At 39.3% G+C, this 70115-nt stretch overlaps 6 protein-coding genes, 1 long non-coding RNA gene and 1 other non-coding gene across 16 annotated transcripts in view; 2 read left to right on the top strand and 6 right to left on the bottom strand.

Moving 5' to 3' along the window:
- Window positions 1-4884, bottom strand: part of lpin2 (lipin 2) — a 24408-nt gene extending 19524 nt beyond the window's left edge. For 3 of the 4 annotated variants that reach the window (XM_028593587.1, XM_028593589.1, XM_028593591.1), the window contains exons 1-2: window positions 4690-4884; window positions 1-127 (exon numbers count right to left, since the gene is read on the bottom strand). The exon at window positions 1-127 is cut by the window's left edge and continues 74 nt beyond it. In XM_028593587.1, the coding sequence (XP_028449388.1) occupies window positions 1-118 (118 nt within the window). In that variant the 5' untranslated portion in view covers window positions 119-127; window positions 4690-4884. Of the gene's footprint in view, window positions 128-217; window positions 427-4689 lie in introns of all 4 variants that reach the window. The other variant, XM_028593588.1, reaches the window with a different exon arrangement.
- A 5905-nt stretch (window positions 4885-10789) lies between these two features.
- On the bottom strand, window positions 10790-12622 carry LOC114564747 (uncharacterized). Its single transcript, XR_003693827.1, has 2 exons — window positions 12390-12622; window positions 10790-11481 (listed from the first exon to the last, which is right to left on the bottom strand). It is a non-coding gene; the product is annotated as an uncharacterized LOC114564747 (long non-coding RNA).
- Window positions 12623-13292: 670 nt separating this feature from the next.
- Window positions 13293-39110, bottom strand: myom1a (myomesin 1a (skelemin)). Of its 3 annotated transcripts, XM_028592256.1 has the most exons (38): window positions 38955-39110; window positions 37400-37607; window positions 33528-33668; window positions 33207-33393; window positions 32937-33094; window positions 32613-32705; window positions 32359-32447; window positions 32029-32073; window positions 28714-28875; window positions 28411-28572; window positions 27698-27839; window positions 27154-27353; window positions 27008-27064; window positions 25979-26103; window positions 25546-25729; window positions 25192-25363; window positions 22870-22991; window positions 21751-21947; window positions 21428-21554; window positions 20645-20829; window positions 20346-20460; window positions 19943-20099; window positions 19693-19799; window positions 19220-19264; window positions 18979-19115; window positions 18734-18878; window positions 18420-18479; window positions 18264-18331; window positions 18014-18139; window positions 17254-17334; window positions 16901-16988; window positions 16766-16804; window positions 16439-16544; window positions 15080-15243; window positions 14945-14981; window positions 14660-14682; window positions 14169-14224; window positions 13293-14002 (listed from the first exon to the last, which is right to left on the bottom strand). In XM_028592256.1, the coding sequence occupies exons 2-38, from the start codon at window positions 37552-37554 to the stop codon at window positions 13733-13735; spliced, it is 4527 nt and encodes a 1508-aa protein (XP_028448057.1). In that variant the 5' UTR covers window positions 37555-37607; window positions 38955-39110; the 3' UTR covers window positions 13293-13732. The 3 variants fall into 3 exon arrangements, with proteins under 3 accessions (XP_028448057.1, XP_028448059.1, XP_028448058.1); XM_028592258.1 differs by lacking the exon at window positions 37400-37607; XM_028592257.1 differs by lacking the exon at window positions 17254-17334 and having other exon boundaries at window positions 38955-39109.
- An 824-nt stretch (window positions 39111-39934) lies between these two features.
- Window positions 39935-43437, top strand: myl12.2 (myosin, light chain 12, genome duplicate 2). Of its 2 annotated transcripts, none has more exons than XM_028593076.1 (4): window positions 39935-40009; window positions 40934-41147; window positions 41945-42106; window positions 42715-43437. In XM_028593076.1, exons 2-4 carry the CDS (start codon window positions 40964-40966, stop codon window positions 42885-42887), a joined length of 519 nt encoding a protein of 172 aa, XP_028448877.1. In that variant the 5' UTR covers window positions 39935-40009; window positions 40934-40963; the 3' UTR covers window positions 42888-43437. The 2 variants fall into 2 exon arrangements, with proteins under 2 accessions (XP_028448877.1, XP_028448875.1); XM_028593074.1 differs by having other exon boundaries at window positions 39940-40033.
- Window positions 43438-44487: 1050 nt separating this feature from the next.
- bag1 (BCL2 associated athanogene 1) lies at window positions 44488-46864 on the bottom strand. Its single transcript, XM_028593073.1, has 7 exons — window positions 46759-46864; window positions 45922-46050; window positions 45369-45451; window positions 45178-45291; window positions 44964-45071; window positions 44735-44797; window positions 44488-44652 (listed from the first exon to the last, which is right to left on the bottom strand). Exons 1-7 carry the CDS (start codon window positions 46793-46795, stop codon window positions 44563-44565), a joined length of 624 nt encoding a protein of 207 aa, XP_028448874.1. The 5' UTR covers window positions 46796-46864; the 3' UTR covers window positions 44488-44562.
- A 292-nt stretch (window positions 46865-47156) lies between these two features.
- On the top strand, window positions 47157-47249 carry trnar-ucu (transfer RNA arginine (anticodon UCU)). Its single transcript has 2 exons — window positions 47157-47193; window positions 47214-47249. It is a non-coding gene; the product is annotated as a tRNA-Arg (tRNA).
- Window positions 47250-49176: 1927 nt separating this feature from the next.
- Window positions 49177-54149, bottom strand: chmp5a (charged multivesicular body protein 5a). 2 transcript variants are annotated; one of them, XM_028593258.1, is made up of 8 exons: window positions 53887-54149; window positions 53103-53207; window positions 52954-53000; window positions 52473-52566; window positions 51979-52050; window positions 51456-51564; window positions 50132-50247; window positions 49177-49632 (listed from the first exon to the last, which is right to left on the bottom strand). In XM_028593258.1, the coding sequence occupies exons 1-8, from the start codon at window positions 53953-53955 to the stop codon at window positions 49582-49584; spliced, it is 663 nt and encodes a 220-aa protein (XP_028449059.1). In that variant the 5' UTR covers window positions 53956-54149; the 3' UTR covers window positions 49177-49581. The 2 variants fall into 2 exon arrangements, with proteins under 2 accessions (XP_028449059.1, XP_028449060.1); XM_028593259.1 differs by lacking the exon at window positions 53887-54149 and adding an exon at window positions 53440-53522.
- Window positions 54150-57261: 3112 nt separating this feature from the next.
- oprk1 (opioid receptor, kappa 1) lies at window positions 57262-61513 on the bottom strand. Of its 2 annotated transcripts, XM_028593062.1 has the most exons (3): window positions 61269-61513; window positions 60212-60564; window positions 57262-58847 (listed from the first exon to the last, which is right to left on the bottom strand). In XM_028593062.1, the coding sequence occupies exons 1-3, from the start codon at window positions 61511-61513 to the stop codon at window positions 58309-58311; spliced, it is 1137 nt and encodes a 378-aa protein (XP_028448863.1). In that variant the 3' UTR covers window positions 57262-58308. The 2 variants fall into 2 exon arrangements, with proteins under 2 accessions (XP_028448863.1, XP_028448864.1); XM_028593063.1 differs by lacking the exon at window positions 61269-61513 and having other exon boundaries at window positions 60176-60554.
- Between the last annotated feature and the right edge of the window lie 8602 nt (window positions 61514-70115).

Raw genomic sequence — 70115 nt, 5'->3', positions numbered from 1 at the left:
CTCGCTGGCGGACAACCACAACATCAATACAGCCCGACAACGTGGCCTGATTAATGCCCTTGTACAGTTCTTTGACAGTTACCAGCACCTGACCTGCCAGCTGGCCCACGTAGTTCATGGTGTCCGCCTAGAGGGGGGGAAAGAGAACAAAAAGACTGTTTTGGCCTGTAATCTAATGGTTTTCCACTTGATTTGGCACTCTCTCAAGTCCACCCACTGTTGCCTCTTCTTTTAAGGATCTTCTTCTTGACAGTCGATCGGTCTCATTTGTCTTTTGCTTTCATCTCTCAGCTCCCTCTCTGCCTGCCTGCCCTGTGGTGTCTGTTATCTCCTGACCTGATACAGACTGCCAGAGTGCCACTGTTACCCTGTTACTGGCCGCTGTCCCACATGAGCAACGTCAGAGAGGGGGGGCTGACGGCTAGGCTGAAACAATGAGAAGAGACAACCTCACACAGAGTTCCCACTGCCCTTCCTGTTTACATTCATAACCCTCTGCTAAGTATATCAAATACAATACTAAAGTTCATAGTTCTGTGGCTATTTTTATATGGACTAGGATTAACCCTGCACATTTTGTCAAAGCACTTCTTTGTTGCTTGGGAGAAGCAGTTTCTAAGACTGTAGATTTTTTTTTTTTTTTTTACATGCAATCTGTTCTAGCTACTAAATCAAGAGAGAAAACTAGGCATAGGCCTTGGCTAATCACACAAACTTTTCAGCCTTCCTCTTTACTGAACAAGATTATTTGCAGTCATTTGTACACTGTGACACAGAGAGAGTGTACATTAACTTAGCAAACATGATTTTGGTTTGTTCGGGCCAGGGTTAAAATGTCCACATGTAGCATGATGATGGTCAATTTTATGTATGTGTGTTGCTCTGTCTGGATTTTCTGTATCTCTGAAAACCTAAAACAGTCTTGTTGCTATCAAGCAAATAACACATGGCAGTATACGTTTGGAGCATTATGAAATACACTTTCACTTTTATTTTGACACCACAGAAAGTGGCATTGCAATTACACAAAAGTGCAAAGCTTCTGTCCTTTGGACTGACACAGTGTTAACAACACCAAGTGAAGAGATACATTAAGCAATCATAACAAGGCTCCAAACATCTATAAAGTTCATTATATAATAGGGAATATTATACGTTAAAAGCTAAAATGACCCTTACACAAGAGCCCTCTGGAAAGGTGCCAGCATTCAGTTAGAACAGTCACAGTCACATGTTACAAACTATTTACCTGCTGCTAGCCATAGTCTCTTCCCTCTTTAAACTCAGAAGTAGAAGTAAACACAACAAGTAGCTACACTGCCAGACCCCAAACTATAAATTAAATGGGATAGTCTTGGTGTTTTGATACAAAATTACATGCAGATTAGACATGCAATACAGGCTTCATGACCCAGCCAGGATATTTTAGACCATCTAAAATACACTTCAAACACTTTATCAGTGTCTCGCCCCTCTTCTTTCACACTTCCTAAAAAACAAACAGTCTTGAAACTGACATCATCCATCTGATTTACTGTGGGCACTAGGCTTGGCCACAATAATATGGCAATAAATCCAACAAACCTGCCAAACCCAACAATACTGGATGACTAACAGCAAGTATAGTAGGCCCTGTAGCATCAGGCCAAAGCTGTGACCAACTAAGAAACCTGTCAGCACTGACTCACCAAGGACCAAGACGACCTCAGAGATGAGGACTCATCCTGTTCACTGTTGTCTGTGTTGTATCCCAGGAGCTCCCTGTCCCCCCAGGATCTCTGTCTCTTCATCGCAGTTAGTAGAGCACCAGCTCTCTTACCTTACCCACCTCAGGATACTCCACTGGGACCAATGTTTTCCTCCCTCAGATTACAACAATAATGCCTCCCTGCCATCCTGAATATAATCTCAAATGTCGCCCACCTAATAACGTTGGAATAAGGCTAAATACCACTACACTGCTATAGGACGCGATTGTGCAACACTGTCATAAACTTTGTCGTCCTTATTCTGGATGTGCTCATCCAGTTAGCTGACAGGACTCAAAGGATTCAGCCAATGGGATGGCCTCTTTAAGGTGGCAGTGTATGGCTGATAAGGGGCTAATTCATGTGAACGGCTATGCAATGTTCTTCTTTGATAAGGATTACAAGCTCAGGAACAAAAACAAGCAAAACTCGCAGCTTGACGTTCTTGCACAGTCAGTCACATGCATGGCACAATCGTTGCTGCGTGTGCTTGTTATTGTGCGTGACTAATCGATTGGCTGCAGGAGTCAACCAATGGGACATTCAGTACATTGGACTTCAACATGTTGATCTTTTGTTGCTCATTACCCTTGAACTTTTTGGCATCCGAAACATGTGACCGCAAATGTTAACAGGTGAAAGTTCTGCAAATATCAAAGGGATAATCTCCGCAAAGATTAGTCTATATTAAATATCAAGTGCTAATTTTAAATCATATCGACATTCAATACAGATGGAATGGGTAAACTAATAAGACTGTACTCCAAGCAATGATGAATTCAAACATGTTTTTGTCATCGGGAGGTTTCCAGTATCCTCCTGCCTGGTTTAGCTTCTAAGTGAATGCCTAAGATAAAGATAATGCATGAGGTTCTTCCAAAAAGGCCTCATTCCCACTGTCCCATCTGCTAAGCCTTTTGTAAACCCTATCACAAAAAACACAGGGGCCTACTGGGTGCAAGCCTTGATAGTTCATCCCCCCTGTGCTAGGATCTGTTCTGTGTTTCAATATGAATATTTGACAAGACTCATGCACAAAAAGATGAATACTTTCCTTTTTGACATGAAATGTTGTGTTGTGTACTGAGTCACAAATAACCAAGCAGTAACTGAATACACTAAGCCAGAATCAATGCCTTAAAAAAATACATTCTGTACGTGTACCATTAAGAATTAAAAGACCAGTGTTGTGGTCCTAGTTCCTTTCACAACATAATTATGGTCTTGATCTGAAAAGATCCATTGCAACATTTGCTTTGACAAAATAATCAGTCCTGCAACTGTGCGGGCCAACCAGACAACACAAGGTTCATGTTACACTCTCTCAAGTATTAGGTTACACCAAATGGCACCAAAATGAGCCTACTTATTATGTGTGTAACATAAACCATGACAACCACAACCCCAGACAGACAGTGTTTGCTTTACACTATTCTGCAGGGCAAGAAAAACACCCTGTGAGAAAGAAGACATCAAAAGCACCGTAAAGTGTTTGCTTTTAAAAGGAAAGGTACAACAAATCCATTATTTATTTAATCATCCTCAGCTGCAGTAAGTGTAGGAAAGAGAAGTCTCAACAAATGTTTTTCATGTTTGGTAAACTGCAATCCTCTTATCAGGCCAGGACCAAGTCAGGTAGCTTTAGCTCAGGTTATTAGGTACACCCAGTTTATGAACAGCCCTGCAATAAATCCTATCTTCATGAAGATAATGTTCATATACTAATATAGTTTTCTTGTTGAAACTATTTTAGAGATGTGTTGATTAACTTCATGGTAATGTAATGTGTGGTGCTGTAGTGCTGTTACACTGTAATGTGTTATACTGGTAAGTTTTTATTTTAATTCTTTACATTTAGCCTAGTCTGCATAACACAATGCAGTGTAACAGCTTCACAAACTACAGCCTCCTCCAAACACAAACACATCTCTAAAGCAACAAGAACCGCAGTCATGAAATAATAAGGTTGTTATATTCGACTGCACTGGTTTTAGCTAGTAAACATGTTATCTGAGAGTGCAAATGCGTTAAAATGAACTGCTAATCATGAGCTGTCACGATATAGTTAGCTAGCTAGTTGATCCAAAGTGTTTTGAAGAAACACGGCAGTGAGACTGACTTGAGTGTCAATAATTAGCTAAGTGACAGTATCAGTGTGGGATTATCTCACATTACACATAAAGTAATGCCTTTTTGTTAACATTTTTTACGTTATCCTACTTGACATCTAACGTTACTGGGGTTTAAATTAGTGGTTTTTTTGAAATACCACCCACAGGCAATTGGTTTTGCTTGGTGAACACTTTCTAACAGTTAGCTAGGCTTACAAACTACAGAACGTGAATTAACGCACAATATACATGCTAGTTAATTAGCTGTAAATCTCACCGTTTTGAGGCTAAAAATGCTAATTTCGGAGATTAAAGCTGCCATATTGCTTGATTGAAATGTCACCAGTAACGTTATACAAGCGCTCTAACGTTAGCTACACGATCGGAAATAAACAAACAGAAACCAAAAACGGAATTTAAAATGATGTTTACTATGTACTGTAATGCTTGCCGTTAATAGAGATTTAAACCATAAACAGTGGGGCAGAAGATAGTAACGTTCAACAGAAAAAAATGAATGGAGACGGTGCTCAGCTAGCCGCTAGATAGCTTTAATGTTATCGTAGGGTTAACGTTACCGTAAAAACCAAACGGTGAAACGTTAACAGGCTCACTGCTAACGCTAGCTGTCGACGGTTTCAATGAAAAGTGCTCACGTTAATATGTGACATGATGAATGAATGTCTCTTGGGTTAAATTCATCCATCGTAGCTAAAATAGCTACGTTAGCCATCCTACAGGCTAGCTAACGTTAGCTGACAGTACAATCAGAAATATGCATTATCAGCGGCGAACGGCTATCGAAAGGGTTGAAATCTGTAAATATTTACCTTTCGGTTACTCCAGCTGGATTCTGCCGATGAAGGACGTTATGATGTCTTCAGTGAGTCCCCATATTTCTGCCTGTGAAACTCCTTAGAAGTCTCCTGACGTGCCCGTGCCTGGACCACCTTGGCTGACTGGTTTGGCTCGAACCAGGGAGCTGAAGTTAATGGGACAGGGAGCCGCACAGTGGCAACTCACTCACTCACTCACTCACTCACTCACTCACACTGTGTGTGTGTGTGTGTGTGTGTGTGTGTGTGTGTGTGTGTGTGTGTGTGTGTGTGTGTGTGTGTGTGTGTGTGTGTGTGTGTGTGTGTGTGTGTGTGTGTGTGTGTGTGTGTGTGTGACTCTACAAGGGTTAAATTTATTGTAGCTTCTTACACAATGTAGTGGATCTCAGAGTACCCTCGTTTTATTTAGCTAGTAGTACTTTTACCGAACAGCCCAGTTTAGAAGACATATATTGACAGATACACAAAGGATTCCCTATGTGGGTGAGAGGTTAGCTACCTCAGTGAAATGCCTGATACTTCTGACTTTTGGCTCCCGATTTTAACGACCCATTGTGGGCCGAGCACCCCACTTTGGGATCTCCTGATGAATGGCACCAGCCATGAAAGCAGGCAGAAATCAGCATTTTCAACCTCTCTGAAGATGTGCACATTTATTACAACGAGTGCCTTGAAGAGAAAACAGACTGTTTAACTTGTTAATGCCTCACACTGCTACAGGGCTGTTTATCTGTCTGCTTGAAATACAACATCCCCCCCCATTTTAAACCATAGACTGTTAATATTAGTGGACAGAGCATGTGTGACGTCACCCATTGGTTTGTGGAGAGCTGATATGAGTCGTCGAGTTTGCGTTTATGGGCGCAGCCAAAGAATTTCTAATAGGAAGAAGTTCCACTCATAGACAGTTCCACTCCCTCGTTACTTCCGCCTCTGAACTGGTTGCAGTTCCACCAGAAATCCATATAGGGGGCGCTCACAGGCCAGTGCAGAATGAATGGGACTCTATGGAGCTATACCCCTCAAAACCCACTTTTCTCAGGATATAATTTTTTGTCTAGTAATTTGAATGTTGCATTCGAAAGGGGATGCAAAGAAAATACACACTGCTGGGTGTTTTTTTTAAAGTCGCTTTTCTGTTCTAAAAAGCCTTTTAAAATGTCAATGACGTCATACACATATACGGCCGGAGATACTGCTTTACGGCAAGCTCGGAGTCCCTTCCTTCGTTCTCTCGAGGCATAAGGCTCTCCCTGTCAATACAGATGCTAGAAAGAGGTTTGCTAATGTTTTAAAGACCACGCCGAAATATTCACTCTGACATTCTGGCTCTGCTTCGGATGCCGTCAAGCTGGAGCTCCGATCGTAATCAGTCCTTCACTGACCAATCAGCATTCATTAGCATAATGCTAGCGTGTTATGGGCTACAACGACTCAACCTGTAAGAAATCAAAAGGACATAAGTACTCATTCATTCAACTTTCGACCTATAACCATAGACAGTATATAATGGACCAATAGACCCCGTTGCTCTGGACGGAGACCAGTGAAGGCTATTAGAAGCACTTTTCCGGTGATGGCCAGCTTTACTGCGCAGCCTCCAACTGAGAGAATGTGACGTGAGCAACGTGTCTGAAAGTTGTAAGTCTTCTGGTAGCTGTGCCAAGAGAAATCTCAATAATTCCCAATCTTACAGATACGGAGACTGTAGGTGTATGTAAGGAGATAACATGGGCACAGGCTAATTAGTGATCACTAACATGCTAGTTAACATTAGTAATTAAACCTAAACATCTCATGTAAGTCGAAACTGCCTGCGAGCTTCTCCTGTACTATACGGTAATTCCTCTACTATGCGACAGTAAGTCACTTGGTTATGACACAATCGTTAGCCTATTTTTTACAAAAACGTCTGCTACGGAGCCATAACGTGAGGTACAAGGTAATGGAGCCTTTTATACATTGTCGTGTTTCTTTGGAACTAAACAACGGACAAATAGAGTCTTTAAACGCTTCAGATGTAAAGTTATTCGCAGTCAAGTGACGTAAAAAAAAAATGGTCAGCGGAATGCTAACAGGAGGTGATGGCCAGTTAGCAACAAAATGGCGCCATGATGGCTCGAGTTCTGAAGCGAAGCTTACCCCCTTGCCTATAACCCATGTTGAACTTGCAAAATCTACAATCAAATCTGAAGTTTCTCAACGACACTCAGACGAAAGATACACATTTAGCCGTCTAGCTCCATAGGGTCCCATTCATTTTGCACTGGACCGCGATCACCCCCAGTGGAACTCTGGTGGAACTGCAACCAAATCCGGTACAATGGGGCTGGATAGGGAGTGGAACGGTGTCAGTACCCGATCCGTTCCACCTGCACAATCCGTTCTGCGCATGCGCAAGATGTTCACGCATGCGCAGATGATAATACCGTTTTACGATCTGCCCGATAGCCGACAAATAACGCATGCGCAGAACGGATCGTGCAGGCAGAACGGACCGCTAGATTCAGTCTAAAATAACGTTAAGTCAAACATAATGGGAAAAGCAGGCTACAGCAAAATTAAGACTTTACAGTAACAATAAAGACAAGTATTGAGTGATTGTATTTTAAATGAGCACAAGTAAAGTCTAACTGACGTAACAGCTGTTATATATGTTAACGTTTGTTTTGAAGTTTTATTTTGAGGGTCTTTTAAAAGTTTGATGCTGTCTCAGCTACCGGTTAGCCGAATTAGCTGTTAGCTAAACTAACGTTAGCTTAACTGTGGAGGCTGACGGACGGCAGACCGCTACAATCAGCTAGCGGTTAGCCAAATGAACTGTTAGCTAAAGTAACGTTAGCTTCCCAGTGGAGGCTAACGGCAGACCGCTATAATCACCTAGCGGTCCACCCGAATTAGCTATTAGCTAAACTAACGTGAATTAGCTATTAGCTAAACTAACGTTAGCTTCCCGGTGGAGGCTAGTGTGGGAACAGATCGGGTAGTGTCGTAAATCATCGTACCACAGCGTATGCGCGAACATCTTGCGCATGCGCAGAACGGATTGTGCAGTTGGAACCATTGACATATATACAATGGACCAATAGACCCCGTTGCTCTGGACGGAGACCAGTAAAGGCTATTAGAAGCACTTTTCCGGTGATCACTTGCTTTACTGCGCAGCCTCCAACTGACAGAGACAACGTAAATGTGACGTGAGCAACGTGTCTGAAAGTTGTAAGTCTTCTGGTAGCTGTGACAAGAGAAATCTCAATCATTTCCAATCTTACAGAGACAGAGAGTGTAGGTATATGTAAGGAGATAACATAACCACAGGCTAATTATTGCTAACTAACATGCTAGTTAACATTAGTAATTAAACCTAAACAGCTAATGTAAGTCGAAACTGCTTGCGAGCTTCTCCTGTACTGTACGGTAATTCCTCTACTGTGCGACAGTAAGTCACTTGGTTATGACACAATCGTTAGCTTATTTTTACAAAAACGACTGCTACGGAGCTATAACGGGAGGTACAAGGTAATTGGGACATTTTATACATTGTCGTATTTCTTTATTAATAAACAGTGGACATATAGAGTCTTTTTTAGACGAGAAGGAGGAGAGAGGGAGGAGCCGTAGACAATTGGGCGGTTGTCAGTACCCGATCCGTTCCAACTGTACAATCCGTTCTGCGCATGCGCAAGATGTTCGCGCATGCGCTGTGGTACAATGATTTACGACACTACCGATCTGTTCGCACACTAGCCTCCACCGGGAAGCTAACGTTAGTTTAGATAATAGCTAATTCACGTTAGTTTAGCTAATAGCTAATTTGGGCGGACCGCTAGGTGATTATAGCGGTCTGCCGTTAGCCTCCACTGGGAAGCTAACGTTACTTTAGCTAACAGTTCATTTGGCTAACCGCTAGCTGATTGTAGCGTTCTGCCGTCCGTCAGCCTCCACAGTTAAGCTAACGTTAGTTTAGCTAACAGCTAATTTGGCTAACCGCTAGCTGAGACAGCATGCAAACTTTTAAAAGACCCTGTAGCCTGTAGCTGTAGCCTGCTTTTCCCATTATGTTTGACTTAACGTTATTTTAGACTGAATCTAGCTGTCCGTTCTGCCTGCACGATCCGTTCTGCGCATGCGTTATTTGTCGGCTAGCGGTTAGCCGAATTAGCTGTTAGCTAAACTAACGTTAGATTGGGTGGAGGCTAGCGTGGAACAGATCGGGCAGGTCGTAAAACGGTATTATCATCTGCGCATGCGTGAACATCTTGCACATGCGCAGAACGGATTGTGCAGGTGGAACGGATCGGGTACTGACAGCTGTCTGATTTATTTTTATTTTTTTTAGTTAGCAACGCTGCTTACACCCTTTGTTACGTTACACACGTTCACTGGCAATCTGGATGCAACTTCTGCTGAAAGCTAGCATACATAATTCAAGGTAAGATTTAGCTTTGCCAGGTTTTGTCCCATAGTCATATAAGAGGAGTCACATTGTAAAGTAAATGTATCTGATGTTATCATTAGCTAGCCACTTATGGTAAAACATGCTAACGTTAATTTTCTACAAATTGAAGTTTAGCTACGTTTTCCTAATTTAAACGTAGTGAAAATGCAAAACGGTTATTGTCAAAGCTTATCATTATCTAACGCTAACTATTAGCAAATGTTTAACCAAGTTTCTTAGAACGTTTGGCTAACTGTAATAACCATAAAGCACCGATAAAGTCTTGCTACTGTTAGCAAGTATCATCAGTCTATGGTTGGTGCATTTCGTCTTTACGTGCTTTTAAGAGCTAACGTTAGCAGAAATAAGATAATTTAACTGAGTTAAAGTTACACTAAAGAACAATACACTGTTGTTAATTCATCTGTATTCTCCTAGATAATTAATGAAGTACAGTTACATGCTAGTGTGCATATATATTTAACTATGAGGGGCTCAAATGGAAATTGATGACTCTTTTTCTTTCTTTCAGAAATAGGAGTGTGGAGAGCCACGATGGCATGTGCACCCAACCCAATTCCTCAGAATTAAGTAATAGTTACTTTTCTTTTTCCACTGTGCATTACAGACAACCAACAGACTGTCACACTAGGCTCACTGCAATTGTAAAGGCAGCTTATATTTCTTTACCCAGGCATTTGGACTTGACTGAACAGTGCTGCACAAGTGTATGTTAAGCTATATTTTTATATTGTGGTTTGTAATGTTAAACATTTCTACTGTAATTAACAATGTGGCACTAGTGATTCAACTACCTCTTTTTATTATGCAGAATTCACTTGTGACAGTGAAGTTTGCCTTTACCTTGACCCACAGCAGTGATTTATGTGTGGAATTTACACTGGATTGTAAAAGGTGAACTACATTATTTAATTCATCACTTTAAACATAATGTTAAAAATATTGCCAGTGTTTGTGGTTTATGTAGTTTTTGAAGTTAATGCCCATTTCAATGTGAAATAAAGGTCTTTCTGAAAGCTACATTTGTTTTTCTGAAGTAACTATAGGAACATACAGTATTGTAGTCATACAAGACATTGGTAATTATATAATTGATTAAAAGTGTCTATTTGGGCTTTAATCCACAAATGATTTCTTAAATGTTACCATACTTACTTGAATGTTGGCAAAGGATCAGCAAAATATAGTTTGTGCTTTTGTGTGTCTTTATGTACTTGTCAATTTTAATCACCATGAAAACACTTCACCAAAATCCTTTTAGATTAATTTATATATTTGAATATATTTTAAATACATAGTCAAGTGTTTAGTAGGTAATTGAAAATGCACTAGGTGCTGTTTAATCTGTGTAGGGTTATTGTAAATTCATTATAACAAAAGTATGATCACAAATTGCAAAGAAAAAATAAACAACTTATTCAATGTAATAATTAAATCAATGTACCTTATATTTACTGCACTGACATTTTTAAAGTATGAAAACTAGAAACCCTACAAGGACATGCAATGTCAATATCTAATTCTAATTCTAACAGTTTAATCCTATACATAAAATATCTCAATTATATGCCTTATACATATTTCTAAAGTGCTAACTTTTAGGTTTGAATGGTGAACAGAACGCAGAGCCAGGAGTGTGAATTAACAGGTTTTATTTAAAGTATCAAGTCCAGGTTTCTGAGGGGGGAAAAGCACGTCAAAGTTTCCAGGATGGAGAACGGGTCGGTGGTTTCTGGGAAGGAGCGGGTCCGTCAGAGGAAGATAGCAGGCCGGCTAGTGGACTACGGTCAAGCCAGCCGACACTCGGATCTCCGTGGTCAAATCAGCCGACACTAAATTTGTAATGCGCTCTTATAACGGTACGCGTGGAAATGCATTCAAACGGCCCAGATCAAGTAGCGAAGTTAGGGAGATGATACACATGGGACTACTTCCGGTTTTCAAAATAAGGTGTTAATACAACGTACATTTAAAAACTAGATTAATGGATTATATTCACCTTAAGTAAAATATATGTAACCTGTGCCTGCCCTTTATACAAAACAAATAAGTACATTGTGAAAGGAATGTATATTTTGAGTTTTACAAGAATACAACATTAACAATTAATAATTTCAGACAATGATTTTTGTCAGGGGACACCTCTGACTGCACCCATATTTAAAATCAAGCAATTAAAACGGTATAAATTTAGAGATTTTAGGAAGTAAAAGTCCCATATTTCTAGGGTAAAATGACGTCAAATCTGAAACTTAAGGTGCAACAAAAAGACTTTTCCGGTGGATGGCAGGAGTGAAGCGGTAGCAGGAGTCAGGTTCCAATGGCAGCTGAGGCACAAGAGAAAGGATAAGGACAGGCAAATGTTTGTAATAGACAAACATGTAGTTAAGGCATGGTAGATCACAATGAATTATATTAATATATGCGCTTGTAAATGAATCTATGCTTCAGTTGAGGACATGCAGTATTAAGTAAACATACTGCTACATGTCAAATTTATCTTAGACAATGTGTATTGTACGCAACACTTTTTTAATATGTACATTTTGGTAATAAACAGCACTTGTAAATATAGATTGTAACATGTATGTGACTCATCTTAAAACAGACTAATGTGCTGACAGAAGGTCTTCAAATAGATTAGCAGACACAACTACAGTAAGTGGAAGAAAGACATCAGTGTAACAGCATCAACGCATATTCTGGCCCACTGCCCCGCCCAGAGACCTCCGTCTCCGAGTCTACGCGTTCCCCCCGCGGCTTTGTCCGAGGGGGAGGGTGACGGTGATGCTGTGTGGGTGCCGCCGCGGCGGGGATGATATTATGTGCCTGTCCTTCGGGCACCTCCGGGTAACGTTGCCCAACTCTCGGGCAGGAACATATATTTCAGTATATTCAAGTAAAAGCAGTCTCTGCTTGTCCTGTAAGAATCCGCCACACGAAACTCAGATGTGAGGGGGTAATTTCTAAATCACACGCAGTCCCAAAATTATTCTAATCCCGTGCGAATATAGGGTTTAATGTGACTTTGCACCATAGCATTAACTATATCAGGCTTTGATTTTAAGCTAACATTGTTAGTTAGTTATATTTATTATAATCAGTTTATACTGTGCATAATGTTAGCCTGCTAGCTTGGTTAGCAAGGTGCAATCTAGCTAGCAAACTGATATTAATTGGGATGCTAACGTTCGCTAACGAAAAACAGTATTTAAAAAAATGTAACGTTACTTACCAGAAAAACGGAACTGCCGAGTCCTTTGAGTGTCTTGTCGTCCAACCGAACGCTGAACAAGTCATTATTAGGCAACCAAAGTTTTACAGTCACTACGAAGAAAGCTGGTCAAACTCCAAAATGAAGTTGACGTGCCTTGGATAAGCTTTGCTAAACCTCTTGTCATGATTGACAGGCCGCGAACTGTCAATCACATCATAGCCACGCCCTAAAACACCCTCTGCTTTATCGCCGATTTTAAAATCAACGAGTCCATAATTCAAAAAATGAACGTCATTCTGTGTTGCAGAAGACTTAAAACTAGCGATTGAGGCCGTAAACTCAATATGAAGAGGTTTACTGAGGTAATAAATCAAGTGAGAAGTGGGTCACTTTCTCATAGACTTCTACAGCAACAAACCTCCTTTTGCAGCCGCACGTGTCGCCCCCTGCTGGAATTCGGATAGAATGCAGGTTTAAGGCACTTCCGCATTTGCAGCACTTTGCGAAACCGGATGGGCTGTCAACTAATAATATACAGTCTATGCTTTAAACACATTTCTCTAACAGTGTCTGGTGCTCACATGACAAGTTCTGTTGAAAGATCTCCAAAAGCATGCAAGTTATGCATGTACGACTATGCACACAGCTTTGTAGGCTGTGTGAGACACTTTGAATGAACCAGTTTCAACTGTTGTGCTGTCACACTACGCAAAAATCAGAGTTTACCTGCTCAACCTTTCCTACAAACTGTTGTAATGATTGACACTTCCAAAAAGTACGGCACATAACATACATGCACACAGTACAATTTAAACATAATAGCTGTTTATAAATAGACACCAAGAGCTCTAATCAGTGGAGCATGGGACATATCCACTGACACATTTTCCAGTGCCACATAACACAGCAAATAGCTGGTGGGAAAGCCATTACATCAGGTTTTTTTTCCCTTTATTTCTTTTTACAGTGAATAAACCTCAGGCATAACTTGGTTTCACAGGTTCAAGGTTTTCCAAATGTGAGAATAGTTAAAAAAAAAAAAAGATAAAACCTTAATCTTGCTGGCTTTCATTGCTAAAACAAAGATTAATGACAGATCAACCACCTCCCATGATTAAACTTCACATGTAACATGCAACTACAAGCACACAATTATCCTCTCTACCACATTCATTGTTTGCTTCCTCAACAAGCAATGCCCAAAGCTCTTTAGCCCAGCACATAAAGACACAGGAGGAAGCAGCTGTATTAATCATTTATTTAAACTGCTAAGTGCACCGGCATGTGCCGGGGGTAAAATGCTTCGGAGATAGCCCAGTCGTTCATCTTTTCTGCTTTATTTCATTACACTTCATCATCCTTTAGCCTTTCTTCTCCTCCTTGTTCTCCTCCTCTTCTGGGTTGTAGACGCTGACGGTGAACTCGCCAGCTTCTGTGCCGTACTTGTTCTTGACCAGGAGGGCGTATTTGCCTGAGTCAGCCGTGGTGACAGCGGCGATTGTGATGCTGGCAAACTTGCCGTGCTCGAACTTGAGTTTGTAGCGCTCGTCAGATACCAGCTCTCTATCGTTCTTCGTCCAGCTGACCTCAGGTACCGGCTCGCCCCAGACATTGCCAGTCAGGTTCAGGGACTAAAGAGAAAAAGAAGATTGCAGGGGTTTGATGTCTGTCATACACATCTGGATTCCACAGAGTTCAGAGGGAAGAGACGCTCCAACATGAGACAATATAAAAGAAAGAGGAAGGTGAGACAGAGAGTTTAAGTGTATTAGCACACTGAATATCTCATTGATTTACCTTGCCCTCTTGGATCGCAACCACATCTGGCAAGCCTCCAACAACACGAGCGCGATCTAAACAAGAAATACAATAATGAGCCAAGATGCAAATGTCAACCATCAGTCAGCCAGTCAAGCTGTGGAGAATTTGCCTGTTGACAATGTATTATTACCCGACACTGACTGTTGAACTGTTGAACCATCCTTCATAAAACACACAATATTTGTAACTCTATTGCACAAAGGACATTTTAATTATGCTTTGGCTGGAAATGTCTTTTCTTCAATTCCACATTGCAGAAATATAGCCATTTCATCTTCTGGAAAACCATTTTCCATGAATGAGATCTAGTTATTATGATGGCCAATACACTCATGTATCTTCAATTCCACTGAACCACACTATACAATTCTATTAAAACTGAAATAGCCTCTACATCCAGAAAAATGTTACATAACGTCATAGAGCCATGTCTCTTGGGAGAAACCAAAGAATAAATAACCACTTACTTCTCTCTGCGATTGCTGCCGCCCTGTGGAAGGAAGGACACAGGCATTGTCAGAAGCATCCTAGAATGGTATATCAGGCAGAACAGTGGCCAACATTTTCCCCCTAAAGCTATACAATTTGAGGAAATATATTTTGAGGGCTTCTGAAAGGGTTTACAAAGTACATATTCTAGTCATAGTCTATTTTAAGTTTGTGATGACTGTTAGTATTTATTTGTGTAACCATCCGCTTCAAACAGAAATTCACAGCAGACAGATCGAGTCAGATCAAGTTTGTTTACTTACTTGAGCCTTTGGAATTCTTCAAATGCCTCTTCCCATGCTGCACCAGAAACCATAAACGTATTATTGATAATAGTTACATAAAAAAAACTATCAGCATAAAGCAATGTGAAGCATTTTCTTTAAAGTTTCACTCACCCTTGCCACTCAGATCAAAGACTCTCTTTACACCGTCCTTGCCATCAAAGATGTCCATGGTGTATTTGCCCTTGTCCTTCTCAGTGGGCTCATTGATTTTAAGCCAAAGCTGCTCTCCTGTGACTCCAGACTTAACTCTCTCGGAGGCGGCAATCTTAGCATCTCTAATGGAGAAATGGGGAGCATAGAGATCAATTTAGGTTGGACTGTTTACTGAAAGTATCAAGTACACTGAAAAGACAGATTCAGACAGGAAAGCAGTAATTGCCGTTGACACTGAAAATCTGCACAATCGTCCTTGTATTATACCACAATGAGATATTTGATACAGGTGGCCTGTATCAATACCAGTTGGTGAGATTTAGCCCCCTTCTGTGGATTTTTTTCATAGAATTTATCGGAAGATGTTGCAGGAGAGCTGAGATTGACAATTACAGTCAAAGTAGTCCAATTTAAAAACTGTCTTACTGTGCAATATTAGTAATCAGAAACTATGTATCTATGGAAGCAAAAAATATATAGTGAATGCAATGATTCTCCCTCATATTACATATATTGCTTTACTTATTGGTCACAGACATGTAAAACCACCCTAAAGCCTACGGAGATCATATACAGTACATGCAACGTTTGAAGCCTTTTCTTTTCCGAGCATCACATGGCTGGAAAAGACTTCCAACTGATTTGAAAGAGACTTAAAACCTGTGTTTCTTTTACTAGAAAGCTGAAAAATTGACTGTTGGAGAAACAACAATGCCAACATGATATTTGATATCTTTTGTGATATATTTTTTGCTACATAAGTCCTTAGTATTTGCTTATAAGAATACATTTCTGTCCTTTGTGATGTTAAGTTCTGACTGTTGTACGTATGTGCTTGTATATGTCTGTTTTGTAATTGTTTTCTTTCTCTGATGCTGTATCCTACTGTACATGTGCTTTGATGTTGTTTTGTCTCGTTTTTGTTCGTCTTGTTGTTTTATTTTAATGTATAACAACTTATTCAGGGACTGCAGAAATTTGCATTTCTTTTGCCAAATCTGACTTTCATTATATTAATCTGTTTTATACCTGAGAAATAAACCAATAAAAAAAGTCAAGTAAAGCTAATATTTTATAACACCGGTGAAGATATTTCACATAGTGTAGATACAGCATATTTCATTATCCAGTGCACGGACACCACACACAAATTCAGGATCCAAGTTTGGTTTCATCAGCATTAACCTACACAGTTTTAAATGGTTGTGTTTATATTGGTTCAGTGGAAGTGCACTTGTTTGCCAGACAGGAGATTTAAAAAAAAAGAAAAAAAAAAGGATGTCAAATATGTACGTGAATAAGGTTGATTTTACATACTTTTGGAGCCAACCAACACGCAGTTCCTCATTGTAATATGTGACCATAGAGGAGAGGATGATGCCATGTTCAGTACTGACGACTGTGATTTCAGAGGAGGAGTTGGCTGGAGGGAAAAGAATAAAAAGGCAGGTATTTATCTACATCCAATGGAAACCATATGGATTAATAGTATATAATACTGCATAAAATATTTCAGTCTCTATTTGTTAATATTTCATGGAGTGGGAAAATATACTGTAAATATGCACATTCTGCTTCTGTCGGTGCTTTTCTAGTGTGTGGTGCTTCATCACTGCTTGGTAAGTGCGAAGTTAAATGACTCACCAATAACCCTGAACAGCTCATTCATTACAGCTTGGTATCCTGGGAAAAAGGATGATAACAGCAATTATTATTATACTTTTTTTTCAAGACTGATTTCCACTTTTACACTCACAAATTTCATGAAAGAGACTTTACCTGCATCTGTCAGATTGAAGGTACTCTTATCTTTGCCTCTGTCGTCCCTCAGGATGACCCCGTAAATACCTGCATCTGCCTTGGAGATCTAGAGTTTAAGTAAAAGCAGCTTTAGTATCCTTGAGACAGTAAATAATTCCCTTCTAAATCAAACAGAGGGGAATGCAGTATGTTGGGACAGATAATAAGACAGTAGAACAGCCAGACAGAGACCAACTGAGCAGAAAAGGCAAGCTTTTCTCCTGCCCGGGATGCTGCAGGCGTTAAAATGAAAACATGAAAACAGTAAGACGACGAGGACACATGGAGAAATTATAGGCGTAAACTTATGGCAGCAAAGATTATGTCCACACTTTGGGTCTTGGTGGTGGGGGAACGTCCTCTGCAGTTGGCTTTTTTCCTTTTTCTTTCGGTTTCTCCTGCTTAATAACCCACTGTGAATTAGACAGATAAGCCAGTTAATTGAAGTGCGATTGACAGGAGTGGCGATGGACAAGCCGCCTCTCCTTAGCTCATGCAATGACACCAACCCTCTCTTTATGAGTAATGTTTATACAGTTTCAATGTACAAGTACCTTGAAACATCAATTTAACTTAATTGGCACCAACACTGTCTGACAGACCACATGGATATCATTAAAAAAGGACAGCTTTAAAATGTTTAAGTAAATTGGCCAGAGAAGTTAAATTGAATATAGTGTTAGAAATGAAGTGTATGAATTAATCACACAGATAAACCATATAATGTATTTACACTATATGGGCATAGATGTTGAAAAGCATGACATATACGTGTATAATGTAAAATATATAATTAAAAGTAAAAGCTCCAAAATAGGTAGTCCGTTGTACCCAACGTGTTTTATTCTGATTCCCAAATACGACATGCTGACGTGCTGACTCCAGCAGCACTCCAGCAGGACTCGGGAATGTGGATATGTTTTAGAAGTGTTTCACCATTTATGATTCTGTGTGTCAGAGAGGGATGGTTGGCAGCGTAGCATCTAGTCTGGGTCTACGATTGAAGCATCAGCTGCATCAGTCAGCTGCCCTTTACTCATAAGCTCACAACTCTTCCCAATGTACAGTACGGCCTCTGTCTAATGGGCTGACCTTTCCGATATTAAAGGTCAGATCCCCGTCCTTTCTCTCAATTTTCTGAGCGTCCTCATCATCCTCTGCAATTTCAATGCTGTCCTTAGACCAGGTGATCTCAGTCTCTGGTCTGACATTTCCTATCTGTGGAGCGTAAGAAGAGAGATGGGATTAAGTGTTGTCACCTAAATTGCAACCAGTTGTAATGCTCCTTTAATAAAAGAAAATAATTGACAGCAGTACAAATATCTACAGTTACTTTTATTACCTTGCATTTCAACAGCACATTACATTCTGGAGTAACAGTGAAGCCGAGATACTCGACAAAGTGAGGACCTGTGGATGATGGTCAATGAAATAATTATCAAAACATACTTGTGTAATTAGTGTAAATCTTATGTAATCGAAAAGTAAGATCCCTTACCTTGTTTCCTGACCCATTCTGCCCTTTCAAATTCAGATTTCTTTTGAAGCTCCCTGAACTCTGGATAGCAAAGAGTGCATTGGAAAATCAGCAAACAGACATGACAGTAAGGAAAGGTTGTCTTCTGCTGCCCCACAATGGACAAATACTTTAACTGCAGCAAATGAAATACACCCAGTAAATGAAGGCTTTAAGTGTGTAGCCTTCAAAAGCAATTTGATGGTTGGGCATGTCCATTCCATATACACAATTAAAACTAATATAATGACAAATCTGTATGCATAACATCAACATGGAAGTAAAATCTGCCTTACCATCTCCAATGAGCACCAGACTGGTGGTACCCTTAGCCTTGCCATCCACCAGGTTAAAGGTGAACGTTCCCTCATCTGTGACCTCCAGAGAGTCCATGAACATTTCAATGATGCCAGTGGACTTGTCAAAGTTCATTGTGTATTTCTGGAAGCAAAAAGATGTAGAGAAACCCAGACAAGATCAGTTTGTGGAAGACGTTCCAAAATAGAAGTGGACTCACAGGACGACAAGTACTGATTCCTACCTGTCCCTCAGTAATGATGACATCATTAAAGGCATACTCCACTTGGCAGGCAGAAGTGCATTTCTCCACCTGAGTCCAGAATCGCACGCGACCCTTCTCGAGCAAGTCCATGGCCATTTCACTCTTAAAGGGAATAACTGGAGAAAATCACATTTTTGTAAGCTCTTGATAAATAAAATCTGAGGTCTTGATAAGTGATGGTATTAACAGTATACTGTATGTGATGTGGTTGGATATTCACCAGGGAACTTGTGGTCATGGCTGATGTCCAGAAGACGCTTGAGACCTGTCAAGTAACAACAACAACAAAAAAAAACAACAGAAGCAGCAGCAAAATAGGTGAATGCCAAACCCTTCAGCATCAACCCCTCTACTATTAGTTTTACTGTTTTTTTCTATTTGACAGTATCTTAGAAAAGCACATTATTAATGCTGACAAAAATACTACATGTCAAGTACAACCTTATTATGTGACAACAACTTTGACAGACAGCACTGAATAAGTTGAGAAAACCTTCCAGACAAACACACACACCAGAGTGTAACAGAGGTCAATTTGATGCAGCTGTTGAAAGAGGATAACAGAGACAGGAGTATACACAGTCCATCAAGCCCTCCTCACACCTTTAGCTCTTACGTCACCCAAACAAATGACAAGTGAATCAAGTTTCAGGCGCACAGGAGCAGAGATGCCAAGACTGTGGGCTGACTCACCCTCCTCAGTAAGTGTGTAGCTGGAGGAGATGCCTTCAGTGTTGGTGACCACACAGGAGAATATGCCCAGATCCTCCAGGGAGGGACTGTTGAAGATAGCTCTGGACCTGGGGATGAGGACATGTGGGGACAACAAGGTATGAGGAAAGAGGAAGAACTTTTGCATTTGCACACAAGCCTGGAACAAGAGCAAGAGAGTAAATGTGGTCCCTGGACGTTGCATGAGAAATTGGGCACAAAGGATACTTACTTGCCCTGCTCAGTGATAATAGTCAAGCGAGAGGTGTCTGTTATAGTCTGGTAATTCTTGGACCAAACAAACTCAGAGCCCTCCTTCATTTCAGAGCACTCAAAGATCATAGAGATCACACCATCATCATCGACATCCACATAAATCTCTTTGGTGCCTGAGGAAAGGAGAGTAAATGGTTACAGTGTGTGTGCACCATTGGCAGATTTCAGCTCCTGATTCTCACGATAACATACATTACAGTAGCAAATGATGAAATATTAGATATGACAGTCAGCTTAGAGATATATAAAAAGCTAATTCACCTATCAGTATTGAGAATTAGCCATTTCCCCTAATTTTTCAGAACTGCGTAGGAACACTATGCAACGCAATGTGTGAGTTACATAACAATCACACTCACCAGGGTGAGTCTGGGCCAGGATTGGACCTAAGACTGCTGAGGGCTTTCCAACTCCAGCAAGATTTTGAGCACGTACACGGAAGACGTAGGATGTACCAGCCTTCAGCCCTGTCACCTGAGCCAGCACGTGAGGAGTCGAAGGGAGAGACAGTTAGAGAACACTGTCGTCATTATTTCATACGCACGCACGCACGCACGCACACACACAGGACATGTTGAAAATCAAATTTGACCATCACATCTCAGCTAAAGAATAACCACACACAGATCCAATTAAACTATCTATTCATCCTAATGACCTTCATGTATTTCATCTTGTTGGCCTTCTCATGAGCAGCCTTCCAGCCTTCCTCTCCAGCAGAGGTCTTCTTGACATCCAAATAGTAGCCATTGACAGGAGTGCGGCCATTAAATGCAGGTGGCTCCCACAGGACCACGACAGAGGTGTCACGGACCTCCAGCACATGAAGACCAACAGGAGCCCCTTGGAGGATAAACAGAGATAGTTTGAATGATGTGGGATCATTCCAAAAGATCATTTTGGAATCTCAAACAAACTGTAACTGGTTAAAATAAAAAGAAAATAATGGTTTTAAAAAAGGAATAGAAATTCAGTAAAATAAATTGATATATTTTAAGATGTATTTAAATTGCATTAGTATTAAAAACACACTGTATTGTCCATTTTAGCATAGCACAAAATATGTATGTATTGTATTCTGATCCTATGAATAGGCTATCTGAAATGCATTGTGGAAAAAATACAAAGTGAGGTAACGGTCTCTAGTTTTTTTGGCTTGTTTGGTATATACAATATTAGTAAGAGTAAAAAAAAAAAAGCCCAAGGTGATATCTTCAAATTGCTTGTTATGGCCAACCATCAGTCCAAAGCCAAAAGATTCAGTTTACTATCACAAGGGAAATAATTACATTCTAACAATTAAAAAGCTGATCATGTTTGGCATTTTTATTTAAATAGCTGCAATGATTAATTGACCATGAATAGTTGTCAAATAATCATCTAATTGTTTCCTCTCTAATATCTACTGGCCTAGTTTTGGTGAGCATACTGACTCTCATACCTGCCACAGTAATGGTCCACTCCTTGCACTCCAGAGCTGCACTGGCCAGAGAGGCTTTACTCACGCCGGCCATGTTCATAGCGCGCACCTGGAACTGGTAGAAGACGTTCTCCTTCAGGTTTTCAGCCTAACAGAGAAACAATGCAGATAATGAGAAAGGATTAAAATACATTTTTAGGGCTGGCAAATATACTGCAAACTTGACAAAATCCAGAATGATGACACTGGACATTGTGACTGATAATCACTCCTTCATTCATAGAAAAGCCAAAACAAATTTATTGGAAATTTGGTCAATGTGTGCTTGAAATAAAATAACTTACTTTATAGGAGGTAGTAGTCAAAGCCTTGTGGTTCATTTCATGCCATTTTCCAACAACGTCTCCCTTCACAGTCCTGTAGTCCACAAAATATCCCCTGATATCGGCTCCTCCAGTGCTAGCAGGCGCAGTCCAGGCCAGCACCATGTAGTCCTTTACAGCCTCCACCAGACTCATACCGGTGGGCTTTCCAGGGACGGCTGCGAAGAAAAGTAAATAAGGTGGTCAACATTTTTTTTAAGACAAACTGAAGTGAATTTGTGTGTTAAAGAAGATATTTTTCAGATATTCAGCCCCTATTTGTTTGTTTCCCCGTTAATGAAAAATTCAGTCCGATACATAATCTCATCAAGATGGCCTGGCATTAGCCAAATATTGCATAGATCGTAATCGTCATTAGTCTACAGTTGAACATGCTACATGCTTGGGACACACAAGCAACACACTTTTTCAGGGTCATTGTAATGATTAAAGTACTTACACTCAAGGCCAGAAGCAGGATAACTTTCACGCTACGAAAATCTCCGAAAGCCAGACGAGGCTCTCATTGTGCATGCTCTTTAAGAAAACAATGTTTTAGTCTTCACCTTGGCAAAGAGCAAAACAGAACTCAAGCAAAAACAAATTAATACATAAATCAATACCTGCATACAACAGAAGCATTATTAGAATGTTATCTACTTTGTTATTTAACTTTGTCACTAATAAATGAAGCAATGGGAAACAGCAAAATGACAAAATCCAGTGTTAGTTATGAGTATGTCAGGCAGGCACATGCATATATATCAACCAGCAGTCACATATAAACATGTGCCACTTGCATTCATAAAACTCAAGATATACAAGAAAGAGAAGCTATTTGGCCAGCTAACTCTATCACAACAAAATATTTGGGAATGAAAGATGTATAAAGTAACTGAGAAAATCAATATTGATTACAGATTTTTGATGAGTTAACATGGTGCATGAAAAAAAGATGAGTTCAGAGGTCACGTGTGTAAGTTTTATGTTGCGTGTATATTCTCAGCGATCATTCCCTGAATAAATAAATGTTTAAATAGCTGGGGGGAAGGAGCAGAAGGGGCAAAGTGAATAAGGAAGACGAGCTGTGAGGATACTCACAGATGGCAGCCTGCACAACCACAGCATCAGAATCGGGGGAGCTCTGGCTGTAACCTGCAGCGTTGACTGCCTTGACCCTAAACACGCAGTTTGTTCCGGTAGTCAGGCCGTGGCACACAAACCTATGAAACAGTAGACAAAAGTGAAAAGAGTCATATTATCATAACACTTTGATTTAATCAACATAAAGACTTAGAACTAGTAATTTTCGCAATCTTAACACAAAAAATTAAATGACGACCAAAAGATTAGATTTAAAGGAACACGCCGACTTATTGGGAATTTAGCTTATTCACCATAACCCCCAGAGTTAGACAAGTTGATACATATCCTTCTCATCTCTGTGCGTGCTGTAATGCTGTCTGACGGCTCCAGCGGCATCAGGCCAGCACAGAACATGCAGGTGAATGGTTCCAGCAATCCTACTGCTCCGAATTAAGTGACAAAATAAAGCCAACATGTTCCTATTTACATGTTGTGATTTATAGAGTCACAGCGTGTACAAAAAACAACATAACATGAGACACAGCCGTCTTCTAACTGTAAACAAACCGGGAACTATATTCTCAGGCGGAAGAATATAGTACTTGGGTGGAGTGATATGCTCGCAGCAAGCCTGTTTGAGAATATAGTTCCCGGTTTGTTTACTGTTAGAAGATGGCTGTGTCTCATGTTACGTTGTTTTTTTGTACACGCTGTGACTCTACAATTCACAACATGTAAATAGGAACATGTTGGCGTTATTTTGTCACTTTTGTCACAATTCGGAGCAGAAGGCTAGTTGGAACCAGTTACCTGCAGGATCTGTGCTGGGCTAAGCTAATGCTGGTCCGTCAGGCAGCGTTACAGCACGCACGGAGACACGACTTGTTTTACTCTGGGGGTTACGGTGAATAAGCTAAATTTCCAATAAGTCGGCGTGTTCCTTTAAAGTTAGTTTATGAAGCATTAGTTCCCTTGCTGTTTCCTCTGAAAATTGATAGCCAAAGTAGCTAAGCTAACCAACCTTGACTTTCCAAGCAAGACTTTGTAAGTTTTAAATATATAAATAATTGTTCCTCTCACAAATGAAAAGATTAATTGCTACAACCATCTGTCATGTTCCTGCTTTTATTGTGTGTTTTGTTCATTTGCACTTCCTGTTTTATTTTGACATCATTAGTCGCTCTTATCCCAGGTCACTTGTCTTCCTCCCGTTGTTTGCTTTCCTGCCTGTTTGATTACTGTCCCCGCCCCTAATGTGTTTCACCTGTTTGTTTTCAGCTTCCCCATTCATAAATACTCACCAGTCCCACTTCCCAGTGCCAGATTGTAGTTGAACTTATGTCACTCTCTCCAGCGGTTTTCCCCAGTGTTTGTTTTCCAGTGTTTCTAGACCTTTTGCTTCGGTTCTCGACTACGATTTTTTGCCTGCCGTTTTTGTACCTCTGCCTGCATTTTGTTCTTGGAACAATAAAGACTGTTACTTATGACACCTCTCTGAGTCGTGCATTTGAGTCCGCCGTTGTACCTTGTCACCATCCTTGGTCTGGTATGACCAGTAGCTTGTGGTCGCCACCGTTATACATAATGTCAGCTAATATTTGCAAATATTGTTGTGTAACTGACATTACTGGCTTCACTTAGCTGATTTTAAGACACTACATTTTTCATTACCCCATAATTCACTTGTCACTTAGCACTTAACCAAACATTACACAGTCTTGCTTAAAATTCTGGTACATCTGTAGGTAAGCTAAAACTAGTTAGCTTGCTAAACATTTGGGTCTTAGCAATTCCAGTTTGCAGTTATCAAATTTGAACACCAAATATATTTCAACCAGTAGAACAGCAACAAGAAATGTTTGTATAAAATTCTGGTTTGCTGACAACCATGAGTACATTGTGGTAATGTACTTTTGCAATCAATTCATCTTTTTAAGCACTTAAGAAAGCACATTGCATTCACAAAAGAAAAGTGATTTAGACACTATATCTCGTAATTATGAGTTACTATCTCATAATCAGAGAAAAGATCTTGTAATTACGAGATCAGATCTCGTATAAGATACATATAAAAGATATATTTAAGTAAATAAAAACAGATAAAAACGCATCATTACTCAGTGTTTTATCCTGTAGCCTAAGTTAGCGACGATTGATAACTATAGCTTAACTTTTCTCAAAGAACTTTTTCTCCTAATTATGAGATTAAGTGTTGATGTAATGAGTAATTTATGAGATAAGGTTTCTAACTTTGTTTTTCTTTTGTGAAGCCAATGTGCTTCCGCACTTAACAACTTCTGAATTCATGAAACCAGAATTATCTTCAACTGTATCTACCTGGTCTGCTTGACAGGTTTGTTGTTACAAGGAATCCACTTATCAGTGCCCACCACGGTATATTCAATATAGTAGCCGACCAGGTGTTTGACCTGAGAGGCCCCCCAGGTGACCACCACTGAGGTGTCAGTGTTCCTGGTGGCCACTGGATTGCCTGGAGCTGAGGGCAGGTCTGTTAAGAAAGAGGTTTGTAAGAAAATAAGGACAGGAAGTAAGTAATTACAGTGAGAAGAAAGGGAATATAATGGATTGGGATTACATTTACTAATGAAGGAATATGGCTGAACAATAAACCAGCAATAGCATGAACTCTAACACCTGTACATAATATAAATGCAGGTCTTGCCGGCTCACCCAGTTTATCTCCGACCGTGATCTCTCCTGTGGATACAGAGGCTTCGCCCACGCCAGCGGAGTTGCAGCAGCGCACACGGAAGCTGTAGGATTTCCCCTCTGCCAGGTCAAACAGGGCAAAGCGGGGAGACTTGACTGGCATACCAGTGTTCACCCTCTGCCAGATGTCTGTCCCTAAAATACACTGTGGTCGACAGAGAACCAGTGACGTGTCAATAGCAGATAACACTGTACAGTATATAAAGGAAAGGTAAGAAGGTGCTTAGACCTCCATGCTATTAGTCTTCATGTATAAGTACAATAACATACAAGAGGCCATAGGTATTTCTTAAAGCATTGGTTCCATTTGGCTTGTGGCTTAAAATGAGACAATGTGTGCTTGCAAGTGGCCACTCCTCGTTGCTGGTTGCATGTGTCTAGCATTTCTCTTCACCTTCTCAATGTAATACATGACTCCTTCATGACCCCTTTGAACTGGAGGCTTCCAGGCGAGCACCACGTAGCTCTTGGTTGCCTCGGTAACCACAACATCACTGGGTTCTCCGGGGACAACACCCACTGAGGAGGCAAGAGGAAGTGACTTCAACCAGGTGAATTATACTTAAAGTCACTTGGGCTGGTTATTATTTGAACATTTTCAATACTGATACCTAAACGGTATTTCCAATATTTTATTTTGAGGATTACAATCACGTCTTTCTACAAAACCATTTTTTTCTCCATTTAAAATAATATGCCAAAGTTCTCAAATAAACAGTGTTTAACATTTCACTTAGCAAAAGCAACCATCAAAGAAATTTGCCTGAAGAAAATACAGCCTTTCGTGATTTAGGTCAGGAAATCCATTTAAAGAATCAGTAAACTAGACAAAAAATCTGACCAGACATTTAATACCAGCTTTTGATATTTGAAAGTTTTTACATACTACAGACAAATTTCAGACAATACATAGAAGGTATTGAGGTTTAGATACCCAGCCCTACAAGTAGTAAGTGATTTAAGATGGGGTGAGGGCATCCCCCTTGGTAACAAAATGACCCCTTGTTAACTTGCCGTCCCCTCTATCCATCCCAAGTAGCAGAGAGAGTGCAGGGGCAGAGGGGTTGTTTATTGGATATGTTAGTCTGCCTGATATAATATAATAATATCAAATTTTATACTTTATCTGACTGAGGTATATGTAAGTTAGAATCCAAGGACCGACCATCACTCTGAAATATCAGTAGCCTGACTGTGCTGTGTATTGACAAATGCAAGGCGCTGTCCGTGGGGCAGTCAGTTTTGTCTTGGATCTATAATAATCTTTAAACTATAGCTTATATAAAGGGTTACTTAAACAACCGGTCTTCTCATCACTAGGGTCCTCCCGTTTGGCCATCCCCCCTGTTAATTCTAACATTATGTCACCTTAATAATTTCTTTCCTTCTGTAATCTAAATAACAGAGTTTGAAGCTGTCATACCAGTGGGATCCTCCTCTGTGAACTTGATCATCCCAGTAAAAGGAGCTGAGGGGCCAGCTGTTTGGAAAAGTAAAAGAAATACATGATAAAAGTGCAGTTGTTGGCTTTGTTGCAGTGTGTCAGCGGGACTCTGGTGTGTCTCTCACCTCGTAGACGGGCTCTGTCGGAGGGATCCATGGCAACCACGGCCTCGGAGACACGGGACGGACGGCTGACTCCTTCCTTGTTCAAGGCCCGCACCCTAAAGATGTAAGAACGCCCCTCAACCAGTCCTGTGACAGGGAAGCGCGCATACTTCACTGGGGCGTCATTACACTGAGCCCAGTGGTTAGTGCCCACCTCACACCTGCACAGAAAACACATATAAATTGGATTTGTCACAAGCAACACTGTAATTCACAGTGACTGATTGACAGCTACAGTAGACCGGTAGGGATGTATGTGGGTGTTTTCTGGAAGGGGACATTTATCTGTCAAGATGGCAATTTGGTGGAAATATAGGAGGAATTTGGGCTAGTGGAATGTGCCTGCAGAATAAGTTATTCTACACAGAAAAAGCATAAATAAGACCAGTTGTACTGTAAAATCTGTATGTAGGATTGTACCCTGGCCAAAGAAATCAGATGAAACTAAATAATAATTTCTCCATTAAACAATGAACATAATAAAAGAAAGAGTGGGCTGCCCAACCTGTCAATGTAGTATCCCAGAATGGAGCTGCTGCCCTCCACCGCTGGCTGCTTCCAGGTCACCACCACATAGTCCTTGTTGGCATCATGACAGCGCACATCCAGGGGGGCCACGGGAACCCCCTCCACCTCCACATCGGCATCTGGCATAGCAAAACGCACATATCTAAGAAGGCACGCACTTGTGAGTGCTGCTGTTTCTAAATCAGGCTGATTACATACTCAGTTTCCATTTTCTGACCTTCTTACACCTTTACAGGACAGAATGTGTAGCAGTACTGTATGATAGATTAGTTTATGTCTTAATAACATTAAAGGGAATATCAAAGATTCCCTCTTATGCATAAACCCACTGATTGTTACTTCAGATCACACTCTTTGTGGCGACCTTTCCGACACGCAGACAAATATAGAAGCAACATTCCTCAGTAGAAACCAAACACCTCAGAGAGAGCGGTGTGTCACTTAAAGACACAGCAGAATTGAATGGTTTCCTACCAGGTCTGTTTGTGGTGATCTGTAATAAGTTGCTTTACTTTTTACATAACAGTTGTATTGTTCAAAACTGTACAATTCAACACAGACTTGAGGGTAAATGGCTTTATACAGCAGATTAATTACATTTTCAATGTAATACAAAACTAAAAAGCTGGATTTCAAGAGTCCCTCTTGTAATGAAATCAGCTTAGGTGAAATATCGATCGGGCACCTTACCTCTGACAAACACATAAGCAGAGTAGGTGTCAAAGCCGGATTTGGTGTTGACGCGCAGGGTGTACATGCCCTCATCTTCCTTGTTGAGGTGGACAAGTGTTAATGTGGCACGCTCCCCAGACCAGTGTGTGTGCACCCATTTAGAGGGCTTCAAGGGGACAGCTGATAGGGAAGTCAAAACCAAAAGACATGTAATTGGATACATATAGTGGATTAAATAAAACGTTTAATGTTACATGTAGTGTTAACATACATTGGTTAAAAAGGAAGAATTAACTATTTAAATTTCATTTTTCTACTTACAGTTTCTGTACCAGACGACTTCAGGCTGGTATTTTTTCACGGTGGGATAAACAATGACAGTGCAGCCCAGACTCAATGTCTCGCCTTCACGGCCAAAAGCCACTTCAAATTTGTCAATGATGGTTGTTTCAAAAGTGACACCATGCTCAGCGCAGAAACCATCTGCAGATGAAAAATAAAGAAATTAAAAACATTACTAGGCTCAGTGGTAGAGCGGTTGCCTGCCAATCAGAAGGTTGGTAGTTCAATCCCTGGCCCTGCAGTCCCATATTAAAGTGTGCTTGGGCAAAACACTGAACCCTGAGTTAACCTTGATGCTGCACCATCGGAGTGTAAACGTGTGTGAGTGTTTATCTGATGAGCAGGTGGCACCTTGTACGGCAGTATCAGTGAATGGTGAATGGTTCCTGTACTATGTAAAAGCTCTTTGAGTAGTTGTTAAGACTACAAAAGTGCTATATAAAAACAGCACATTTTGCTGGAGGGGACGCCAAATGTTGGAGACAGTGTGGGTTTCATGAAGCCAATCACTGGCAGTATCGGGTGATAAAACCTTTCTGGGCAGAGTTTCATAAAGCACTAAAAAGCTTACTAAACACTGATCTGCCCCTGCAATTTTTCACATTAGTTTTTAGGAAATGTTGATTTTCTGGCAAGGCATCCTGATGAACATACAGCGAGGAAAATAAGTATTTGAACACCCTGCTATTTTGCAAGTTCTCCCACTTAGAAATCATGGAGGGGTCTGAAATTGTCATCATAGGTGCATGTCCACTGTGAGAGACATAATCTAAAAAAAAAAAAAATCCAGAAAATCACAATACATGATTTTTTAACTATTTATTTGTATGATACAGCTGCAAATAAGTATTTGAACACCTGAGAAAATCAATGTTAATATTTGGTACAGTAGCCTTTGTTTGCAAGTACAGAGGTTAAACGTTTCCTGTAGTTTTTCACCAGGTTTGCACACACTGCAGGAGGGATTTTGGCCCACTCCTCCACACAGATCTTCTCTAGATCAGTCAGGTTTCTGGGCTGTCACTGAGAAACAGAGTTTGAGCTCCCTCCAAAGATTCTCTATTGGGTTTAGGCCTGGAGACTGGCTAGGCCACGCCAGAACCTTGATATGCTTCTTACAGAGCCACTCCTTGGTTATCCTGGCTGTGTGCTTCAGCTCATTGTCATGTTGGAAGACCCAGCCTCGACCCATCTTCAATGCTCTAACTGAGGGAAGGAGGTTGTTCCCCAAAATCTCGCAATACATGGCCCCGGTCATCCTCTCCTTAATACAGTGCAGTCGCCCTGTCCCATGTGCAGAAAAACACCCCCAAAGCACGATGCTACCACCCCCATGCTTCACAGTAGGGATGGTGTTCTTGGGATGGTACTCATCATTCTTCTTCCTCCAAACACGGTTAGTGGAATTATGACCAAAAAGTTCTATTTTGGTCTCATCTGACCACATGACTTTCTCCCATGACTCCTCTGGATCATCCAAATGGTCATTGGCAAACTTAAGACGGGCCTTGACATGTGCTGGTTTAAGCAGGGGAACCTTCCGTGCCATGCATGATTTCAAACCATGACGTCTTAGTGTATTACCAACAGTAACCTTGGAAACGGTTGTCCCAGCTCTTTTCAGGTCATTGACCAGCTCCTCCCGTGTAGTCCTGGGCTGATTTCTCACCTTTCTTAGGATCATTGAGACCCCACGAGGTGAGATCTTGCATGGAGCCCCAGTCCGAGGGAGATTGACAGTCATGTTTAGCTTCTTCCATTTTCTAATGATTGCTCCAACAGTGGACCTTTTTTCACCAAGCTGCTTGGCAAATTCCCCGTAGCCCTTTCCAGCCTTGTGGAGGTGTACAATTTTGTCTCTAGTGTCTTTGGACAGCTCTTTGGTCTTGGCCTTGTTAGTAGTTGGATTCTTACTGATTGTATGGGGTGGACAGGTGTCTTTATGCAGCTAACGACCTCAAACAGGTGTATCTAATTTAGGATAATAAATGGAGTCGAGGCGGACATTTTAAAGGCAGACTAACAGGTGTTTCAGGGTCAGAATTCTAGCTGATAGACAGGTGTTCAAATACTTATTTGCAGCTGTATCATACAAATAAATGGTTAAAAAATCATATATTGTGATTTCTGGATTTTTTTTTTAGATTATGTCTCTCACAGTGGACATGCAAAATAGTAGGGTATTCAAATACTTATTTTCCTCACAGTATATAAGCACTCACAAGGTACTGGTTACTTCCTGAACCCCTCCACAATACTGCCTGAACCCCCAGCAATACAGGAGTGGATAGATATAATAATTGAAATTTATTTTATGGAAAATATTACTTTTTCTCTTCCGTCTTCAGAAAAATGTGTTCATTAAATTCTGGACAAAGTGGGTCATACACATAAGGCCCTTTCAGCCAGATTTTGTGAAGGTTTTGAATCAGTGAGCCTATAATGTTTAATTCTAGCAAACCTCTTTGATCTTTATTCTATTTTCTCTCAAGTCTCCCCTGACATATTTTTCTTTGCTCTTGTGTGCACACTTTACCTCTCGCAAAATATACAAATTAATTTGTAAAAACGTGTGGAAAATGTCCAGATGTATGTTGTCCTGATGTATTTTCTGTAATAAAAACTTCTGTCCTAATTTTATTTTTTAAAACCCACTGCTATGAAAACATTGAACTTGCATTAATTGACTGGTTGAACACTTTGGGGGTGCGCAGCAAGTTGCAGACACAAAACTAACAAATACCTTATGGTGAATGTGTTTTTTTTTTACACATGTAGCAGACATTATTATTCATTTGAAGCTGTGTTTTTGTGCAAGTCCAACATTTACTCCCTTTAGCTCTGATTTTGGTCTCCACCAACTCCTTAGTAAAAATATCTGTCTCTTTAGCTGCTAAATGCTTAACTGTGTTCAGCTGCTAGTTGGTAACTTTGTCCGTCTGCCATTTGAAGTTGAGCAGGTAGTGTATAGTGGGTTTTAGAGCTTGTTTTCTGAAAACAGCTGCCTGCTTTGGCTGGAGATGGGGCTGATAAACAAAATGAGCTAACAGATGCTAAAACACTCCGCAGAGCTGAGAGTGACTGGAGAGTTCTCTGAGTTTGTAACTATGAGCAATGGCTTTCACGTTACACATTTTTCTATTGTTTATATAAATAAAAACATTTGATTAGTGCAGCTTTAGTTTGTACTTGCATTATTTTATGTCTAATGTAGAGTACTTTTAATTACCCTTTGAAATGTGAATTGAAATGGCTTCACTTAAAAACTAAAAATAATTATTTAAAGTGACTCACGTGGTTTAGGATCGAGTGGGCCTGCTTCCTTGCCCTCCTGGAACCCTGCAGAGAAATATATTGTTCAGTAACTGTGTTGTATCAATAACAAGAGATTTAAGTGACACACAGTTGACAATAGAAAATATGCTACACTTTAAGCATGATATTTAGGACTTTTCCTTTAGTCAAACATGTTCTACCAGATCCTAACACAACTATTTGGAACAGTTGGGACATGTTGTGTTTACAGTGGTGTTAATTTAAACCTCTACTTTAAACTTTGACCTCTAACCGGAGGATAGAGCAGCAGCTGCAAAGAAGACAGACGAGAAAAAAACGGTAACCTACTTTTGACAACAATAGTAGCCACAGAGGAAACTTCCCCTTTCACGTTGAGGGCAGAGACATGATACTGAGCAGTGTCGATGAAATCACAGCTGAAAATAAAACGTGCAGACATGGTGAATTACCTGCATCTCATTTGCATTCATCACTCTGCAGAATATTTTCATAAAATATTCAGTTTGGGGTAATGTGCATTTTTGGGTACTTCTCATGAATTCCAACAGAGGCCGTGCAGTGAGAGCTTAATGATTACCTACTTCTTGATCTCCAGGGAGTGCATGTTGTAATTGCTCTCGACTGCGTACTTCTCGGGGTGAGCCTTGGCATCAATGAGCACATTGTTTTTGTACCTTGGAGACAGCAGAAAGACAGCTGTTTTTTTTTTCAGTCGTCTTCAGAATCTGTGATTGCATTGGGGTGTGTGTGTTCATGTTGCGACAGTGGAAAACCGATTTGGCTGATGACGAGAGCTTTGGATGGAAACTTCTCTATGACACACACATGACTGATTGCCTCTCATCGGCCTCTTTTTCTTGTGACTCAGAGAAGGTGGGGACCAGTGAACTTGGAGTGTGTCTTACCAGGCAATCCTGGGTTTAGGCCATCCAGCCACTGTGCAGTGCAGCTTGACAGTCTTGCCCTCCCAGACAGTCTGTCCACGGGGCTTGACGATAAACTCTGGACGGTGTGTCAGGCTGTCTGGGTTCATTTTCTTACGGAACTCTGCCCACTCCTCCATCTAGAGCAAGAGAGTGGAGTCAGATTGTCATTTAAAGCTCATGAGCATTTCATGTGAACGATTTGATTATTTGAAAATGGACACATCCTTGTTATTGCAAATTGCAAATTACCGTCTTGCATAGTTCCATGCGTTCGGCAGATTCCCTGATATGAGTTGTTCTTGTTCTCTTCTCCACTTTAACCTCCATAGCCTCCCTGGCCTCCCTGACAAACAGGTTCCTCATGGCCACATAGTTAATCCCCTCCTCAGTAACATTCTCCTCCTGGGCCTCCGTCAGACCGCGGACAACATCATGACTGGTGCACGACAAACCACCAATGTGAGAGCAGTTTAGACTTACAGTGAAATATGAAATTATCTAATTTAGTGTCATCAACTGCGAAACAATTGTACATTATCAATATCAGCGTTTTGCAGTGTCCTCACTCACCTGGCTCTAAATACGGGAATGACATAGCCGATAACTTCCTTATCTGTGTCCATCGCCAGGTAGGTGCGTTTGGCTCTCTTGGGTAGCGGGCTCAGTTTAACCACCTCCTTCCCCTTCTCTGTCTTCACAGTGGTCTGCAGTCTTAGACGTGACAGACAACAATCACAACACTTGCACTACATACACCAACATGCATCATATGGTATTTCCAAACAGAGTTTATGGTGTACACTTTTCTACATAAAAGCCACATTGTACCTTAAAGAATAGGGCTAATAATGTTATTTTTTTAAATTATTTTTAATAAATCCCATGATTGCCATCAACAAATTAATCCTACTATTTGTATTGTCTGTGTAGCCAAAGTCTGATATAGCTTATTCCTTTGTGCCATAGACCTCCATTGTTGTACCAAAACTATTAAAAACACATAAGTAAGCCATACTGTTGCACTGGGTGATGAAAATGGGAACTGTAGTTTATTTTGAGTCAATCCCACATACACCGTCCTTCTGCTGTAAATACTAAAGTGTATTAATCTGCAGCTCAAAACAGTCCCCAACAAAAACACTATTTATTCTTGTTTCAGTAACATGTGCATCAAACTACAGTGCCCTGTGTTTTTAGGAAATTACTGGGTCTTATTTAAAATTTAAACAATATATTTGTGACCCCGTTCAGTAGTATCAAATAAGCTTGGGGCTGAGGGGCTATACGCAGGGGCTGGTATTTTTTGTTGACACTAAAAATAATGCCATTGTTATCCGTTGATTGAATATACCTTCCTGTAACTAACTTTTCTATTGCTTAAACCATAGCAGACAAATGTTACAAACTAAATTCCAATATTAATTACTGATTACTACTGACTGGTTCAGTATTATTAATTAAAGATGAACGTTTGGATAAATTACATCTGTAAAAGGAGGACAGACAGGACTAATTTAAATGTAACTTCTACAGTTGTTTGTAATGACAAAAAATGAGACAAAACATACCTAACAGAAAGATTGCAAAGCTGCAGTGGAAAATAAAAATGATGACCTATATGAACCATACTTCCTCTCTGCATTTATAAAACTTTAAATACGTGTGCTGTTTCTATAAAGACACATTCAGAATATGCTGTATTCAAAAATGGAAGATGCATTTCTTTCCATCTTCAAGAACACTGACCCATATTATACTCTGACTCATTCACCTATCAGCCTCTCAGGCCTCCCTTATTGTCCACTGGGTTTATAAATGGAGCCGAAACTGGTGCATATGCAGCAGGGTAGAAAGATTAATTTTAAAGCCCTGCTTTCACTCAATCTCTTTCAAGTCTGTCCTAGTCTATTCATTTGGCCTAGAGGAGTAGTGGCATAACGTGGCTTTGATACACTCTATTCAATACTGGCGAGGAGGGATCAAGTCGTTGGAAGGATCTAATAGCACAGCAGAGACAGACAGACCTCAGTCTCACAAAAGATTTTCTACAGTGTCGAGAAGTTATTTATACTGCTGACTCACCAGGTGTTCTGAAAAGAAGTCTTTGGTTCAGTGTGTAAGAAAGTCAATGGTATAAAAAGTTTTACTGCTGATAAAAGCAGTCTGAGAAGCTAAAGCATGTGTCAATCTTAAGATTGGAATAACAAAACTGGAATCTTTTGTATGCAATTTATTATTTCTACCAGAAACAAGATGTAGGACTAGTTACACATTTTTAAAAGAGACTAACACTGACCAGTCAACTTGACGATGGATACTAGAGCTATTAGCTATTAAACGTCCGTGGAAGCCAGAGTACAACCGTTTACAATTTCATGACTTCAATACAGTGTCTTTACAGTTGGCCTAATGGCAACATCTCATGTCCTGCCTACAAAAATAGTTTGGCTGTCCATGAATATATCTGGCAGCCATTCACTACAGCTGAAATTCCTTCCCTGACCCGTTTAGAAAGCTCTCATGGTTCCAACATGCACACTAAGCCCTAGAACCTCTGACCATATTACATGTTGACAAGAGTTAGTGATACCACGGAACATACAGTATACATCAGTCTAAGGTGTTTGACAGACAGTGCTTCTTTCACACTTACACTTACTCTAGACTTTACTTTGATCAAGCCTCATTTGATTCTAACACAGAATTTCACATACAAGCGAAATTAAATGAAAATCTGACTAAACATAATAGAAGTAACAAAACACCAGACCATTCAATGGAGTGATAACATTCGAAACAGGTGGTTTATACCTCTATTATTTCTAGTGACATGTTTAGTTTTGCACACATTCTTCCTGCAGAAGACCTGTGGTATAAAGCAAAAACTGGAAAGAGTAAGGAAATCTATATCTCTCTAAAACAATTATTGCAATTGTTGATTAATCGGACGATCATTTTTTTCGTTTGGTCTCTAAGAAAGCAGTGAAACATGTACAGTGCAATTTGCAAGTTAACATCTTCAAATTTCTTATTTTGTCCAATCAACAGTCCAAAAGCCAGAGATATTTAAGTTCACATCATGGAAAACAAACTTAGCTACTTAGCTTCAGACTACTCTTAAGATGGTACAAATTAAAGTAAACTAAAAGGCACTTAGAGAGCGCAGACCTCAACCGAGGCGTGCCCTATTTCACAATGTTAATGCAGTGTTAATTTTCCCAGTGGGGAACTAACTTTTCTGATTATTGCAGCACCAGATGAATGCGGCACAATTGCCCTATCTCGCAATGTTAACAAAAAATGATTTGTGTATCCGCCCCAGATTCATTAAAATCTGGCCAGTAGTTTTCCTGTAGTCCTGCTGAAAAATATTATTATGCAAAAAACATAACCTCCTTGGCGGAGATACACGTACATAGGGCTGTGCAATTAATCAAATTTTTATTGCGATTTTGGCTCCCAACGATCACAAAAACAATGTAATTATGAAAAAATTAGTATTTTGCACATTACATTTTGCAAGTAAACTCTTATTTTGTCTTCTGTTCTGAAGGGGAATTCAAAAAGTTCAATGGGAAAAGTAATAAAGGAAATGTCACAGTTCAAGGTGTTTTCACTGTTTTTTAAGTTCAATAAATGCCACATCTTTCCAAAAGTCAATGAGTAATCTTATTGAATAATTGTGATTTCAATATTGACCAAATAATAATCAAGCAGTGCTCTTTCTGATAAATACATGAGCACATTACTATTGCTATGTAGATTTAATAGTTACAAACATTACAAACAGCCCAGTAGACTCAAGACTTGACACTTGGACTTGACTCAGACACTTCAGTAAAATCCTGGAACAATAATATTGTATAATTGTGCAACTAAGTATTCAATTATTAGGCCTTTGCATAGAAATAGAAAGATTACTTGCATTAAGCTTTGTAAAAACACAAATAACAGAAATATATACTGGTATTATTGGTCAGCATTTAGAGACTTGTAGAGATTTGTATCTTGACTTGTAATTTGCATATACAGATAGGCAGACTTGGGCCTTGACTTGAAACTTGGCCCAAAAGACTTAAAAATGAGCTGTTCTGCAACAGCTTCAAGGAGAACAATATGTGTTCTTAGAAAAATACAAAACCCTGACACCATTAAAAAATGAACATGTACAGTATGGGCAGATGAAGACCAGCGGAAAGACATCACCTGCTCTACATAAAAACACACTTTGAGCTGCATGTTTTCTCTCTCCATGCTGCCGAACACCATTCACACCATACCAAAGTACAGTGTTGAATATTTGAAAGAGGTCTGCTTGAATGCATTCACCACTTCCGAGGTTATGGAAGTAGTAGGTTGCATTAAGAGAACCCCATTTTTGCATATTTCAAATATCAACCATCTCATAAGCATTTTGGACCTTTCGCCTCACATCCTCTTACCGACGGCTGGAGGTCTTGTAAGTGGAGAACGACTGCTTGCTAACAGACGACTTGGTGCTTAGGTGACAGCTGCTCTCATAGTGATGCTGCTGCTGCTGCTGCTGCTGTTGATGCTGATGCTGCAGCTTCTGCGTCACTTGTACTGATCCTGACATCCTGAGGGCCACTCCGCCAACTTATATGTTGACTGTTCTTTACTTAACCAGCTCTGTGAATCAATCTCATTGTTATTATTACAGACTAAATTGGTTATTTTGGGGTTATTTTAGGGCAGGAGAAGGAGATAGTGAGTAGATATGGTGAAGTAATGGTAAAGTTGTTAAGACAGAGTTATGATTTTTGTTTTGTGTGAGCAGTTAAAGCGTTAGCTCTGGTTAAGATCTACTTCTACTGTGTTGAATGAAGCAGCAGCAGTTAATAAACATTGTTTTCCTCAACACTCTACATGTTGGTTTTGTGTCTTTACAGATTGCACGAGAGTTTAGAGAACATTCACTTCCACATGTGGAATTATAAAAGTGATAAACTTGTGATGAACTGGAAAACAAAGTGTTGTGTGATGTAATCCAGTGACTGATGAGAACATCCAAAGGGAACAGTTTGTGTTTGGGGAATATCTTAATTTAAGGGTTGAATCAATAATAGTCTATATATACTCAAAATACACATAACAGTAATATATTACATTTTGTTAGGTACTAAAGCTGTTAATTATTTTGTTGATTAACCAAATAATCGTTTGGTATATAACTAGTTAAAAAAATACCATTCACATCCGAAAGCCAAAGTTGGCATAGCCTTAAAAAAACAAGAAAACAAGTAAAAACGTTTATCAAGATTGTTGCAGATGCATTTTCTGTGGATTCACCAATCAGTCTACTCTAGTAAGTATAAGGTTATACAGCTTGAAAACATGAGCAGCTCCCATTGGGCATAGGCCCATCATTATGTAACCACAGATCAACATGATATGATCAGCAGTTTATGACAATAGACAGAAAAATGTATTTTCTGATGAGCAACACCTGCAGAAAACAGCGTGTACTGTGTGACTCTTTATTTGTAAAGAGATAGTAACAGTAAACTGGACAGTAAGCAATGAGGGCATAGAGTGCACAAAAAGAAGATCTGAGTCATACAAATTTTGAAGGTTAAGCAAAAGTTAATGGAATAGATTTAGACTCTACTTTTAGGATGACATTTTACTTCAATGACACATGCAGTCTAATCTACAAGGACACCACAGTTATAAATTAGTCAAACCTTGTTAGTATAAGGGACACTAAAAAAAAAATCTGAATTCGAACACATTCTTAAACCAAAAGAATCAATAAAGTGGTTAAAAGAAGGTCTCAGGCCTTACTGATTCAGGATTTTAAAAGACGACCAAATTACATAAGACAGAATAACAATTTCTCGGTATTAGAGACAGACGTATTCATAAATAATAATAATAATAATAATAAAAAAAAAAAAAAAAAAAAATATATATATATATATATATATATATATATATATATATATATATATATATATATATATATATATCACTCACCACGATTAAGAATGTACCAATCCAAAATAGTTGACAATAAGAGAAAGAGTGTGCTATTCCAAAAGTAGATTAAGCAAGTCCAGATCTGGGCAAAGCAGCAGGGTGAGGGGCAGTGGACAGGATGGCAGTCCACTGAACAAAAATAATGCTGCCACTCGGCAGAATGCACAAGACACCGTCAGGACCTTTTAAGGCTGGGACAGCTTTAAATTTAGACCATGAGACCATGAGGAGGGCCTGGCTCTCAGCTGTGTGCTGAGGTGTAGGTAGGCCACTTAAGGCGGAAATGTGGGGTTTTAGGTGTGTAATCGTAGGTCTAGTGAATCATTAGTTGATAGAAGAAAAAGTGTACAATACTTCAGTGGCTGCTACCTGTTGAATTGGATGGCATAAATTGTTGCAAAGAATATGACTTCAAACAAACTGTTATCGTTGACAGCTGTCGGCTGTCAAAAGCCTGAACTAAAACCGTGCCAAACTACTGTATTTTAACACATGCATTGACCGGCCAATTCTAATGCATAGCCTGTATACATTCTCTAAAATGTGACTTTAAAACGGGCTTTCAATGTCTCCATCTCCATAAATTTACAGTTCAGTTTTCCAACTTACTTTTACTTTGTTTGTAACCAATATGCAGTCGTTCTGTGGTGCAAAATTAGGTGAGCTAGTTGGTCTACACACCACAATTAAATATTGAAATGAAAATTTGGAGTTGATTGGTAATTGCTGCCTTCTGGTGGTGGGATGTGTACACTACAGCATTGATCTTTAGGACAAATGTAAAGACATCAACAAAATAGAAGCGGTAAAAAAAAATTTTTTTGTTATCTCTACTTATCACTATTTAACTATCTCATCTGGTTCCATGTACAAACACAAATAAACAAACAATTAGATATGAGGATAACATGGTACATTCCAGTCTGTTGGCTCCGTCCAGCTTGTCTGTAATTGGTCAGTTTGGGAAAGAGGAAATAAAACACTGATGGTTGCTCAGTCCTAATACATCCAGGCGGTGGATGCTTTGGTAGTTACGTGTGTACAGCCATTTGGTAATAACGCTTTTGTTTTCTGAGGTGGGTGATTTAATGTTAGCCTCTGGATCTTGTGCACATTAAGGCCACATAAAGTTATTGTTTTCTCTGTGAATTGATCTCGATTAGCTCGCTTAAGCTAGTCGGGTCAGTTAGTTATTGAGGTCAACACTGGGCTAGCTAAGTTAACGCTACCTGCCATTTCTGCAGTATGTTGGGTAGCAAACATGTATTGTTATAACTCAAACAGGAAATGACTTTCTCACTAAATATTTGTTTCTATTTATTGTTGTTTGATTGAATTAAAAAAACATCGTGGTTCTCTTGCCAAGTTAGATTACTATCCTCGCAGTTATAAGTAAATAGCCTATAAAAGCTGCATATATATATATATATATATATATATATATATATATATATATATATATATGTATGTATATCAACTGACATCCAACACAGTCCAGAGGTCCACATCTTAAACTGGGGGCCCTGTTCTGTTCTTCGCTGGCATGATTTGACACAAATGTTTGTTTTTCAAAGATGGCTTAAAATGTATTAGGAGCTGGTGTCAGAAATGTCCTTTACTGTATGTTCAAGCCTGCAAAAGTGCGGGCTGATTCAATATTAAATGATTATGATGATGATGAAACCTTTTCAAAGTAATCCCCCACACAACTGCAGTTGACTGTTATAAAACAAATAGAACCAGAAATCATCATCTGAAAAATAATAATCAAGCCATATTTGAAGAATGGGGCCATGGTCATAATCTTACTGTAATCAATCCAGGCAAACATATAAGCCTAAAACAGAATAATAAGGAACATGAATACCTGTCGTGCTAACATTTAGTGTTATCGAGATACATTTGACAGTAGTGATATAGATTTTAGAACATATTTCCAGGTCTAGTTGAAAGTCTTCATATTATCTGTATTACAGGAGAGGGGGGGAGACCTACCAACTGCCAACATGTCGAGCAAACGGGCCAAGGGAAAGAACACCAAGAAGCGTCCTCAGCGTGCCACCTCCAATGTGTTTGCTATGTTTGACCAGTCTCAAATTCAGGAGTTCAAGGAGGCCTTCAACATGATCGACCAAAACAGGGATGGTTTTATTGACAAAGAAGACCTTCATGACATGCTGGCCTCATTAGGTAAACCTAACAATGTATTTACACACATTTAGACAGGGATGTGAAAACCGTGTGTGAAAGATGTCTTTAAGTAACAAATCGTCACCTTCCTAAAATAATTGCCTAAGTCATTTTTTCACGTTTTTCAGAAAACACAAAAAAACTGAACCAAATACTGAATATATATTAATTAATAATTTCACTCAAAAATGTTATGACAATAGATGACTATTGACATAGTAATAACAATGTCTGTCAATTATGCAACATAAGAGGAATAAATGCCTTTGTGACTTAGCCAATTTTAAACCTTCAACTCTGTCAACAATCAGTGTGTTTACGTGCTCGTCACTTACCAACTGGGGACGAGCCCTGAATCATGGAAATAACTTCAGTGATAGAGTGGTAGATTTTTGTTCTTCTTGAAGTGGCTGCCATTTTGAAAAGCTTGTAAAATTCACAAAAGTCACATTATCTTTTGACTTAGGCAAAATAAAACGGCATAAGTCACACTCTTGAGATAGGCCATTATACTAAAGGTGTAAAATCACATGACCTGTTCAACTGAGGATGTAGGCAATTTTACCAGAGGTGGCCAGCACCATGAGGAGATGATTTAGGCAAGAAAATCATTTTTGTCAAAAAATTACGTAGGCCATTATTTTAGGAAGGTGACGAAATGTTGCTTTGAGATTGAGATGAAGATATGAAAGCTTGGAAAAGAAATATTTGATCACCTGTTTTTTTGTAAAGCCTTCAGCTTGGGTGGTGGGGGATAATAAGTATCATACATCCTCAACACTTTGTCCATTTCCCAGGTAAGAACCCCACAGATGAGTACTTGGAGACGATGATGAACGAAGCGCCAGGCCCAATCAACTTTACAATGTTTCTGACCATGTTTGGAGAGAAGCTGAACGGCACAGATCCTGAGGATGTGATCCGTAACGCTTTTGCCTGCTTTGACGAGGAGGGTACAGGTGAGTTGAAGTTTTCTATACATTTGGAATGTGAACTGTACTCTGTGATGCTGTTTCTCAATGTTTCTCTAAACCAAATGTTGTCAGGATGTTTTTGTTTTATTAAAAATCTTCCTGATCAAAATTCTCAAATGCTTCCCTTTTTTACATCCTAAATTCAAATGGAATTGGATTAAAGCTGCAATTAGCTATTTTCATTATCATTTAATAGGACAAGTCCTCTGTGAACCCAATTAATTGTTTAGTCTAAAAATGCCCAAAATAATTTGCAAAATGAATAACATTATTAATTTTCTATTTATTTACTTCTGGGTGGGTGCGGTTTTAGCAATAATTGTTTGTTTAAAGGACTATTTTGTAATCCTGCTGTATTTTAACATTTGATAGAAACATCCATTTAAAAATGGAAAATGCCCATTACAAGATAACAGCAAAGAAAAAACGTGGTATCAATTACAATGATATAAAACACAGAAATTGTAAATAGCTAAATATTGACATTTTTTCTTGATAAATGATTTAAATGGTTAATCGGTTATTAAAAATGTGTTGCCCGATCAATCAATTTTCTGTAAATCAACTAACGGATGAATCAACTTCTCCCACAGGTATAATCCAGGAGGAGTACCTGCGGGAGCTGCTCACGACGATGGGTGACAGGTTCACGGATGAAGAAGTGGACGAGCTCTTCCGAGAGGCGCCCATTGACAAGAAAGGCAACTTCAACTATGTAGCATTCACACGCATACTAAAGCATGGCGCAAAGGACAAAGATGATTAGTGTGTATCAGTATAAGTTTCCACTCAAGTTAAAACTGCTATATCCTGTTATGTTAACGGAAAGCTTCACTGTAGCTTACTAAAGGTCATTTGTTTAAGCTGCTTGTGGGACCATCCTGTACCCACCACACACACACACACACACTCTCCAAGCTCATTTGCACATTTGTGAAACACCACTGAAGGGTCTGTATAAGCTAGTAAAGATGTATGAAAAGACCCTCATGGATAAAGCTGGAAATAAACTGAAAAGTAGTCAAAAATGGAGTCTGTTATTTATATTTTGTAGGAAATCAAAGTTTCAAGATTAAATTGTGGTCTGAAATGAATCACCTAGGCTCTATTCATTTTTCAAAGTTTTTATTTTAAAACAAAGGAAAATAGATGTGATGTGTAAGTCTTAAGGGATGGTTTAAAGCTTCAACAATTCCACAGTTCACACTAATTTCAAAGATACATAATTACACGGGATCAGTCACTGGATTAAACAAAAGGTGCTGGATCAGTGCTGACTCAATGTAGAATAATAAATATACATATGGCCAAAGGTTTGTGGACAGCATTGTATAATTCTTGGTCTATTTTAAATGGTGTGGGCTAGGGTTGCACGTAACATGTATTTATTCTTTGGTCTATAAAATGTTGTGAAAATGCCCATCACATTTTCCTGATGCCGTCAAATTGATTATGGGTCTAAAAGCCCACAATATTCAGTTTACTATTACATATGATAAAGAAAAGCAGCAAGTGAGAAGCTGGAGTTAGAGAATATTTTGCATTTTCACATAACAAACCATTAAATGATTATCAAAATAGTTGCCGATTGCTTTTCTATCAATAAATGGTTTCAGCTCTAGTTTGGGGTTGGCCCCTTAGTTCCAATAAATGGTATATTAGACAATAGTGAAACTTTCCTCAATCCAGGTTCCACAATTCTGTGAAAAAAAGCCTTCCCAGAAGAGTGGAAGCTGTTACCATGGTGGATTCATTCTTTTTAATGTCCACATACTTTTGGCCATGTGTGTACAACATGCCACATGGAACACTGCACAGTTGGTACATCACAACGAGTAATTGTACAGTCTTTTTACATTGGCCTTCCCAGTATCTTAATTGTCTTATCCTGCTACGTTTGTAATTGTTTGTCTTTAGATGTACTTTTTAGCCTAAATCACTGATTTGTACGTGTTTTATTTTATTTTTCTTATTTTATTTTATTACCCTGTGGCTAATGCGCTATGTACAGCACTTTGGTCAGCGCAAGCTGTTTTTAAATGTGCTATAGAAATAAACTTTACTTACTTACTTACAGTTTGTGAGATACTGGGTGATGAACTGGTGAATTTTAGCAACCATTTTTGGACATCATCGTGGATAATTTGACATTTGGTCATAGCAGTTCACAATTATCTGATCTTTTAACAGAGTGACTGTGGTTCCAATACCTTGAGGAGCACTCCCTTATATCTCTTTAACCCAGAGAACGTATCCCAGATGTACGTAGCAACAGCGCCAATAACCAGCCTCCTTCACAGGATTCTCTGTGATGAGGGCTCTCTCATACACATCAATCCAACAATAAATAGACAAGAATCACATCCACACTTGACGCTTTTTTTACACTTTGCAGTTGCTCACAGAGCAACGTATAGCATGATATGTGAGACTTTGTGACTCTACTCCGCCAGGGCAAGATTTTTCGACTGGATCTTTGAGAGGTGGTCTGATATACAAGCCTCGATCTTGTCACACTGGGCCAGGAAATCCTATTGACAGAAAATAACCACACTTAATAATATTCAGTTATTTTTAATTGAAACATTTTGGTGACACTAAAAAAGGGTTTACCTGCACCACCTTTACAAGTCCCTTTTTCTTAATTTTGCAGTCATTGAAACTGTCTAGGATACTCTGTTAAAACAGTTTAGAGTTTGTTATATGCAACATACAAAAAAAAAGGATGCACACAAAAATAAACACCTGAACAAAAATAGATTGAAATAGATTTTGGTCTGCAATCAATGATGGAGACAAAAGGCAAGAAACTAGATATAAAAAAGAAAGAAAGTAAGATTACCAAAGCATCTATCTGCTCCAGGATCTTCATGAACTGTTCAGCTGCTATTTTCACTCTGTGGTCCAGTTTACCCAACGCCTCTGCCTGAAGGTCTTTGGCCAGGAAGCCCTGTGGAAAAAAATTTATTAATAATCAAAAATTTCAACATACTTGAGAACAGATCAGACCAATGCATGAACATTAAGCATCTTGAAAACCATAATTAATTGCTTACATTCTTGAGTCCAGTCAACTCTCCGTCTACCTTCTCCAGCTTTTTAGCCGTCTGTTCCACAGATTTTTCAATGTCTTTCAGCTTCTTCAGTTCAGCTTCCTCCTCAGGACTGTTCTGTTTGTAGATTAGTGTCAGTATTTGTAAACATATACAGTCACACATCACAGAAATCACACATGTAAAGGCCTTACCCGCTTTCCAATCATCATGAGTTTGCAGCCTTCTTTTATTCCATAGCTGGACAGACTCTCCTCCACGTCCTTCAGTGATTTCCCTGGAAGGATGAAGAAGGCAAGGTTAGAGTTGGGTGTATATATATATATATATATATATATATATATATATGTATATATATATATATATATATATACATATATACATATATATATATATATATATATATATATATATATATATATATACATATATATATACATACATATATATATATATATATATATATATATATATATATATATATATATATATATATATATATATATATATATATATATATATATATATATATATATATATATATATATATATATATATATATATATATATATATATATATATATATATATATATATATATATATATATATATATATATATATATATATATATATATATATATATATATATATATATATATATATATATATATATATATATATATATATATATATATATATATTCTAGCGCACTTGGATGTGAAACAAAAGAGAGACCCACAGTCTACCTTTAAAGATGAGTTTCTGTGAAGTTTGAGGAACTCCAGTAGCTTGGGTGAGAGCATCTGCGAGGTCTTTGACAATGGGGCCCTTGCCATCATCCTGGCCAGTTACCGTGATGCTGTGCTTAGTTGATCCTGGAGTGAGAGACATTTTAACATAAACCCTTCCCTGTGCGGAAACTGCTTTCTAAACTGTGGGAGATTATTTCTCTGGAACGACGTGGATTATTTGGGTTTAAGCATGGCCATTCAGATTAATAATTTTCACAACAGTAACCTCTAAATTACGCTTTGATTCTTAAACTACAGTAGTTGAACTGAATCACTAGTTAGTAATTGTTACCCTTAAGACTTGAAGTTATGATGGCGAAGTATTTGAGCATACTCTGGATATAACAGAACAGTTACGTCTAATCAATTTTAGCCAAAAGGATGCACATGTGAATAAATTCAAAAGGTAACGTTAATCTTAAACTGTATTAAATTATCTTAGTGAACCAGGAAGTTTTAACCACACAGTCGGTGTGTGAAGAAAATTCATTTTGAAAGATATTCCAATTACAAAGAGCTAGCGGCACACGTTCTTGATAAATCATGTCATGCAGCTGTAAAATAAATAGTCAGATGTATATTCAACTGTACGAAATTGAAGCTAACGTTAGCTTTCATTACTAAATTAAATTGTTTGGTAAGAGCTAACGTTAACTATAACGTTAGCTACATTAGCTAACCATTTCCAAGCTAACAGTTACTCGAGAGATGTTCGATGCTTAGTACATTTACATTTTCATATCTATCTATCATCTGGTAATAATCGTGTAATATGATGCAAAATGTTATTACCGTATGCAACTGTCACTGTTATCGTTTGATCTGACATTTTGGTTTTTAGCGTCCTTTTCACAACATGAATCACACGGCTAGCTCTGTTGCTCGCTAACTACTTCCGGGACAGACAGGAAACAGTTATACTAACTTAATATTTTATAACTTTATATTTAACTTTGTTTATCTTTTGTCAACGGAACAATACATACAAACAACATACGTACATGAGACCTAGCATAACAGCGATATAACCAGAACATTTTTTTTTTCAAGCGCATACAGTTAAAATAAAAAATACTGAATTAGTTGTGCGTTTTCAACACCTTCACAATCTTTTTGCTTTTAACAAATACTTTTAACACATATCTGAGTCACCGTATTCATATTTGTTGTGTAAGAAAAATTGGTCAGCTGGCTCTGTGGCGCAATGGATAGCGCATTGGACTTCTAGTAGAAACACATCAGAAGTGATTCAAAGGTTGTGGGTTCGAGTCCCACCAGAGTCGGACTTTTAAAAGGGTAGCCTGTTGATTCTACCTGCTATCTCTCTCCATACAGTAAGTAAGTCGTGTTAGCGATTTCCTTCTTGTGAATAGTCTCTAATACAGTAGCCAAATTATCCCATCATCTGAACATAGTACATGGAATTTACACAAGCAACGGTTCCCAAACTTTTTCACATGAAGGACCCCTCAACTGACACAAAAGAGACCACAGACCCCCATTTGATAAGATTTTTGCTTTAAGATTTTTAGTATAGAATGTGTATAAAACCCACAACCCAAATAGTCATACACTCATCATCAGTCATTGTATTACTTATGGTTGGAATTATAGTGAAAATATATGATTCCCCTTTTTGCTGGGGACCCTGGAACCCCTGGGGGTCCCAGTGCCCAACTTTGGGAACCACTGCTCCAGAGTTAAATCATTTAAACTTGATTGCTTGTAGGCCAACAAATAAATAAAACATTATGAGATTCAATATTTTCTCCCCAGATATTTATTCCTTGCATTAAGGAGATGGATTTAAACATAATTTAAGCATTTAGGTGAAGTATTACTACACTTTTAAATAGTGGTAGTGGGTTGTAAAAAAGGCCAAGAATATGCCTCCCTAGCTTTGTAGATCAAAAGACTCTGCTTTTGCGTACCTACTAATATTTTGGTGTGTACTTTACTTTTTAACTTTCATTTTCTTTCATTTCAATGTCTTTATTTAGTTACTAGCTGCCTTTGTATTACTGTGGCATTGTAGCTTAATTATAATATTGTTGTTAAGAATGGTAGTTTAGTTTCTCTCCAAGCGACTTTGAATGAAGCAAAAAGGCCAGTATACAATTTGTATATAGTTTTGTGCCCTTCAAATGCAAAGGAGAAAAAAAAAAGATTCTACAGCCTGGCTAGTGACTCTGAGGTTGTGCTTCGGCTGGGTTTGCTTAATTTGAGGTAAATGCTGACGCCAACATGCTAACGTGCTCTGACATACATAATGTTTCACACTGGTCTAGAGGAAAACCAAAATCACTAGGATTAACCCCCTGGGCACCATGGATAGCTGTAACAAATTTAGCAATCCATTCAATAGTTTAGTTTTAGTAGACCTTTCACTAAAACTATCAACCTCAGGGTGGTGCTAGGGTGAAATTAATGGGATCACCAAAGTCAGTCATAAGCTTCATCCCCTGGAAAATGTGAATTTATAGTTTCATGGCAACCCATTCAATAGTTTAGATATTTTAGCCTGAACCAATGCGATGCCGCTAGCAGTGCTACACACATTAAGCTGGAGTCACGTTACATACAGTGGTTATAAAGTATATCGCCTTATATGGAATTCTATGGACACACTGTTCTGTTAGAACATTTCCACTCCAGAATGTTAAATAATGGCATAACAGAATTCCGTCAAGTCACAATCATACAGAGAACTCTCCTGTGTGGTCATTTATCACAAACCTGCTGAAGTGAAAACATCAGAGTAAACTAATCTACACGCATAGAGAAAGAGCATAAGGATGAACAAAAAGATGGTTGTAAGAGAACACCTCCTTTACCCTTGTGTTGTCTTTTTTCAAGGTTTTTCACTTTTTTTCAACATTTTTATTGCTTTTTCTGACGTTTAGTCACGTTTTTCCGATGTGTCACTTTTACAATGTTTCGGGCGCTCTTTTTGACTTTTTTTAGTGTTTTTTCATAGTTTTTGATGTTTTCTTCCGGTGTTTTTGACATTATTTTTCATAGTTTTTGTCGCTTTTTCCAACGTATTATCCAAATATTAAATAGACATAGTGGTATCTTCTCCTCTAACTCTTCTTCTTGTGTGTGGCTCAATAAGAGCCCACAACTCAGTTTTGCTCCAGGGCCACCATGCCAGTTAATCGAGTCCTGAAGTTTGAATCTTATTACCTTACCAAATAATTTCCCAAAAAATTCAAGGTTAAATTAAAACATTTATTTTTGTTTCAAATAACCTGCAGATATTTGAACAGGCTCAGTGGGAACCCTCTCCACTTTTGAGAACTCAGAACACTAGTAATGACAACACACAAAACTAGAATACAAATAAGACAAATAAAATAAGCTTGGTAATACTGGAGATGGACGAGACTGACAAGTCAGACAAATGTTAAATAGGAATAATGTTTTAAAAAAAAAAAGGTTCAGTATGTTACAAGGCCACAAGCTAGCACGGTAGTGGTAACGATACACAACCCAACACCAGGATAGCATTAAAATCCTCGTGTCCTCAGGTCAAATGTTTTGCATGTATAAATGTTACTCTACATATAAAAAGTGTTTTCAGTTGAAGTGCAGTTGTTTTAATCCATTCCTTGTTTATGAGGCAGGAATCTGTGGCAGGCCAAACTCGTCCACCAAAACGCCATCCTAAAAATCAAAAAGAAGAATGTTAAGGAAACACTTAAAAGGACTGCATTCACAAGCAAACACAAAATGGTATTACTCTTTTCATTTTGGTTCATGTTAAACAGTGTAGGTTCAGTCAGAGGACATCAGAGCTGCTTATATACCAATAGTTTCACACATTTTGACCCATTTACTACATACTTAAACTTCTCCCGCTTCGGTGCCCCTATAGGTTGGAAGCGGAATTGGCCATTACATTACATTATGCAAGTTTGCCAGATCGGGTGGTGGATCTGTAGTTCGATTGAACTGGACAATGTAATGTAATGGACAATTCTGCTTCCAACCTGTAGGGGGGCCGAAGCGGGAAAAGTTATTTAGTGTTGCTTTAAGCGTGCAAAAACACCAGCATGATTATTTCTAATTTCACCTCAAAGTATTTTCAATACTGTAATTCTCCTATCCGTGCCTTGTCAGTAACAAGGATCAGTGTGCTCCACAGTGCTCTGAAGACTGTTACCTTGTTTGTCTTGCTGTCACTGGGGATTCCCTCAGGGATAGAGGGGGCAGCCGAGGCCTCATCCAGGTAGGAGCTGTCATCATCCAGCAGCAGCTCATCACCCAGTGCTTCCAGCTCTGAAACCACAGATACACTGTCACTGAAGTACTGTACACGCTTAGAGCAGGATTTTCCTAAAAACACAAAACAATGCATAGACTAATGCAAAAGTAGTCCCTCTCAATCATCACTTATGACCAAGGTTCAAAATTAACTTTTTCATCCACCAGCCAAAAGGCTAGTGAATGTTCAATTTTTTACCAGCCACTCAACAGATTACCATTGTTTTTTTTTCGGCTGGTGAGTGAAGCAAATCTACCCACCACGTGCATATTTTACCAGGATTTGGCCAGTAGATGGTTATGGATGCTTATGACCCACTAGAAGTCTGATTGTGGGAGTCTTTGGGACCCAGCCAATAACAGCGGGCGGAGTGTGCAGCCCGTTCTCATTCCCAGGTGGTCAAATGCCGTCGCCTCTGCGTTTGATACCGATGCCCGAGGCACCCTTTAGCAGCTGTATGATACAAAGCTGCAGAATTGAATGCAGAGCGGCTTGTGACATCGCTGTGTGTTTTTTGTTTTTCTTCAGTGCTTCTAGACTCAGAGTCTAACTAGCTGGTTATTGTATTTGTCTGGCACAATGTTGTTTTAGAGAAAATGTTTCTCCATGCCAACTTTTTATTTGTCGTCATTTCCAGGCCAAGCAGGGGATCATCAGTGGCAGACAACGGGGCCTATCCCACTTAGAAAGGTTCCTCCAAATCAATCAATACAGTCTACGTTTGCTTAGATTGAGAAGACACAACCGGTGTATCCATCATGTAATCCAGATAAACAGATCTTACATGAATGGATATGCCATCAACCTGATAAACTGCTGTGGCCATTTATTCTTAATGTGTTTTTAAAATGTACCAACTTGCAATTAAAAATTCTTGAAATTGAAATTTTTGAGGTCTAATTTCCAATAATAAAAACTTGACAATTTTGACTTTGTTAGTTGCTCAGTACTGCCTGAATACACAGTTAGTTTTAGTCTCTGTGTTGGAAATGCCTAACATATTAACACACTGGGACTTAGAAGAAAGAAGATCATTGAGCCTTCATGGGGACATAAAATCATGATAGGATGCTTTTCTGGAAGTCATTTTACCATCCCTGCTATATTTGCACTCATTTCTGTTGTTTTAAATGTTGGTAATTAGATTCATTTTAAGTTGCTCTATAGATGAAGGTGTGTGCCCAGAAAGTGAATGCAAAATGTCAGAGACAGTCAGGTGTACCTGCTTCAAGATCATCCTCATCTATCTCCGGAGTGCAGTAGCTGCGGCTCAGGGCCTCTTGTACCTCATTGGCGTCCTCCATCATGTCCTCCAGTTGGTCCTGTAAATCCTGAAAGTTCAAATACATGTGATCACTTATAATGTCCGATATCTCTGACCAGAACAACTGGAATATAGATTTTTACTTACGGCCAACATTAAACTGTCATGTAAGCAAATGTACCCTTTTCACGTTTTTATTTATTTGGTATTAAGAGGAACCTGACAATTTGCTGTTCTAAACTGTAGCAAACAGTAATAGTTTTTGAAATTTGAATTACAGAACAAAATACATTTACAAAAAAGGAGTACATTCTTTATACCAGCTGGACAACAGCTGTGTCCGTCTACTTAAAGTAATTCTGCTTGTACAAATAGAGAACATTACTTGGTGCTTTGTTAGTGTGTGTAGCCTAAACCATTAATCTACAGTAGAATTGCTGAGTGGTAACAGAAACAGCGTGGTGGTATGTAACCAACATACGTCAATCTGATCAAGTTTGACGTCCTTGTAAGCCTTTTTCATTTCCTTTGCACCGATCTTCATGGCCTCCACCTGTGACAGAAAATAAATTGCACAAGGTATATTTAGTCACTGGAAAAAAAGGGCTGTCAGCACTGAAATAATAATCAAAATTTAAGTTTAAAGTTTAGTGTTGGTTAGTTAGTTTTGTGTCTTTAGACCTTATCGAAGGTCAGTCTTTCCAAGTCTGAATCTGGAGAGCAGTACTATGTTCAGATTTCTAGACTTGACTCAGTCTCAGCTACTTCTAGGTAGAACAAAATCAAAACATTAATTTGCAAAAAAAATAGACTTTTTAAGTACAGTATATACACAACAGCATGCCAAGACTTGAGTCATATGTGTTCAGTATGACTAAAAGCTGTAGTTTTGAAAAAACAAGCAAAAAAAAAAACTTGACAACCTAATATTAACCTAAACTACATTGTGTTCTTATTAAGTGGTGTGGCTCTTACGGTTGTTTTGGTGTCCTTTAATGTCTGGATGGTGTAGTTTGCCTGCTCCATGTTAAAAGACTGTTGAGCCAGTTGCTCTCTTTGACCTTCATACCTGTGTAAAAAAGAATTGCAGTTGGTTAAAAACATTGTATTGTGCACGTAATTTATTTAAAGCTCAGTTCTTATTAGAGCCGTGCTGGCTTTTTTAGGCTAATATAGGCAGATATTTGAGTGTTATGATACCAATGTATTGGTTAATATTCGTAACATTAGCAGAAAAACTTTACTCTAAATTTGATTGTTCATGAATTGTAACCAAGAAATGTACTTAGTTTTCTAAGCATTTCTGATGACTAACTTGATACAGTACTATCGGCCAACATAAACCGTGTTGTCGATAAACCGGTCATATGCTCAAATGGTAAATATTATCAGCCGTGCCAATGTCATGCTCTACTTCTCATATCAAAGTGTCACAACTATACAGTGTAGGACTCACATTCTCTTCTGCTTCAGGACTCTCATCGCCTTCTGTTTCACCATGTTCTGCATTTAAAAAGGGAATAAACAAAACTCTTGTTTTCTATATTTGCAATAACAATATTGCAACCTTCATAACTGCTATGGTTCATAGGTTGTGTGGGTTACCTTGGAGGGCCCATCTCTCATCTTCTTCATCTGATCCTTGTACTTGACAAGTTCAGCGTCTAGTCCGCCAATCTTCTTCTCTATGGACTCTGATCTCGCATCCACCTGAGGGAGGAGGAGACGAATTAGAAGTGTAATGATTTACAGCATTCTGGCAGACACTAGTTTTGCATGCCTGCCGAGAATTGCATTCCCAAGGGAAAACTGATTTTAAGGCAAAGTAAAACCGATAAAATCGTCTTTCCTCAATTGTGATAAATAATCTTAAATCTATAATTTTCGAACGTTTGGAGTCATCAATGTTTTATTAAACCCTGTAATTGTAGCATTTACTTACTGTCCGTGAGGTGGACGCAATTTCGACAGGGATGAACTTTTAACGGTGCATGCATATTGGGCAGAAATAAGTGTTACTGTGCCAGCGAAGTGGATGCAATTCTCGACAGGTATGCACAACGGCAGCCTGTGTGTACTGTATATTAAAATCAGACGGGAGATAGCTAACATTGGAGAGATAAAAGCCAGAGCAAAGCCAGAGATTTGACGTTTGTGGTTAACACAAGAGTTATATCTCTCTTTCACACTATAAACAAGAAGGAAAGATAAATTACATGTTGATAGTACTGAAAAGCGCTTATTAACTGTAGCTCGTAGGCTAGCTAACACGGTTTGCTGGTTTGACTGCCCCTTTGTGGCCATGCTAGCTGAGTAACGGTACCGTCAGGTCACGTAATACAGATAGACATAAACAACAATACATCAGCCTCAGCTTGACAGTACTCACATTGCCGATACAGTCCGACAGATTCGCGGGAGGCGCTTTCGGCTTTCCGCGTCCGAATATTCTGTTCATTTTCTAAACGTTTTGTGTCCCTGTAGCTTTTAGTTACTTTACAAAATACAAAAAGCATCAAATTAAAATGGATTTGTACATTGAACACACCCGGAAGCAACGGTTCAGACGCAAAAGGTTCCCATTGGTTGACGTTAACAGTTGTGACCAATGGAGTTGCTTTTTTAAATACACGTGTGCCCCCGCGTGGCGAGCAGAAGGATTGCAGCTGTAGTGACAACCTATTGTCCCGGTGACCGTCTTTACACCTCCACACTGCAGATATGATTAAAGGGGGCTTTTAATGATATTTTTGACTTACCTGACTCCCTTCGTGCAGATTAGTATAAAAATAGAATGTGCAATATACCCATAAAAATAGTGAAAATATAGTGAAAGTAGTGAAATAGTGCTGGAAGGAGTATTCAGGTAATTTACTTAATTAAAAGTACAAATACAACAACGGAAAAAAATACTCCATTACAAGTAACGGTAGTCCTCTAATTATAGATTACTTTAAACATCAAAATTGTTTTTATATAGCCTCATATGGCATTAGAGTACTAATACTGATGAATCAATGTGTAATAAGCACCATTTTACTGTTGTACTGGTGGAGGTGGAGCTAGTTTTAACTACTTCATATATGATTGGGCCCCTCCACAGGGTCTCAAGATGATTAATTGGGTAGGAAAGAAGGAAAAACTGAATTACAAAAAATAAAACTGTACTAGTCTTTGTTTTATTTATCAGATCATTTAACAACAGTTATTTTCTCAAATGTATTACATTTTTGCTTTAAAAATGACAAAAACAATAATTCAATTGTCAAAATAGTTGCAAATGAATTGATTTTATTTGCTGCTCAAATCTCTGAAAATCCCTGTGCACCATCAGACCTGTTAGCTCCTTGACCCAAGTATTGGAAAAAAAACCTCTGTCATTATATGTGTGTATATAAACAATACAGTGAACCAAAAGAAAAGCTAAACAATGAGCTGAATGTAGTGTTATATGTACAGTATGTATTGGAGAAGGCACCAGAGTGGAGTTAGCAATAAAAAATACTCCATATAAACACCTCTGACAGAATAAACAGGCCCAAACCGATTGGAATTTAATTCAGTTGCAGAAGGGTAGTTTAAACCTTTTCATAAACTGATCCAAAAATAAATTGTACCATGCAAATGATTTAACCTGATTACTTTCTGGCTGCATTCTTTCTGTGCAGGCCCTCTGTCTTGAAATAAATGTGTGAGGACATACGTTTTTCCACTTCCAGAAATGGCGGCTTTCAAGTTCTGCAGAGGGTTAGTTTTTTGTACAAACTCTTAAAGAACTATAAATTATTGGACGCCTAGACGGAAATAACAACCTATACAAACAAGTCCATGAAAAAAATATGACCAAAGCCAGGATAGACTGAGGCTTTGAACAAATTAAAAACCACATGTCACACATCTGTTCCGATTAAATGCGGTGCATGTAAACACAAAACCAAATTAGTTCACATCCCATGTAAACAATCAATCTGAATGATTTCAATCAGAATACATTTTAGCTGCATGTAACTGCAGCTAATTATTACTACAAGCCTTGGGCTTCTGCTTTTCAGTCGGAGCACTCACCATGAAACACTAACTTTGTGTCTGAGTTGAAGAGAATTTATACAGGATTGGAAAAGAAATTCTGAATCATTGGGGAGGTGGGTTATAAGGTCATGGTTTTTTTGTGATTCTACTCCATATTTCTCTCCATTGAACCCACCTTGATATCGTCGAGGACAGGAATGAAACACTTCTTAGTGTTTTCTTGAAACAAAGCAAGCTCACATTTTACAGTTTTATTGGGACTTTGTTGCACATGTGTAAAGCATGTTTTGACTGTCAAAACTAAAAGATAGAGCAAAATATCCAACACGTACAGTTCATTTACAGTGCATCAGTACATTTTACATACAGTATATGCTGCGAAGACCTGGGCTAAATTTGGCTGATCATTTGTTTAATGAATACAATCATTTCTATGAATACATTACAGTATTAGAGGAAAAGTTAAGAAACACATACCATAACCAACAGTGTCCTCAGTAAGACTTAAATCTTTCTAGAGATAATGCTACAATAACTTTAATTAGTAAGCTTATACCAGGATATACTTTCATAATCTTAAAGGCAAAAAAAGGCATCACAAAAATGGATCTGGCTAATTGCTGATCTTTTAGAGCAAGCAAAATAGCTAAGTTCAGAGGCCAAATAAGATAAGGCACACAAAACAAAGCACAAAAACACATTTTCTGCTAAAAGTGCATGGTCAGATTTAAACAGATAAATACAATAACGGGTTGCTCTACATTAAGAAAAACCCTCATAAGCCTTTGATTTTATGAATTCTGATTGATCTGGTAACTCCATCATGTGTTTTGTTTTTGCTGAGGGAAAACCTATTTTTTTCATAAATGCGTTGTTATCCAACTGATGAGCAATACAAGCAGTGTTTTACAGTATAAACATTAAATTGCACTATACATCAAAAGGCATGTTGTGATACAGTATACAGTATACAGTATGCTATTCTCATGTCAGCTGTTTCCTTGGAGCCCTCTGTCCAGTTTCTTACATGTACTAGTATTTCAGACAAAGTGAGAACATGCCAGGTTGAACACACTATGTACATAATCGACAATGACACGTAGCATAACAGCTGAACCCCTTTAAAGGTGTGGAGCTGTGTCAGAAGTAATAATAGTTCAGCTTTGAAGAACACACTGCTCTGACACCAGAGTCCTATCAAGGTCAGCCATCTTGTCAAGTAGAAAAAATACTTTGATTCAGTATCTTCTTGTGATAAATGACAGAGGATGATCCCTGAGAGGTTATTAAATATTCTACATGGGTTTACTGGCAATGATATAGACTATTCACAAATGTACAATACAGCAAAGCACTACAATTCACATAAAACGCTATCAGTTTCAAACAATGCTCATAATGCAGTTTGTTCCCAACATAATCAGTTTCAATTAGGGGCGGCCTCTAGCTCACCCAGTAGGAGCGTTCGCCCCATGTTGGCTGAGTCCTGCAGCAGCACGGGTTCGAATTTGACCTGCTGCCCTTTGCTGCATGTCATCTTCCATCTCTCTCCCCCTTTCATGTCTATCCACTGTCTCTATGTAATAAAGGGAAAAATCCCCAAAAAATGATCTTAAAAAAAATAAATACTCAGGAACAATTACTTGTTTTCATCCTGTGCACAAAATACCAATTGGTCTTTTATTAGAACTATATTAATCACTTAAAGCCTATTGGACACTTTACAGGTCAGGTAAACAAAATGTGATCAAGCTACATAATAAAATATTGTTGAGAATATATAGAAATATGGCAATGAATATTGAAGGGATTTCACAGGAAACTATGCGTGTGGAGGGCCGTGACAATTTTCAAATTGTGACAGATACACAAAAAACATTGAACAATTGTACTTGTCTAAACATCATTCATCTTCTTTTTCATTGTTGATATCAACAATTTAATAAAATAAGAGTTAGATTTCAGCTTTATACATTTTACATTGCAAAACACTTTACAGTCCTTTAGTATCTAACTGGGCCAGAGGCATATTTGCACTTCACAAACCTTTAATTTTAAAGGACAACTCTGGTGTTATTCTATGTTTTTCTAAATGTCAACCAATCCCAAGAAACAACAACAACAACAACAACAACAACAACAACAATGTATTAGTCCATTTCTCAAAACTGTCTGACTTCCCTACCCTGTCTTTAGCACTCAGACCCAAGCACATTAATTCTCACTGAAGACGCAAACCATTATGAACAGGTCACATATAGATATATATAGCTTCTTTTTTATTTTATTTTAAGTCATTATCAGACAGCTGGGTACTGTGCATTTTTGAAAAAAAAAATTGTGTATTTGTTGGGGACTATTGTCAGCGGTAGATTGATACATATTTGTTGGTCGAGTGAATATTTCTGGCAGCAGGATGACGCCGGGATTAATTCAGAATGTAAAGAAGTGCCATTTTTAATCACAATGAAGAAACATGTCATGCCAATAGTTTTTTCACAACAATGAAGGAATAACCTATATTAGATTTTGGCTACCCAGGTAATAGCTTACTGGTTAGTAGGATCAATTCTGGGATGGCTTTTGTCTTTTCATGGGATTTGTTGACAATAAGAAAAATGTAAACAAATCTGCTTTTGGATTCTCTTGCTGGACATGCTGGATAAATAAATACCTGGCCCTCTATAGCCTTCCCTCAGATGGCAGTGGTGACTTGAGTCAATCCCAGGTCATTGGAGTCCTCCCAGCCCTGATAGGGCATAAAGGATGTGTCCATGGCTAGTCATACAGGCCGGGCCTGCCTCATATCTCCCCGGGCTTCTGTGGGACATGTGTGGTCCCGCAGGGTGCTCCTCACCCGGCTCACCCCATGAAGGTCTCCATGTCTTTGGGCGCCTGGGCAGCAAAAGTCCCTGAAGCACCTCTTGAAGTTCTCATCCAGGAAGGCGTAGAGGATGGGGTTGAGGCTGCTGTTGGTGTAGCCCAGCGCCACGCAGAAGAAGTAGGCAGCCATGACGGCGGTGGTCTCTGGGACGTTGCCAGACAGAGCCTTGACTAAGATGAAGATGTGGATGGGAGTCCAGCACACCACAAAGACGGCAACCACCACCAGAACCAAACGGGTGATCCGGCGCAGGTTACGGTCCTTCTCGCGTGTGCCTGACAGTAGGCGCACGCTTTTCAGCCGCATGACCATCAGCGTGTAGCAGACGGTGATGATGATGACGGGTACCACAAAGGCAAAGATGAAGACACAGATCTTCATCAGGGTGTCCCAGTAGCTGTAGGGCTCAGGGAACTGTAAGGCACACTCTGTAATCCCTGTTAGTTGCAGAACAACATACATAGCAGAACAGGTGTGAGCAGTCAAATATAGAGACACGGTCATATTTAATTCAGGAGAAAACCAACAAGACTAAGACTCTACAACAGCCACGGCAGCAGCTCTGTGAGGCTGTACTTATGCTATGAATTAAATGCTAATGTCAGCATGCTCACAATGACAGTGCATATTAACATATATGAGGTTTACCATGTTTAACATCTTAGTTTAGCGTGTTAGCATGCTAGCATTTGCTAATTAGCACTAAACCAAGCAGCAACTTCAGGTCCTTTAAAGTGAAGCCAATGCGAAGTGCCTTAAACTTGCGTGGGTTGACCAGCAGAGGGCATCTAAAGAAATCTGATTGTATAGCCTCGATTGTATAGCTATCTGAGAAAATTACCCTACTTCTCACTTGATTTATTACATCAGTAAACATTTTCTTTTTTTTTTGGTCTCAATTGAAATCTTCTTCAATACAGCATGATGTTCATTTTGTTAAATTATGGTCCCATTAAGCGTACAATAGAGATAAAGCAGGGCATGCTTTGGGCGTGACTACCTTGTGATTGACTACAGTAGTTGCTACCACAGCCACCTGTCAATCTGGATAAAGGATTAGCAATGTGTATCCATGGCACTGTGTACCTTTCAAGTTAGTTTTCAAGACATTTAACTACTAACTACCTGAAAGTCAACCCCATGGTGGCACTAGAGGAAAAGTCAGGGGATCACCAAAATCAGCAGGATTTATTCTCTGGGAATTACAAAAGTCTGTACTAAGTTTTATGACAATCCATCCAGTGTTTGTTGAGATATTTCAGTCGGGACCAAAGTGTTGAACCAACAGACAAGCCGATGGACATTGACTTACTAATATGGCTAAAAAACTACAACGTCAGATCCTGTGATGCAGTAAGGTTGTCACCAGAGAGAGGTAAAGGCCAGCATCAGATGCATCAGCAGCAGCGGGCAAAGTGCACTGTGCTTTTTTATTGTGAACGTGAACAATCTATCAGACTGTTGCTGAAGAAAAAAATTATCTTTCAAGCTCTAGTCTCATCCTAAGAGGACCCATTATGCGTCATTATCTCATCAAACCTATCCTCTATAGGGAATATGAAGGATGCTTTCTGCAGCTAAATGCGATGATTGAAGGCAAGGGTGTTACTATAAATTGGGGTTTCAAGTTTGAAATTGCCTATGAGAGTCCTTTTGCAGCTGATAGATCTTTTGTTTCCGTAGCAGACACAGAGATGAAATAAACCAGAGTAGAATGAATAGAAGGACTTATAAACCCTATTGAACATCAAAGGTGGAGTCATACCAGTGTGAATGTACTGTATTTGTAAGGTCAAGGTACCATTTTTGGTCTTTGTGCTGCCAAGTATCATGGCAGGGATCCCAGCAGCAGACGACAGCACCCAGATGATCACATTGATGATCTTGGCCTTGACTGGGGTGCGGAAATCCAGGGCCTTGACAGGGTGGCACACGGCCACATAGCGGTCCACGCTCATCATGGTCAAGGTGAAGATGCTGGTGAACATGTTGTAGTAATCGATGGAGATGAAGACTTTGCACGCCACCTCGCCAAACGGCCAGGAGCTGAGCAGATAGTCGGTGCTCTGGAAGGGCATGGTGGTGGTGACCAGAGCATCGGCCACAGCCAGGTTGAAGATGTAGATGTTGGTGGCTGTTTTCATTTTGGTGTATCTATTGTGGGGAAAAGAAGGAAACATGAAGAGGTTGAATGGATTTGATTGTTGTTTGTTTCAGTTTTACTTTTGTTGTTGTTTAAATCCTTAAAAAGAGAGACAAGGTTAATGAAATCACTTTTTTTTTTAGATGAGGAGTTATCATAGTGCTCAGCTGTTTTTCCGAATAAACAGATTAATTGGCTGCTTGAATTAATCTGGGAGGAAAATAAATTGTTATCATCTCTTGTCTAATTAAAGGCTTTAAAATGTAATCTATCAAGGCTGATCTCACATACAACACTTAAAATGACTATACCTTGATATGGCTTTAAACAGAACTTTCAATTAAACTGAACAAAGGAGCTTTCAGAGGAAATATTGACTGATCAATCACTGCAAACCTTGTTACAATCTATAACGTGACGTAACGTAATTGGCACAATTAGTAAAGAAAAAAGCCCAGGATGCTGTATTCAGGAGTCAGTTTACCAATAAAAAGCCTGCATATGCACGGAGAACATCATACAAGGGCACACACACATGAAACTCCAAGAAATATACATGGAAACTTATGTTGTTCAAAAATGTATACGCACTGAATTGTCTATTGCTTTCTGAGCCATGCAGGTACGCACGCTATTCCACACTTACTGAGATGAATGGCTTTGCTTTTGACATAAGATTATGAACAACTGACATATTCCAAAGCTGAAAACTCACCTAATGATGACATACATCACCAAACAATTGCCCGCCAAACCAACCACAAACACCACGGAGTACACTGCGACTATTATGGGGATGATGGGCGACATGGGCTCGGGTTCAGCGTCCCAGGTGCCGTTGGGTGTGTAGTTGAAGATGTCTGATGAGCCGGGTTGCCACGTGAAGTTTGGGAAACACTCCTCCGGCTGGCCCGTGGGACACCTGTCGTCTTTGTAGATGTGCACCACGCTGCTCTCCATGGTGCTGAACGCTGCCTGCACCGGCCGGGCTGCTGCTGCTGCTGCTGCTGGGCGTAAACTGACCGCACAATTTAGATATTGAGCCAAAACAAGCTGAATTTTCGATTACTGCTACAAAAACCAAAAAAAAAAAAAAATCACAAAGCAAATGTCTCTATTAGTACATATTATGGCTCCAGTGAAGAGGAGCGCAACAGCCCGCGCTCAAGGACATCATTAAACAAGTGTAACACCCCCTTACCTTGTTTTTCTGCTTCCGAAAAGTTCATACAAATACAACAACACTGCTTACGAGTTTTTACTCAGCCATAGATTAAAATCCGGATGTTGGAAATAAAAGGTTGCTGAGTTGTGGAGGAGCAGAGAATTCACTGCCTGTGCCACAGCTGCGTCCCCGAAGATGCGCACTGGAAGCCCGCACTGCTCATTTAGTGACATCAGAGGCTGAGCCCACAGATATGACAGTATCCAGCCAGCATAAAGGATCTAACCACATGCATCACATTCAGCTGAAAATATATTTACCACATAAAATTAACACTTTATTAAAATGCATTATTTCTGGTAAAACTCAAACACTCCAAAGCTGTAACCATTAAAACATCTGTTTTCTTAACCATAACAATCTTCTTCTGTTCTATTTATTTTAGTTTTTAAATATACAGTATTTGTAGTTCACAAGTTGCCTGTAGCAAACATACAACTACGTGTGCTACATTATCCTGTGCTTTCTGAAAATGTTTAAATTCCCATCATTGCATGCCGTTAAGATGTTCCCTAGCAACTCGTGTGAAAGCAACAACTGCAATGCAAACATGCAGTCTTATTAGATGTTGAAGAGGCATGAAGTCAGAAGGACACTCAACAGCAACCTTGAGATGATGGTCTCTGTATACACCAGCAGCACCAATCATCGACAATGTGCAACATAGCGGGCCTGTCCGTAAGACAATAATACAAACCATTGTGTAAGTACAGAAATGAGCTTTATTATGGAGAGACATTTTGTAGACCTTCAAATAAAAACTGCTCATTATCTAAGCAGTATCCATTTTGGTCAGAATTACTTTTGCTACAAGAAGAGAGTAATTTTCATCATCTTCTTTCAGCTCTGTATGTTCAGAACGTGCATGTTTTCTATGTACATTTATTTTACCAATTCAGTATTTTTCCCCCACTGCCTCAAAACATGGTTCTATCATATCCTCCCTACAACAACACAACATGGGCATCCCTGAGAACTCAAAACAAAAATTAACAGAACTAAATAAAGAATAGACACCCATGTTGACAGAAATCACAGGCTATTCCTCTCTAACCAGTCTTTTTCCTCTCACGCCAGCCGATAGGAGACAGATTTCCACCAGCACGTAATTAAGTGGGTGCTGTTCCCTTTCCCTTGTTTCACACTTAGCATGTGTTGCTTAGAGACCCACCATGGCCAGGTGTGAGTGACAAGCCTTTCTGTAGGTGTTTCTATTGTTAATGGCTGTACAGGCTTGACCTTGTGAGACTGCTGCGTTTACTTCACTCAAGGTTTTGAAGCAGGTGTAGTTCAAGGGTGAATCTCATCTTTCCTCATATTAGAGATCCAGTGGAGGAAACATACAGTTACAGTTGTTACCCTTAACCCTAATAATGCAGTGCCAAAGGTCTGTTTGTGCAAAGATACAATCTGCTACTCTTCCTCTGGCTTTTGAAACAGGTCGTTATATTTGAGTTCCAGAGGAGGAGAGGGAATGATAGTTATGTTACCTCCAGTAGATAAAGTCGAGAATAAATTCCTTTTTGCATTTCACTGCCCTTTCCATTATGACCGGAGGTGCTGTCTATTCATTGAAATGCTTCAATGAATGACTCATGATGAATACAGGTATTCAACACAGAGATGTCATAGCATATTTGAAAGAAAAATTCTTAACAATGGGGGGGGGGGGGGTGGTGGAACTTTACAAATGATTAAACAAAAAGCCAGGGTTTTTCAAGTGTGCTTCACCACCCGATTACTTGTTTTAAATGTTTTTTGTGTATCTGTCACAATTTGAAAATTGTCACGGCCCTCCACACGCATAGTTTCCTGTGAAATCCCTTCAATATTCATTGCCATATTTCTATATATTCTCAACAGAGACCAAACAAGCTTTCTCCCACAGTAGCAACATGCAATTCAGAGACAGAAACCCATTTGATCCTACTAATTTATCATTGATTAAACTTAAAAATATTTGCCTCCCCTCCCACACTCAGCCTGACCTTTACCACACAAGGAAGAAATACCACTCACTTATTAAAACCTATAGGTCATCAAATTGAGAAAGTTAATTAAGTGTCAAGTGGATGTTTTCAGGCTAAAACTGGGTATTAGCCTTAAAGATAAGTCAAAGTGTAGTTTCATAATAAGACTTCTCAGAGCCTATTTTTTGTTTATTTTTGTGATATGAAGTGGATGTGGCAGCCTCATCTATTTGACCATTCTTGGGATCTTATATCTCAGATATATAATAGTTCATTTATTTGAAAGAGCTATTTTTCAAAAAGGGTGTGTACCTCTATATTTTTAAAGAGGAAAAAAAGTCCAAACCGTTGCAGTCTGTCTCAACACTGATGGTGGGGTTTAATCTGTTTCTACAGATGAGATGTGTGTAATTTGAGTGCTATAGCTACAGATTACACCCATAGGCAATCATGGAAGATCATAGGATAATGTCTCATTACCCCAGGATTTACATTCATCACAGTGCTTTGTTAGAAATCTCCTGAGAGGGTGAAAAGAGCTGCAAAATGGCTATTGTTCGTTACAGTCCAGTGAATGCCACATATCCTTAAAATGTAGACTTCTCGTGAACCAAGAAAAATAAGGCTTGTTTTAAGCTTTATGAAAGTGTATAAGTGAGATAAACCAATGTTTCTCTGACCTTTTTTTAATTGTCTATAATTTGGAGATACATGGAGATACAGATAGTTTGCAAATTGCGTGTATTTTCACTAACCTGGAAAGGATGTCTTTATTAGGCTGGAGTTTTCCCATTTGCTTTAAACTTAAAATGCCTATAAAATGGTTAATTGGCATCATACTAGAATCCTATGTGAATTTCTCCAGCCATTTACTGGCTCACTATAAGTATGATTTGGGAAATCTGTTACCATGGCTCCGGCAAGAACAAGAGTAAGCGCCATTACTCTCAGGTAAAGGACACAGAAGATCACATTATTCCTACCTGTGACCAATATCCTGCATTGTCTAGTTTTGTATGCCAGATGACAATCTATCCAACTCTGAATGTGGAGACCATTGCATAAACATCACAAACACCATGGCAGCATAATTACACCCTGCACGTCTGTGTGGGTCCCACATGTGAAAGCAGCTTTGAATGCAGACACTGTTCTGTCTCACAAAGATCATCACCTTTATTGACAGGTAGCCAGATGGTTTGGTCACTTCAGGTGTGCCTGTGTCTGCACTGGACGAAAAAGATTTGGTTTGTGAAAATATTATTGGCATGTGTTGTGTTGCCCCTAATGAGAATTCAGCTGCAGTTTGGCGCTGATATTGTGTTTCTGCACCTAGGTCAACAATTTGGAACACATTCTTTGGTTTTGGTTGTGCTTCTTTGGACAAGCAGCAGCAGTAGTGACTTTACAGCAGTGAAGACAAACACGTGTTTGGCAGTTACTTATTTACTTACTTATATAGCTACTTATTTGCATGGTCTGTAAGTTTGTCTTATGGCTGAAAAATTCTGCTTTATTTTTACAGTTTTCAGACACTTCTCAAACACAACTTCTGGCTGTCAGATCGGCACACAGAAAAAGAGTCACCCGGTTCAATGGCACCGACACTTCAAGAAAGAAAGAACAGCACAGCTCTCGACATCCTGCTGGAAACTGACGCAGGCACGGAGGCCACCCAGCTCACCGTCTGATGACTGCACAATGGCTAGCAGAATGGCTAGCAGGACGCTCAGCAGAGAAGTAGCAGTCAATGTTCAATTCCTCCACATTTGCCTTGGTGCCCCTCTGATGTACAGATGGAGATGGACTCAGAGATGGCCTTGCTTGTCAACGTAGTCGGGATCGTAGTCATAGGTAGCTGATAGCCATCTTCACCTTTTCCTCTGTTAAAGGTGCCGTAGGTAGGATTGTGAAGATCCAGGACTTAGCCAAAAAATTTGAACATCGACAACTTCTCAGTCCCTCCCCCTTCTGGCTAAAGTCCAAAACGGTCTCCTAAGCCCCTCCCCCCCACAAGGGAGAATTAATGCATGTGCATGAGCAGTGATTGACACCCCCCATGTCTCTGATTGGTGCATCTGAACTGGGAGCTGTGGATTTTTGCAAATCATACTACAGGCTGTAGGTGGTGCCAGAGGAGCCAGATTTTTTCGTTTAAATTACCTGCTTCATGTAGTTCTACTTGAAAATAGGGTCAGTTTCAGCAAATATGACAGAAAGTTAGTTTTATAAGTCTTACCTACTGCACCTTTAACTCTGATGTTTACATTTGAAAACCTCGACCAGCCAGGCTAGCAGAGTCAGCAGGAGACTGGTGAGTTGGTTTCCCAATCCTGATGAGCGACTCGTAGTCATGAGATGGACACAGAGGTGGTCTTGCTAGCTTGAGCTCATTTTCTAACCTTTTCCTCTGTGTTTAACGTTACTTTGATGTTTACATTTGAAAACTTGACTGGCCAGCTGGTTAGCTAGCCCAGGCTAGCAGAGTCGGCAGGAGGCTGGCAAGTTAATTTCCCCGATCCTGATGAAGGAGTCATAGCCACATGCCATCACCGTCCAACTTCAACCACATAAAGCACAACAAATATTTGTAAAATAGACAATGCAGCATATCTTCTGCAAAGCTGACAGAGGAGCGACTGGAGAGGTCTGTTCCTTCTAGTTACTAGTTGATGAGGCGGTGAGAGTGAACAAAAACATTGCAACAAGTTGTGGGTCATGAAACCAAAACAATAAGCTAATGCTAAAACATTACATACAGAGATAGAGAGTATATACATACATACAGTATAGAAAGATGTAAGATAGATTTCTTTTTTTTTCTTGTCCTGTAGTACATTTGTCTTGGCCACATACACCTACAGTACTGTTAAGGAAATACTACACAATATAGTGCATGCATGCATACAGTACACAGGCTGTTACCACTCCGCATGGACACACTCATAGCACATGCACAGACTGCCACCAGCCAACAAAACTGCACACTGCTCTTTGTACGACACATCATAATAGTCATCATAATAGTATAGGCTAATATGTGCAGTAAGGGTAAGTAGCCTCATCAACGTAAAGTCACAATAAATGTGTATGTGTAGATAAAAGCAGCATTTCCGGGGTTAGGCTCTGACTAGCTTGCCATTTAGGGCTTTAATGGACATGGGGACAAAGGAGTTTTTAAAGCGGTTGAGCTTGGTCTGAGGGACTCTGAAGCCTGTGCCTGAGGGGAGATTCTGGTGCTCAGGGTAGAGGAAAAGGGTGGGGTCTGAAATGATCTTCTGGGCTTGAGGATACTTTTGTCAAATACAGCCTGGAGTGTGGGATGCTGTCTGACTCCCATGATTATTAATGGCTCTTTGTGTTAGCCAGGTAATCTGAGCTTTCATAATGAGGTTGCCAAACCAGGATGCTCTCAACTACGGCATGGTAGAAGAGGTGCAACACTTTCTGGTTGACACCAAAGTTATTGGGTTTTGGTAAATAATAATAACACTTTTTTGGACCCCACTGTAAAGAAACTGTGCCATCACTCAGCATTTGCATCTATCTAATAAAGCGAGATGTATCTATGTATGCGTGTGTGTCCGTCTTTGGGGGGAACCTGCACATCACACACAGACGCCACACACCGAACGCTTAACAGCAGCGATACTAAAAATCAACACTGAGCTCATCATAAACAAGTATAAGATAAAAAAATTTAGGTTATGTGGCTATGACATCACTTCCGGGGGCGTGGCACGCCATTTTCATATAACCTACCCGTGATGGAAAGTATAATGACATAGGGTTCTAAGGTGAATAATGTTAAGGTTATAAAAAAAACAACTGATGCATGGTTTGTAATTATATATTTTTGATGGGATGTTGAATTAGAATAAAAAAAAAAATTATGTTCATATCAGTCTTCCTTTTATTAATTTGATGCATTTTTTCTTCTTCTGTATAGTATAGTAGAGCTCTTAAAGCTTTGTAGAATAGTATCATATGAGGGGCTAAGACATTTGGATCATAATTAAAAATGATGCAGAAGGTATACATTTTCAGAAAGTGTCCCAATTTACCACTATGCACCCTATCAAACAAAAGCCAGACACTATATCGTATTAGATTGCTGTGGGCTGTAGCCACTTCTAAACAGAGGAAGAACCTAACGTGATCTCGAAGATTAGCCTACTCCTTCACAGCGCTGTACAATGCGAGAAAATGTCAGAGACTCCCTAGGTAGAGTTAATTAAGTCTACTGCTAACTTACAACACTAATAACATTACCATCGCCAAAATACCCCCCGCGAATCAAATCCATACTTCACCGTTAACCGTCAAGCCACTAAACCTGTATGGAAATTAACACCTCTGCTGAAATGTTTAATTTATTAACGATCATATCTGTCTCTCTCTCTCTCTCTCTCTCTCTCTCTCTCTCTCTCGCACACACACACAAACTGTACGGTTCTGGTGGTTGATTAACCCAGATAGGTGCTGATTAGCTCTCATAACGGGCCACGTGGGTATAGCACACTGCATGAGTCCATGAGGCTAGTGATTACCTTTTACTGTCTATGATGATTACTCCACGTTTTCATGGTGATGTATTGTGATTAAATTCTGAATCTGCAATGTTCTCTGGCAGGTAAATATATTAATACAATGTCACTCTTCCTCTGATGTAGAAGTTCACTGTAAGTTAGTAGCAGGCTTTAGGCCTACAGTGGAGTTGCATATTAAGTGGTTTGGGGTCCTTCTGTAAGTCATTTTGGGGTACAATTTGGTTTTGAAGAATTCTACAAGCAGCAATACCACAGGCCAAGCAATCGGCCCGTTCCAAACAGGCACATTTTCAACGGGCTCTGCACTAGTTAAGTAAATGGATGACTGTGTATCTTCCATTTTGCATCCACTATTAAATGATCCAGTAACACTTCAGGAACAACCTAGTGTGACTGCTCACAGCCCAGCGGGAAAATGATTATTGTGCTCCTGCATATGATCATGAGCGAAAAGGAGGTGCAGCTCTGAGAACCTTGGGAATTGTGTAATTCCAGTGTCCAAACGGCGCAGTTGACTTCATAGCACGAGATAACATGGCTTAATGTTACACACTGAAGCATTATTGTCAGACAGAGCAAGCTGTAAATACTCCGGTATTTGTGACTGTCCTTAGATGCAGCCTTAAATCTAGCTTCTTTCGGCAGAGTCATGTTATGATTGTCACTATGGGAACGGACAGTCTCTTCTGACCCATGGTTACAAGAGCAAAGGGACTTGATCGATGAAGCGAGGGAACAATACTCTTCTCTCAGTGAGCTAAAAACAGGCTGTCAGGCTGGCCAGATGAAGATGTCAAACACAAATGATTTGGAAGCATGAACCGGAAACTTGCCTCTGTTACCTGAATGTACGAAATGAAAAACCTCGACATAAAACACCTTTCTGAGAGAGGAAAAAAAAAAAACTGAAATGAAAAGTTGAGAGAAGATAGGAAACAGCCATTGCCTCAGGGGAGTTTCATCTATAATCCCAACCCCAGAGACTGTGCAAACAAAAAAGCCAGTTTCACACTCTGTCTTGGGCCTCAACAACAAATGTGGGTAGCATAATGCAAAAAGGCAGTGGGGGAAGAAAAACCATCTGTTTCAGGGTCCAGAGTTCACTCAGTTGTTGCAGGTGAGCATGAACAGGGACCACAGAGGGCCAGCCACTGTAAATAGCGTTCAGAGAGCAAAGCAGGGCCAGGCGACCGCAGCCAAAAGCAGTGAGCCTCTATATAAATATTGACTCTGCGTACATCCCAGCTCTCCACACCTTTTAGATGTCGAAGCATGGGGGATGAGAGCATCAAAGTTTGCAAAGACTGAAACTTGAATTGAATGCTTGCTAAAAGAGCCGAAGGACAGTTACATGCTCAATAAACTGTAGGTGTCAATAGCAAATGGGCGCTCTTTATCTACCAAGGTAAATAAATGACATTCAGAAGAATGTGGCGATGTCTGTTGTAAAGTATGAACAGACTTGTTTTTCAGGAAGATGGTATGACTTCCTCAGAGAATTAAGAGTTGAAAAAAATGTTTATTCTCCTCATAGAGTTTAACTTCAGCACTGAAAGCATCTGGAGGCAGATTACCCATGGGTATGCTGCTGCCAGCCCGACCTTCTGGCTGCCTCACACATAAGCAGCTGCAGCAGACAGTAGCTGTTGTAAATATTGATGTCTCCAAAAAAAAAATCAATGTCCGTTTAGTGCAAATCTTGTTGCAAATGTGAACCTTTTCATGGTTGCTAGTAAATATTGAATATTGAAAAGTATTTTTTTTGTCAAATATAGTGGAACAATGTTATTGTATTTAACACCACTTAGTTTTTTCAA

Source organism: Perca flavescens, chromosome 12 (genome assembly GCF_004354835.1).
Source record: "Perca flavescens isolate YP-PL-M2 chromosome 12, PFLA_1.0, whole genome shotgun sequence".
NCBI classification, from domain to species: domain Eukaryota; kingdom Metazoa; phylum Chordata; class Actinopteri; order Perciformes; family Percidae; genus Perca; species Perca flavescens.
The sequence above is the reverse complement of the archived record's forward strand: the minus strand, read 5'-3'. Positions and strand labels throughout refer to the sequence as shown.

Excerpts from the sequence above, each read along its gene's own strand:
- myom1a (XM_028592256.1), bottom strand. The coding sequence starts at position 37,554 with ATGTCAGGATCAGTACAAGTGACGCAGAAGCTGCAGCATCAGCATCAA. Across the intron at positions 21,948-22,869 it reads GGTTGTGCAGGCTGCCATCT|CCGTCCCTGGAAAGCCCACC; the intron begins GTGAGTATCCTC and ends TTTTCTTCGCAG. Across the intron at positions 14,683-14,944 it reads GAAGAATTCCAAAGGCTCAA|GGCGGCAGCAATCGCAGAGA; the intron begins GTAAGTAAACAA and ends TTCCTTCCACAG.
- myl12.2 (XM_028593076.1), top strand. The coding sequence starts at position 40,964 with ATGTCGAGCAAACGGGCCAAGGGAAAGAACACCAAGAAGCGTCCTCAG. Across the intron at positions 41,148-41,944 it reads TGACATGCTGGCCTCATTAG|GTAAGAACCCCACAGATGAG; the intron begins GTAAACCTAACA and ends TCCATTTCCCAG. Across the intron at positions 42,107-42,714 it reads CTTTGACGAGGAGGGTACAG|GTATAATCCAGGAGGAGTAC; the intron begins GTGAGTTGAAGT and ends CTTCTCCCACAG.
- bag1 (XM_028593073.1), bottom strand. The coding sequence starts at position 46,795 with ATGTCAGATCAAACGATAACAGTGACAGTTGCATACG. Across the intron at positions 45,452-45,921 it reads ACAGAAACTCATCTTTAAAG|GGAAATCACTGAAGGACGTG; the intron begins GTAGACTGTGGG and ends TCATCCTTCCAG. Across the intron at positions 45,292-45,368 it reads TCATGATGATTGGAAAGCGG|AACAGTCCTGAGGAGGAAGC; the intron begins GTAAGGCCTTTA and ends ATCTACAAACAG.
- chmp5a (XM_028593258.1), bottom strand. The coding sequence starts at position 53,955 with ATGAACAGAATATTCGGACGCGGAAAGCCGAAAGCGCCTCCCGCGAAT. Across the intron at positions 52,567-52,953 it reads GTCCTGAAGCAGAAGAGAAT|GTATGAAGGTCAAAGAGAGC; the intron begins GTGAGTCCTACA and ends TTTTTTACACAG. Across the intron at positions 51,565-51,978 it reads TCAAACTTGATCAGATTGAC|GATTTACAGGACCAACTGGA; the intron begins GTATGTTGGTTA and ends TTGAACTTTCAG.
- oprk1 (XM_028593062.1), bottom strand. The coding sequence starts at position 61,513 with ATGGAGAGCAGCGTGGTGCACATCTACAAAGACGACAGGTGTCCCACG. Across the intron at positions 60,565-61,268 it reads GTGATGTATGTCATCATTAG|ATACACCAAAATGAAAACAG; the intron begins GTGAGTTTTCAG and ends TCCCCACAATAG. Across the intron at positions 58,848-60,211 it reads CAGCACAAAGACCAAAAATG|GGATTACAGAGTGTGCCTTA; the intron begins GTACCTTGACCT and ends TGCAACTAACAG.